The sequence below is a fragment of the Rutidosis leptorrhynchoides genome, chromosome 1 (assembly GCF_046630445.1).
Source record: "Rutidosis leptorrhynchoides isolate AG116_Rl617_1_P2 chromosome 1, CSIRO_AGI_Rlap_v1, whole genome shotgun sequence".
NCBI classification, from domain to species: Eukaryota; Viridiplantae; Streptophyta; class Magnoliopsida; order Asterales; family Asteraceae; genus Rutidosis; species Rutidosis leptorrhynchoides.
In genome coordinates, this window is record NC_092333.1 from 7,659,977 (window position 1) to 7,732,065 (window position 72,089).

The window sequence follows — 72,089 nt, forward strand, 5'->3', positions numbered from 1 at the left end:
AGTTTATGTGTTATTTGATTCAGGGGCTGATTTAAGTTTCGTGTCGAGTAAATTAAGTCAGAGAATCAAAACGCCGTTAACTCTCTTAGACAATACTTATGTTGTTGAAGTAGCTAATGGTAAGGAACTTACTGCTAAGGCTGTACATCGTAAGTGTAACATTAATCTGGGTGGTAGGGATTTCGAGATAGATTTGATACCGATTGAACTTGGTAGTTTTGATATTGTTATTGGTATGGATTGGTTGTCCGCGAACCGTGCCGAGATCGTCTGTTATGATAAGGCTATTCGTATTACTGATGTGATTGGAGAGCCACTGATGGTCTTTGGAGATAAGAAATGCACACAGTTAAACCTTATTAGCTGTATGAAAGTTCGTAAACATCTCCGCAAAGGCTGTCATGCTATCATTGCTCATGTTGTTGATCCTAGTAAAGAAGTGAAGAACGTTAGTGACGTTCATATTGTTAGGGATTTTCCCGAGGTGTTTCCCGATGACTTACCTGGCCTTCCGCCGCAACGCGCGGTAGAATTTCAGATTGATCTTGTTCCCGGCGCTGCTCCTGTAGCACGTGCTCCTTATCGTCTTGTGCCTTCTGAACTTCAAGAATTGTCAAGTCAACTCCGTGAGTTGTTAGACAAAGGTTTTATTCGTCCTAGTTCGTCCCCTTGGGGAGCTCCTATTCTGTTTGTTAAGAAGAAGGATGGTTCTTTTCGTTTATGCATTGATTATCGTGAACTGAATAAGCTCACTGTTAAAAATTGTTATCCTCTTCCGAGAATTGATGATCTGTTCGATCAGCTTCAGGGTTTTTCTGTTTATTCAAAAATTGATCTTCGTTCTGGCTATCATCAGTTGCGTGTTAAAGAATCTGATGTTTCAAAAACTGCTTTCCGCACCCGTTACGGTCACTTTGAATTTCTTGTTATGCCGTTCGGATTGACAAATGCACCTGCTGTGTTCATGGACCTCATGAACCGTGTGTGTAGACCCTATCTGGACAAGTTCGTTATAGTTTTCATCGATGACATTCTTATCTATTCTAAGAGTGATGAAGAGCACGAAGAACATTTGAGGTTAGTGCTTGATTTGTTAAAGAAAGAAGAGTTGTACGCTAAGTTCTCTAAGTGTGCTTTTTGGTTAAGAGAAGTTCAGTTCCTTGGTCATATTGTTAGCAAACAAGGAATACAAGTTGATCCTGCTAAAATTGAGGCGATTGAAAAGTGGGAAACTCCGAAAACTCCTACTCAAATTCGTCAGTTCTTAGGATTGGCAGGTTACTATCGAAGGTTCATCCAGGATTTCTCTCGTATAGCGAAACCTCTGACTGCTTTAACGCATAAAGGGAAAAAGTATGAGTGGAAGGATGAACAGGAGAATGCTTTTCAGCTTTTGAAGAAGAAACTGACTACCGCTCCGATATTGTCTCTACCGGAGGGTAATGATGATTTTGTTGTTTATTGCGATGCATCACGACAAGGCTATGGTTGCGTTTTGATGCAACGAAAGAAGGTTATTGCGTATGCGTCACGTCGGTTGAAGGTTCACGAACAGAACTATACAACTCATGATTTAGAGTTGGGAGCTGTTATTTTTGCACTGAAGATTTGGAGACACTATCTTTTAGGTGTTAAGAGTACTGTGTACACCGATCATAAGAGTCTTCAACATATTCTCGATCAAAAACATTTGAACATGAGACAACGAAGATGGATTGAGACGTTGAATGATTATGATTGTGACCTTTTGTATCATCCGGGTAAAGCCAATGTTGTGGCTGATGCTTTGAGTCGTAAAGAAAGGGCTGAACCACGAAGGGTTAGAGCTTTGAATATGACAGTTAGATCAAACCTCGTTAGGCAGATTCTTGAGGCACAACAAGAAGCCTTAAAGGAGGAGAAATTCGTGAAAGAGAATGTAGCCAAGGTAGCTAAGAAGTTTGAAGTTCGAGCTGATGGTACTAGGTACTTTGCGGGACGTCTTTGGGTTCCGAAGTTTGGAGGTCTTCCACAGTTAATTCTAGATGAAGCTCATAAGTCTAGATACTCTATTCATCCTGGTTCAGGAAAGATGTATCAGGATCTTAAGGAGTTGTATTGGTGGCATAATTTGAAAGGTGATGTGGCTACGTATGTGGCTAAGTGTTTGACCTGTTCTAAGGTCAAAGCTGAACATCAAAAACCGTCCGGATTGTTGGTACAACCAGAAATTCCCGAGTGGAAGTGGGAAGGTATCACTATGGATTTTATCACTAAGTTACCAAGAGTTTCGGGTGGCTACGATGCGATTTGGGTGATTGTAGATCGACTCACTAAGTCGGCTCACTTTTTGCCGATTAGGGAAACCGATTCCATGGAGAAACTCACCCGTTTGTATTTGAAAGAGATTGTTTCGAGGCATGGTGTTCCCGTTTCTATAATTTCCGACAGAGATAGTCGATTTGTATCGAGATTTTGGCAATCGTTGCAAGAAGCCTTGGGCACTAGATTGGATATGAGCACCGCTTATCATCCTCAAACGGATGGTCAAAGTGAGAGGACCATTCAGACATTAGAAGATATGTTGCGAGCTTGTGTGATTGATTTTGGGAATGGGTGGGATAAGTATTTGCCGTTAGCTGAGTTTTCTTATAACAACAGCTACCACGCAAGTATTAAAGCCGCACCGTTTGAAGCTTTGTACGGTAGGAAGTGTAGGTCTCCTATTTGTTGGAATGAGGTTGGGGATGCTCAACTTACAGGTCCAGAGATTATTCACGAGACTACTGAGAAGATTGTTCAAATTAAAGAAAGGTTGAGAACTGCTAGAAGTCGGCAAAAGAGTTATGCCGATAAGGGAAGGAAAGATGTTGAATTCCAAGTTGGTGATCGTGTTATGTTAAAGGTTTCGCCTTGGAAGGGTGTTATTCGTTTTGGTAAAAGAGGGAAGTTAAGTCCTCGTTTCGTGGGACCGTTTGAGATCATTGAAATAGTTGGACCGGTGGCTTATCGATTGAAGTTGCCACAAGAACTCAGTGCCGTTCACGATGTTTTCCATATTTCGAACTTAAAGAAGTGTTTGGCTGAATTTGATCAGACTATTCCTTTGGAGGAACTTCAAGTTGACAAGCAATTGCATTTTATTGAGGAGCCAGTTGAGATCATGGACCGAGAGGTTAAGACTCTTAAACAGAGCAGAATTCCTATTGTTCGGGTCCGATGGAACGCTAGACGCGGTCCCGAGTTCACTTGGGAGCGTGAAGACCAAATGAAGCAGAAGTATCCGCATTTGTTCTCAGATGCCGAGTCAACCCCTGCGCCTGCTTAAATTTCGGGACGAAATTTCCGTAACGGGGAGGTACTGTCACGACCCTACTTTTTCCGTTATCTTTTTCCATTAATTATTTAACGACCGTTAACTGTTAGTGTGCCACGTCATTTCTATAACCTATATTATTATTTTTGTAATAATATATATATAATAATTATTATGTGTTATGTGAATATATGTATTCATATTTTAATTTATACGTTTCTACGTTCCGCGGATTTCCATCCGGCGAATCTTTTCGGTTTTTAAACCAACGGTCGAGCTTTCGGGATTTTTAAATCCTAAATATTTTAAATATGATATTTTATGATCATATTATTAGTAGGTGTATTTATATTTATTTTTCGTCGCGCGTTCGTTATCTTTCCGGATTTTTAATCGCGTAAGCGTGTTTTCGCGTTTCGGGATTCGTTCGGACTTTCGGGCCATCAGGAATTGCACGTTTTTCAATAATGGACAAGTTGGCCCACTAAGGGGCCCACCCCCTACCCAATTCGGCCGAATACTCCCAAGGGGAGGGAGTATTGGCCCTTGTTTTTCCTTTTGTGCACTTCCACTTTTATTTTCATCTAAAACCTAAATTGCAATCTTTCTCTCTTCCTCCCCTTGCCCTAGCCGTCGCCAACCACCACCATAATCATCATCTTCATCATTTTTCAAGCTTGGATCAAGGATTGAATAGCATAAACGTGTTCCTCTCTTCGTTCTCTACGCGATTATATTCTTTGATTCTCGATTTGGGTATAAACCCTAACCCTAGAACTTTTCATATTTATTTATATTTCTGTATTTTGAGTTTATATTATTAGTATGATGTATATTAGTTGTTGTAATGTTGTTTGGATGCGTAAAATTACTCGTTTGCATATGTTTTCGGTTTGTAAATTTTGGACAGCAGTTTGATTCGTATATTCTGACTTTGTAACTGATATGAATGTTAAAATAAAGTACATAAATGAGTTCCTCTCATCAAGACATTAATTTTAGACTCCGGATTCATGTCGTTTCGATTCCCGGAGCCCTAGATATGCTTAATCTGATTTTTGTTAAAGATTGAAAGGTGTTCTTGGCATGAACAAGGTTGGGTCCGACTTTGTGACCATCCTTGGTGTCTTTAGGGTGTGTCATTTGGTTAGGACTGATGGTGAGACGAATTGTTATGTTCGGGTCACCTAAATCCGAGCCACGGTTCACCCGTTGTGCCCGAATTACCGTTTTGAGTAAATTGATTTCCCAAATGTTGTCATGGCTGATATCCACGACCTAGGGACTGTTCTTGGAGTGTTCTTGAGTTCATAATTGTGTCGGGTGGTTTGAGTAGGTGAAGTTGCATATGTGGCTTGCCCGAAACCGACATCCGGGGCTCAAGATACGACCCGACGAACTTTTAAACTTAAAACTTATGGTTAATGATTAAACTTATGTTAAAATTTATGGACTTCATTATTAATAAATTACTTTAGATAAAAGAAGTAATTATTATTATTTAAAAACTTATGATATAAATATTTATTATATCATTTAATTATTAATTATAATTTAATTAACATTTTAATTAAACTTATGATTAATAATACTATTATTATTAAAGGAAAATACTTATGATAAGTATTAAATTTGTTTTTGAGAAATTATTAAAAGACTTATAATAAACATTAAATAATTATTTAATTATTATAAGACTTAATTATTATTTAATTATGATTTAATTATTAAATACTTATGATTTAATAATTTTAATTAGAAACTTATGATATGATTAATAATTCATTATTAATTAATAATACTTATGATATGATTTAAAATTTATTATAAATTAATAATATTTATATTATGATTAATATTTAATTAATTAATTAAATACTTATGTTATACTAATTATAACATTTCAACTTATATTAACTTTAATAATTCATTTTATTTAATTAAACTATTGTTAAGACATTATTATACACTTTTGACTTTAAATAACATTATAACCTATGTTATTATTATAACTTACACTTTTAAGATTAATGTTGACTATGTTTGACCAAGGTTGACTTTTGAGTTGACTTTCGGTTGACTTTGACTTTCAGTTGACTTCTGTTGACTTTCTAAATAAGGAAACTTTCCTAACTTCAAAACTTTCTAAAAATAGAACTTTCTAAATTTGGAAACTTTCCAAAAATAGAAACTTTCCAAAAATAGAAACTTTCCAAATATAGAAACTTTTCAAAAATAGAAACTTTCCTAAAATAGAAAACTTTCCAAAAATGGAAACCTGCTAAAAATAGAAACTTTCTAAAAATAGAAAGTGTGTGTCCTTATGCTGTTCCAATCAAACCGATGCTTGATGAGTAATGTTCTATGCCTACTTGCAACATGTACAATAGCTATCATACTAAGACTTGGCCTAAGTTAGTTATTTATTTCGACCTGCTTTATTTATAGGTCGGCGTTGTGATCTTTCTTGATCACTTTACTTTACTTGCTATTCGCTTGTTTGTGAGATTTCTTCAGTTGCTATTTAAGGTGAGTTATAGTCCCGTTTTTACATACTTTTCAAAGTATATTTTTGGGATGTGATTACATGCAGATTTTTATTTACGGTTAGACACAAGTAACAGTTAAATTTAATTATTCATTGTGAGTTGGACAAAAATATTCCCTAGTCTGGTAACTGTAATCATTGGTTTCTACCGGTGAACGCGAATCCTACGGATAGATCTATCGGGTTTGACAACCCCATTTCGAGCTAGTCGCGCTAGCAATTTATAATCGGAATGTTTAGTACTTCGTAATTTGTTGTAGATACACTGTCCAAGTGTATATTTTTATTGTGTTTGGCAAGGGTAAATAAAGGGTTAAGTGGTTACCAGGTGGCTCATTGATAATGGAATAATGTTTAATGTTTTCTAACATTTTTAAATCTTGTGGTCTAAAGTTTACTTATTTATTTAAACCTATAATTCACTCAACCTTTGTGTTGACAGTTTACTTGCATGTTTTCACAGGTACTTGAGTTATATGATGCTTCCGCTGTCGTTAGAAGAGTCTGCATGCATTTGGGCAGATTTTATTGAAACAATTTATGAAACTTAAGTTTGCATTCTATTTTGGATAATTTAAATTGTGGGTTTGTTGGCAATGTTTTGTGTCAACTTTTGGTTCATTACTATGGTTGGTTGATTTTAAACTACTTAGTTGGGTTTGTTTCCTTTTTGGGCAACATTTTGAAATAAAAGAATGCAACTTTGTTTATTTAATTCATTTAAGTCCGATCAAGCTATGGGACCAACTGACGGATCCGTTAAGTGTTTTGACGGGGTCGTCACAGAAGTGTACGTTCATTGGTTACGGTTCGGATGAGATAGGATATCGTTGTTGGGATAATGAAGCTAGAAAGGTTATTCGATCGCGTGATGTTACCTTTGATGAAGATTCGATCTATGGCAAACTGGAAATGGGGAGTCAAAAACCGGATCATGTTATTCTTGATGATGTTTCTCTTGATGATCTTGCGGGTTCTAGTGGGAGTTCGGGGAACAATGAATTGCCGATTAATGGTGATGGGTTGGATCTTGACAATGATGGGGATGGTTCAGATAGCGGTGATAATTCCGAACGTAGTGCGAGTTCTAGTAATGAGGAGGCTAATGAAACCGGTCCAACCATACCGGTTGCTCTTATACTTAGACGCTCGACTAGAGTGCCCAAACCTAATCCTAGGTATTCTCCATCAACAAACTACTTGCTCTATACCGAGAATGGTGAACCCGAAAGTTACTTTGAAGCAAGAAAGTCCAAAGAATCCATACAATGGGAGCTTGCTATGAAAGAAGAGATGGGGTCACTTGAGAAGAACAAGACTTGATCACTAGTGAAATTACCTCATGATAAAAAGGCGTTGCAAAACTAATGGGTGTATATAATAAAGAATGGGGTGGATGGCAAGAAGAGGTACAAAGCACGGTTAGTGGTTAAAGGGTTTCAACAAAGGAAATGGGTTGATTACCAAGAGATATTTTCACCGGTGGTGAAGATGACTACTATTCGTTTGGTGCTTTCGTTGGTCGCATCCGAGGAATTACATCTACAACAACTAGATGTGAAGACCGCATTCTTACACGGGGATCTTGATGAAGATATCTACATGAGGCAACCCGAGGGCTTTGAGGTAAAAGGTAAAGAGAAGTGGGTTTGTATGTTAAAGAAAAGTTTGTATGGATTGAAACAAGCACCTAGGCAATGGTACTTGAGATTTGATGAGTTAATGAAGAATGTTGGTTTTGTAAAATGTGAAGCGGACCATTGTTGTTACTTGAAGAAGTTCAAGTCTTCTTACATAATCTTATTGTTATACGTTGATGACATGTTGCTTGCGGGTTCCGACATGTCCGAGATCAATAAGTTGAAAGGTATGCTTTCAAAGGAGTTCGAGATGAAGGATCTTGGTAGTGCTAAGCAAATACTTGAAATGAGTATTGTGCGTGATCGTGCTAAAGGTGTTCTATACTTGTCTTAATCCAAGTATATTGAGAAAGTAATAGAAAAGTTTAATTTTGATAAAGCAAAGGCTTGTACTATGCCTTTGGGTAGCGCGATAAAGTTATCAAAGAATCAATCACCTAAAATGGAAGAAGACAAAGCGGAGATGGAAAAGGTTCCGTATAGATCGGCCGTGGGAAGTATTATGTATGCCATGGTTTGTACGAGACCGCATATAGCTCATGCATTGGAAGTTGTAAGTCGTTATATGTCTAATCCGGGGAAGGAGCATTGGGAAGCGGTCAAATGGTTGCTTCGTTATTTGAAAGGTACTTCTAGTATGGGATTGTGTTTCACTAAAAGCAATGTTGTACTTAGAGGTTATGCGGATGAAAATTTGGGTGGATTTGGTGATTCGAGTAAGAGTACTATGGGATATGTGTTCATGGTTGGTAAGACGGCGGTTAGTTGGATGTCTAGACTACAAAGAAGTGTTGCTTTGTCGACCACCGAGGCCGAGTATATGGCTATTGCGGAAGCTTCTAAGGAGCTTGTTTGTTTGAAGAACTTCTTGTGTGAGTTGGGTAAAAGATAAGACAATTACGTCTTATATGTGACAACCAAAGTGCAATCAATCTCGCGAAGAATCCGGTGTTTCATAATCGTACGAAACACATTGATTTGAGGTATCATTTTATTCGAGAACGTATTGAAGATGGTACTTTGACATTGGAGAAAGTCCTTGGTATGAAGAATCCCGCGGATATGCTTACTAAGATGGTGTCAATGGACAAGTTGAAATTTTGCATAGCTTCAACGGGTCTTCTCATGAACTAATGAGAAGGTGATGACCGACTAGGAGATAGAGAGATGATGATTCTATTCTAACAAGAAATGTTGAAGACCTTGTATCGAAAGTCTGCTTATCCGGCGTATGTGATAGGAGTGTGCGAGTCCCAAATGGAGTTTGGTGGTAAAGGGTGCTTTGGCGATCTTGGTTAGGTTGGTATGATGGGTTGACAAAGTGTGAGTCATGGTTTTGACTATCTTCAAGTGGGAGAATGTTGGATGTGAAGGATATCAAAACAAAGGATTCGGACGAACAGGGTAGGCGCGACGCGGTCTAACGTGTGATCAGAGCATCAAGTTTTGGAAAACGACTGTCCGGAGAATAGCCTTTGAGGCGCGGCGCGGCTTCGTCTGACGAGAAGTTTCCAAATTTAAGTTTTTTCTTGTTCTCCAAGGTGTTTTGGCCTATATAAAGCATCCTAATGTAACCCTCAGTTGTATCTACGAATTATATCAATAAAAATCTCTCTAGTTGGTCCGTGGATTAAAGTAATCGACATTCTATTACATATAACCACGTTAAATCTCGTGTTCTTTAATTTTCTTGTTTTATTGTCTTTTGTTTGTCGAAGTGGGTGATTAATCTCAGTGATTAATCTTATTGTTTGGGTCCTATAATCCTTACATCGAGAGGGTTAACCTTATAAAATATTATGACGACTAATCTTGAACATAATTAACAGTTACTCCCTAATAAAAAAGATTAATGGAAGGTTGAAATTGAAAATTTAATGAGGACTTAAATCAGACAAAAGAAAGTGAGAGGGGGCTAGTTGTAATTTTCAAATAGGTTCGATTGATGTAACGTTTGGAGTAGTAAGATCGAACCTACCAAGTCAACTCGAGCCTGTCACGTGTCACACGAATAGAAATCCAAGGTTTCTATATTTGATTATATGTATATGTATATTTAATATGTATACCAGTTGATTATGGTTAATTAGTTCTTAGGAATTTTAATGTACCACAAAGACGTTGTATATGAACAGAAAATCAAAAAATGTAATTTCAATAATCATTTATGAAAAGAAGACAAAATTGGCCGATGATCCTTTATGTTTGTATCAAATAGCACGAATAACCTTTATCTATTTTTTCAACTTAGATGACCTTCAACTATTAATATTTGGCACCGAAAACCCCGTCGATAAACTCTGTTAGTATTCTCACATTAAGTTCCATCACGTGCTGGGCACATGAGGGGAATTTAGTCCACTACTATTTTTCTTTGTTGGATACTAGTCACGGACCAGGCATAGCATGTGAGTGTTAACATAGTTAAAACAAATCCTACAAACTAACCCAACTAAAAATCTTTCTCTATAAGAAGCTGCAGATCATGAATTAAACTGTCAAAAAGCTGTGTGATTAATAACGGTAGGACAAAAACCCCATCAAGTGTTGCAGTCCGAGATCTCATAAACTACCTTAATCTGAAATAACTTACATAAAGGATTAAAGATGGCTTCAGTTGCGAGTTGGTCCTAGATCTCAAAAACCATACATAAACTAACAAAGAATTTCAATTCCAGGAAGAAGAGGAAGACCTCGTTTTGTTTTCTTCAGATCCGGAGTATTTCGGGGAGACCAATCCTTTGGTGGTTTCTTTGCGACTAAGCTCTGGTCAAGGTTGATGTATTGATTTCTAGGGTTAGTAATTTTTTGAAGTACTGTCGTATGAGGTGGGGCTGCCTGAATATTGATAGTCGTTGTCGAAATCGGATCAATCTGCACTGCCCTCACATGCTTGGCATGTGATCGTACTTAACGTCCAAAAACTAACGGGTGTTAGTGGTTAGGTCATCCGCGTCGAAAGTTAATATTTTAAGGTCATCTAAGTCGAAAAAATAGATAAAAGTTATCCGTGCTATTTGATACAAACATGAAGGACCATCGGCACAATTTTGTCTTACAATAATTAATCTATTAATTTCAACAACTTTCACTTATTATTTCAGCAACTTTAAGCTGTAATTGATATGAAACTCATGTATACACAAAAAAAATATATATTTTACGAGTACATCGCAACTACTTTATATGTTAAAATTTACACATACCAGTAGGGCCGTCTCAACAATTTAAAAGCTCTAGAAGTAAATAAAAATGGGTCCACATATACGTTAAATTTTTTTACTACGCATAAATAAAGAATACTCCAATCTACTCCGTATCTATTTATTTACTTACATTGTATTTAACTATTAAAAACAAGGTATTTTAACTTTAATTGACAATTTTTTATGTAATTTAATTAAATATATTGAAAAAAATATTTACATATTCAAATTTTGAGTCCTTCTAAATTTTTGGGTCCTAGGCGGTTGTCTATCTTGCTTATGCTCGAAGACACCTTTACATACTAGTAAAGCTTATTAAATCAACCATTTCCTTGTCCCATCAACCAGTCTAAATAGAAATGTTCCTAGGGAACAATTCGAAGGCGTGAACTTGCGGTCAAGAAGGAATGTCGATTCTACCTCGGGATCTTCTAAGCTCGTCGATTTTGATGAAGATTTGGACTATGGGGATGTTATTCAAAATTTTTTTATGGCGGGTAAAGTTGATAAGAAGAGTTCGTTGTTGGCAAATCATATGATGTCCAAAGAAGCTTTCGCGGCTTTTGATATTATGATGACGAGTATGGCCGCAAATGAACCGGTTACGGATAATCTTAATAACTCTAAAGAAATCCCGCATGCGCCGTTTTTGAATAAAAAACGGCAAATACGTAAGCAAATAGTGGTTCATGGCGCTGAAATGACAAAGTTCGGTGTGTTCATTAAGGAAATTTGAGTCCTCGTATATCGGGTTCATGTCTCGTTATATTCTTTAGTATTCGTAATCATTGTACTCGTTTGCTTTAAGTTTATTGATTTTGATTCGATTTAGGTTAGATAAGGCTCGGTATAGATAGTTTGATAGTTAGCCACTTTCTAGGCACGAGCCTCATCGGGTTCCTCTTTTGTACTTCTCGTTGAATTCGTTTTTTTTTAAACGTTTTCAGTTTTAATAAAGTTCTCGTTATTTTCGCCAAAAATAAAAAATAATAAAATAATAAAATAATAAAAAAATAATCAACCAGTCTAAATTGTGATCATTCAAAGAACTAGGAAGCAGTTTATTTGTTATTAACTGTAAGCATAACAAACATATCTCCTCAAATCAAACACCACAATTCTTTATATGAAACCAAAAAATATTGTAGAATTAATCATGATTATATTATTATATTCGACAATACGAAAAAATAATAATAAATCAAGAATTAGATTTCATTTAATCTGAAGATCGGATAACAAATCAACAAAATGTGATCATGGCGTTGATCTAAATAATTAAATTAATAAATCCCTATCAAAACTACTTTTTTTTTTTTTTTTCTTTTCCTATACGGCGTCTTCGTGATACATTAAAACTGCTAAGAATTAATTAATCATATAATCAACTGGTATATATCAATTCAATTTAATTATAAGATTTGAGAATAGCACCACAGAAAGTACACATAATAGCTTTCCATGATTTCCAATAAAACGGGACATGACAAAATCTGGTGGCAGTCTTCATATCGGCTACACTCGCTCCTCCACCGCACCTCGAACAAAGACCGGCTGCTGGTTTGCATCGTCTCACTTGTCGAGTTTGGTCTACCAAAAAGCAAAAGCACACCATTTTTCCTACACCTTTTTTTATGTGTGTTAATAATAATAAAGGAAAATGTTGAAGTGATAGTAGTAGTAGAAGTAGTTGGGAGTTTAAAATGTGATGAGGAAGTTGAGTTATGTGGTTAGATATTTATAGGCGTTATAAAGGTACTTCAAAATATGGGCGCCATTGGTAATTCTGTTGGAAACAAATAATATTAACTGCTATTATAATTATTGTATATCAAGTTGGGAAGATAATAAATTAAATTTGACTTTGAGAATAAATTCAATGCAACTAACTTTTATAATGACTATGATATAAAATATAAATAATAAGTATTGTTATAATTCAGTAGGCTTATAACTACCTTTAGTGGTTCTTGATTGTAGAAGGTATATAGAGATAGAGATACTGTAAAACGGAGAAAACAAAGGTTGAACAAAAGGTATGAGTAATTGGTTTTTATTTATAGAAAAATGTACAATGAGAGTTTGGTGGCATTTGGAATCTAGAGAGAGAGAGTGTTTTTGTTAACCAAAAAATACATACAATAAACTCTAACTCAACACACCTATTTATACTCAAAAAAATATACTATGCAATATCTATAATAATAATAAAATTATCATCCAATTATTACTTTTATAACACTCCCCCTTGGATGATAATTTTATTAGTGAATAACTAGTACTGCCTCGTTAAAAACCTTGCTAAAGAAAACCCTTTGGGATAAAACTTTAGCTAAGGGAAAAAGAGTGCAGCATAGAGTTGACTCCCCCTCAAGTAGGCAACGCCTGAGTTGTTACATCTTCTGAACATGCCTCATGCCAATATTATGAACGTGTGTTCTGAAAATAGCAGTTGGAAGTGCTTTGGTGAAAAGGTCAGCAGAGTTTTTGCTGGACTGAACATATCTCATTTCAATCTGGTTGTCCTTAATGAGATTTTGAGTGTATGAGAAGAATCTAGGGGGTATGTGTTTTGTTCGGTCACTTTTGATATACCCTTCTTTCATCTGTGTTATGCAAGCTACATTATCTTCATAGATAGTTGTTGAACTTTTATTGCGTTCTAGTCCACAAGAATCAGTAATGAGTTGTGTCATTGATCCAACCAAAAACATTCCCGACTGGCTTCATGTAATGCAATTACTTCGGCATGATTTGATGATGTTGCAACAAGTGTTTGTTTTTGAGAACGTCATGATATTGCGGTGCCTCCATTTAGGAATACATATCCAGTTTGAGATTTAGCTTTATGTAGATCGGATAAATAATCTGCATCTGTATAACCAAACAAATCTTGTTTCGAGTTGTTAGAATAAAATAATTATAAATCAGTAGTTCCCCGAAGGTATCAAACTATTTGTTTGATCCCATTCCAATGTCTTTTGGTAGGGGCTGAGCTGAACCTTGTCAACAAATTAACTGCAAAAGAAATGTCAGATCTTGTATAATCTATAAGATACATAAGAACCTCAATTGCACTAAAATATAGAACTTCCGATCTGTTAAAATTTTCATGATCTTCGCAGGGATGAAATAGATCAGTGTCAATATTGAGTGATCTAACAACAATGAGTTTGTCTTTAAAAAAAAATGTTTTAAAATCTTTTCGGTATAAGTTGTTTGATGTACAAGTAAACCATTAGGCATATGCTCAATTTGCAATCCAAGGTAATACTTGGTTTTTTCAAGATCTTTCATTTCAAAATAATTCTTTAGAAGTTGAATGATTTCATAGATCTCTTTATTTGTTCATATGATGTTAAGAACATTGACATAAACAACTACGATCTCATATCCGAACATTGTTTTCATAAAACATACGTGCAAAATAAGTTTATATTTATACCCTTTTTTTTATCAAGTAGTCATTTAATCCGTTATACTATTGTATCAACCCATATAAAAATCTTTGTGATTCAATGGAATACATTTCTTTAGGTTTTGCGTTAGATGTTTCTGATACCTTAAACTCTTCAGGTATATTCATATATATCACTATCAAGTTATCCATATAGATAAGTAGTAACAACATCCATGAGATGCATTTAAGTAACTACCAGGTTGATTAAGTATCTAATAAGTAATTGTATCCATTACATAAGGATAAGTTTTCCTCATAATTCATTTCTGGTCTTTGTGGAAAATATTGAGTTACAAGTCTAGTTTTGCCTTGTAACTTCATTTGCACATTTCTTTTCGGATAAAAATTCATTTGTATCCCATACGTTTCACATCTTTAAAAGTGATAACGATTGATCCGAAAACTTTTCTTTTATCGAGCGATTCTAATTCAGCTCTTATTGCTCCTTTCCATTGAGCTCAATCATGTCCATTTTGTATATTCAATGACAGATTTTAGTTCCAGATCATCATCTTTATTCATGATGTCATTGTAACATTATATGAAAATATCTCATAGAGATTTTAGTTTCATTTCGGTTCCATAATATTGCATAATTTATCGCAATTTTAGTATTTACATTTATCAATATCCTCTGCAGAAGGAATATTGATTTGTGGTTCTTCTTGAACACTTTCTCTTACCTCATTATCAGCTGATTTTCTTTTTCGAGGATTTTTATCTTCGGAACCAATTGATCTTCCACGTTTGATGCGTGGCAAAGACTCAACAGTGACATTATTGCCAGCTTTTGGAATTTCAGTTCGAGCTGGAGCATTTATCGCTGGTATATATGATTTAGTCACTTTTTTATATCTGTAAATGCATAAAGTAATTAATTTGCAAGTTCTTGCATATGCATTATTTTTGAACTTTCGTTTCACATTCTTTTGTGCGAGTTCAATATACCTTAATTGATGTTCACATCATGAAGCATCATTTTATTTTTTATTTTTATTTCTCCCCCCTAATCTAAGGAACAATGTTTTATTAAAATGACAATCAGCAAAACGTGCTGTAAAAACATCACCCATCATGGGTTCAATATATCTTATGATTGAAGATGTTTTATATCCAAAATATATTATCATCTTTCTTTGAAGAATCATTTTATTGTGTTGTGGTGATACAATTGGAACATACACTGCACAACCAATGTTTTAAGGTAGAAAATATTTGGCTCTTGGCCAAAATCAAGTATTAAGTGAAAATATTTACGACTTCCACATGGTATAATGCGAATTAATGTCGCAGCATGTAAATTTACATGTCCACATATAAATATTGAGAGATTTGTACTCATTATCAATTGTCTAGTTATTAGCTGTAAGCGTTTATCTATTGATTCAGCTAAACCAATTTTGTGTATGCACATGAGCAACTGGATGTTCAACAACAATCCCTGTAGATATATAATGATCATTAAATGCTTGAGATGTTAACTCACCAGCATTATCAAGTCTCATCCTTTTAATGGTGTAATCAGAATAATGTGTTCTCAATTTAATAATTTGTGCAAGAAACTTTGCAAATGCCATATTACGGCTTGATAACATACAAATATGAGACCATCCGCTAGATGTGTCTATTAGAACCATGAAATATCAAAATGGTTCACATGATGGATGAATTGGTTCATATATCTTACCTTGAATTCTTTCAAGAAACATTTGTGATTCTTTTTCACAATATACTTTTCATTAATCACCATATGTGCTTTCCATTAATCACCATATGTGTGTTTTTTTTTTTTATAAATCACCATATGTGTTTTTTTTTTTTATTATATATCCTTTTCACCATATACGCTTTTAATCATATGCGCTGTGTTTTTCACCATATGCGCTTTTAATCATATGCGATTTTCATCATATGCGTTGTGCTTTTCATCATATTCGCTTTTTATCATATGCGCTTATCATATGCGATGCGCTTTTTATCATATGCGCTTTTTTATGTGAATAGTAAATTAATTAATTTCGTTTTACTATTCATATGAATTAATTTAGATTTACTATTTTGTTAATTGAGTAATATATATATACATCATATACTTGTGACTCTGAAGGCTCAAATGAATTTGACCATATAGTTATACGTTGTACCTTGCACATTAATTTTCAGTAGAAGCTTTAGATGCATATTATTTTCAGTAGAAGCTTTAGATGCACCTTTTTTTTTAAATCACCAAATACCACAAACACTTTGTTTGCGTTTGTTCATAGTCATCAATGAAAACCATTTTCTTTAATTTTATTTTATACAATAAAATTAACGCATCATTATTCTTTTCAAAAACAATAATCTATTGTTATTGTTCACTTGTGCCATGTTTAACAACAAAAGTCGACAACCTCTGTCTTGTTTGTTGTGGCAACCAAAAACAACCTTTGCTTTTGTTACCGAGAATCCAAGACCAAAAAAAAAATTAATTTTTAATTAATCTTTTATCAAAACCATAAATGATTTTATTGATCTACGTTGATATGGCCATAAAGAATTGACGGCTGACCTACTTTTGTAAGTGTATTTCGGCTATCATCCCGAAAACGCACAACGACCTTTTTTTTTTTTTTTTTTTTTTTTTATGAACTATTTGTTTCATATCTAGCTTAGGCAATTATTGTGAACATTTGGTCCCTATAAGAGCATTTATTTTTTAGACTTTTAGTTGATTTGTACTTGTCACAATTAGGGATAGCACCCGCGGGTCGTGGATGCGGATCCATTGGATCCATCACCCGTACCCGCGGATTTTTTTTAAGAGACATCCAATTGAACCCTTGTTCGTTGAAACAATTTGACTATATTTTTACTCCCCATTATTAAACGGGCCATTTTGATGCACACTCTTAAAAAAATAATTTGTTTTTTAAGTTTTATTATTCAACCTCCTTTTTTCAACGGTCACGTTTTTAACAAAACATTTGACAAGTTTGGAAAAAAGTTTTTTATTGATTATCATCAAAAGTTTTCTATTGTCACTCTACTGGATGGAATTATGGCATACAACCAAAATTGCAACCCAACACTACATAAGAACAAAAAAAGGTTGTTTTTAATTAACATATGTATATGTGTTAAACTCGGAATAATAATAACTTATTTTAGAAAATTAACATAAGACATGTTGAAACATTTTTGTCACATTTAGCTCATCAAGTCTAATACTTATCATTGATAGATTTTATCACGTCTAGGAGATGTTTACTTTTTTCTTGTATTAAGTCCTACTTTCATTTACCTTTGTTTGGAAAAAAGTTTTTTTTTTACTTTGCTTTCCCCCTTTCTGTAAAACTCATTTAAACACTTTCTTTGTTTTTTTTTTTTTAAAAAAAACTTCCTTTTTTTTACGTTACCCGTAAATTATAAATATATAAAACAAACTTTTTGTTTAAATTTTTTTTCTAGTTTTTAAAAGGCCACTTGACCAATTTTTTAATTCTTTCACAACACCTGATATCGTGATCGTGACCTTTCACCAAAGCAAGAGATATTCTTGATAAACTAAACACGGACTCGTGTTTGAAATTGTCGGCCACAAAAAAATTCATTTGATAAAAGTATATATTTTTTTTTAGTTATAGAAGGAGACCACTTCATTTTCAATACTTCATTTTTGACAAAAAACTATTCCATTTTACCATCCCCTTTTTTTTCTTACTTTAACTTTTAAGATATACTTTTAATAAAAATACAAACTACTTTTTCTTATTTTAACTTTTAAGATTTACTTTTAATAAAAATTCAAACTACTTTTTGTATTTTAACTTTTAAGATTTACTTTTAATAAAAGTACAAACTACTTTTTCTTATTTTAACTTTTAAGATTTACTTTTAATAAAAATACAAACTATTTTTTTATTTTAACTTTTAAAATTATAAATTTAAGAATAAACATTAGTATGCATGAAATAAATAATGATTAATTGCATAAGTAATCATAAATGTTAGATAACATATAAAGACCCCTTCGTATTCGTATTGATCGGAATTAATCTCGACCCATGGTACCGTGTTGTCAAATGACGTGTTGCGTACATAAAGTACCGTGTTGTCAAATGACGTGTTGCGTACAATCATGAGGTCTTATTAACATAAATATAAATGTTAGTGAAGTTAATAAGAGTCAGATTACAGAAAATATAATTCAGGCGGTATAACCGACCATATATAACTTAAATAACATAAATATAAATGTTAGTGAAGTTAATGAAAGTTAGATTACAGAAATATAATTCAGGCGGTATAACCGACCATATATAACTTAAATAACATAAATATAAATGTTAGTGAACATAACTGTAAATGTTAGTATACATAAATAAATGTTAGATAACATAAATGTAAATGTTAGTATACATAAATAAATGTTAGATAACATAAATGTAAATTAGGCGACAGTGTCGACCATATATCATTTAGGTGGTATAACCGACTATATATTAGTTAGGTGGCAGAGCCAACCATACTTAGTATAAATGTTGAGATAATCGTGCTGATAACGTGTTATAATTCAGTAGGCTTATAACTACCTTTAGTGGTTCTTGATTGTAGAAGGTATATAGAGATAGAGATACTGTAAAACGGAGAAAACAAAGGTTGAACAAAAGGTATGAGTAATTGGTTTTTATTTATAGAAAAATGTACAATGAGAGTTTGGTGGCATTTGGAATCTAGAGAGAGAGAGTGTTTTTGTTAACCAAAAAATACATACAATAAACTCTAACTCAACACACCTATTTATACTCAAAAAAATATACTATGCAATATCTATAATAATAATAAAATTATCATCCAATTATTACTTTTATAACAAGTATATGTTAATCTTAATTACCAATTATTATTTTTTCAAATTTATTAAAATTTTAAATCAAGTTAATCAATTAGATTTCATTATTTACTTTTTAATAAAATTGGAAAGTGATAATATCAAAGAGGTGACCGTATTAATAAAATCAATTGTATATCAATTTTGATAATTTTGTAGTGTGCGTTTCATTTTCTATGAAATAATTATAAGTATTGATATTGATGTAATTTTTATAGACATGTGAAATGTCATAACTTCTTCACAATGTAAATAAACTTCTTTACAAAGTGCCAAATTCTTTACAAAGTGCCCAATGGTACTTTCTCGGTGTCGGACACGGTTCGTTTATTGGTGCAATCTAACGTTGTCACAACTCCTATGTGGCCAAAAGTGATTTGGGGTAACAACGGTTCCGTCCAAAGTAATGTTATTTCATTGGCTTGAAACGATCTCCTTTTCAATGGTAACTTCATGTGTCGTTCGGTTTTGGTCCGCAATTTCAAGCTAAAATCATTCTTATGGGCCATAATTCTTAAGGTTTGCAACGGTTTTTCAATCCTACGTTTAGGAGCACGATCCTTTTATTTTGTGTTTTTAGCATTATTATCTTTCAATTTGCATTTTCTTTTTTGACCGAGCTTGTCTCCGTCGTTGTACTTTGTATTTGCATCTTCATTGTTTTGATGAAGATCTTTCAAGTAATACATTCAATTTTTTCGCTGTAAAAAAAAAAAAAAAAAAAAAAAAAAAGTGCCAAATTCTTTGAACATCATATCTAGTTGACTTTTTCTGAAGGAATTATCATAAATATGATGATACAGTTACAGTTGGAAATTTCAACTGTTTCGAATATGAAAAGTCAATTGATCATGGCTGTACACGTGGCATATAGAAAGTGGATGATATTTTGTGTTGTATTCCTTTACTTCTGGTCTTCTGGATGACAGTAATGCAGTATGGGATGGCCTATTAAATCTTGGTTCACAATCTGACGAAGTATGAAATATTCAAAATAATCAATCAACAGTTTTGGTTACATAATAATTTAATTTAATTTGATTTTAAGATAATTAATTTTGACAAAACTAAAATATAACCCGCCTAAAACTACTAAGATCATGGTAATGTTGTGAACCTCAATACGACATGAGAAATACGTGACCAACTAATTAAGATGCGTGACTTCACAAAAGAATTGAACTCCATAAAAACTCAAAATAACGAAAACGTTAATTGGTTCATACCATACTGCATTAGACCCATTACGTGAGAGGTGGTAAATCAGACTCACCTAGCAGTGCGACCAATATGGTGTACATTCACCGAATATGACTCGAATGTACATTCAATTTTGATGTACATTTCTAGACCTGCGAAATGGAGTTTCAAGACAGGAGTTTACCATGTAAGCCATGAAAAACCGTCGAGCGCAGTTCTGTCAAAAAAAAAAAAAAAAAATTAGAAGCTTAAAAATAGGGAACATGTCAAATGGGGCCCAAACAAAACTTCAAAAGTTTTCAATTCATAAAACTTCATAAATCGTTTTCGGGTCAGCACGAGTACGCCACTTGCGACCTGCAACCAGACCCAAGGTTTCACACAGCACTAATGTTCAACCATTTGACACATTATCCAAATAGCCTATTTTGGCGCCTCTAAGTAATTTACATCTATGCACATCAGTAATCACATAGAGTTCCGAAAACTGTGAATCCACGATATCAGCATGCATATGCACTGTGAGTCTATAATTACAAATGCTTTTAGAGATTCTCTACAATATCAAAATTTTAACTTTCCAGTTTCTATGAAAAATAGTAAACTAACTCGAAAGATTTGATCAGAGACTCTGTTCTTAGTCAAAGATTGCATTTACACGAGGTCCATACCCGATAGCATGATATAAAGGACGATACCACGTGACCTAAGCCCCAGGGACTCCTGAAATGAGAATAATCAAAAGCAATACAATGCCCAACATATGAAGAACCGACAATTACAGATATAATGTAAGTTAGACATTTACCAATTGAACCTTATCAATTGGGACAACCAGACCAAACTACATAATAAATTTTTAATCTTGATGCAAATAACCATCAAATTTGGCTTGTACTATAGACAATTTCCTTTGTACAAGAGTAAAATGTGTTAGCCTAGCCGTATGGATTCAACATTTGATCTTTACTTCCACAGGATTTAGAACCTATACACCTTTGACTTTGACCACCATTGACTTATCATCAGAAACTACTCCTAGTATTATAAATCAATCAAAATTAACGAATCCCCATCTGATCTGAACATCTAGGGGCTTTAAAAACTTAAGAGTATCCGTCAACTACTAAAGGGTAATTTAGTAATTTGATATATGACAGTCACAAGATAGTAATATGAAGATAGAAAATGCCTAAAAGGTTGCAAAATGGACAGGTTGGTTAACGGGTTTGGGAATTGGAATGGTATGAACAATTTTTTAGTAGAGGTCGAGTCAGGTTGGCAAGCTCGAATGATTTATGCATTGTTAATACAATCTGGGCAAATTTTAACCCATTCTAACATATTTGATCCATTTTCATTTTATCTATGTTCTATAACTAAAACATTAGAGTGTTGGTAAAAAGTATAACTAACCACGGATTCACTTGATCGTATCTTCACATAACCACACTCATTCATGCTAACTCATCCAAAATCTTACACGCTCGTAACACTTTAACCGACAGTCAAACCCCTGTTGAAAAATGAAACGAAGCAGGTATAGGAGTTATACCTTTATCGATCATTGAATCGCATATCTTTAAAGCTTCATCATTTCTATGTTTTTTAAATGATCCGTTCATTATAATTGTGTACGTACAAACCGTTTGGTCAGAACCTTCGTTTTCCATCCGATTACAATCATCGATCTTATCGTTTTTCACCAATGCATCGATAAGTGCATTATAACAATAAAATTCACAACTGCATCCATTGTTAACCATTTCCTCAAATAACTTCTGGGCCTCATCTAATCTCCCAGTTTCCCTTAATAATCCATCTAAAAGACTCGAGTAAAACATTGCATCAACTGGCACTTAATTCTATTTACACAACTCAAAATAGATAGTTGTCCCCTCTAATCTCCTCGTTTTGAATAGAACATTTACCATAACACCATATGTGACCATGTCATGCTTTAAACCACCATTCTTCATACTTTCGAAGAGCCTAATCACCTCATCTATGTGCCCACGTTTGGCATACGAATACATCAAAGCTGTATAGATGGCAACATTAGCTTTAGAACCGTTTTTGAATTATATTTTCAAACAATTTATATACATCAGATTACTTTTCTCAACAACATTTTCCGTTTTTTCACATTAACAATACCCTTTGAACATCATATCAAAGTTTACAATATCAGGTTTTACAACTCCAGTTTCCATAACTTCAAACACCTGTTCAGCATACTCCATAAACATCAAATTAACCAAACCATTTATCTATAATTTTTTATGTAAATAAACTAGGTTCAATTTCAAACCCAAACAATTCTTCAACCAAACCATGATTCCAATATGATTTTATCAACAAAAATGCAACACTTTACATTCATCAAGAAACCCTTTTTCTTAACCTCATTAAAGACAAACTTAACCTTATCATAATCTTTACAACCACACAAAAAATCAATCAAGAAGCATAACATTCAAGATCATGAAAAAAATTATACCCCCTCATCCTTCTGCTTACCAAGTAACCAACTCTTTTGAAATTCCGGAAAGCGAGTTCGGGCAGGGTGACCCGACCTGAATTAAGAACATAAGAGACAAAATTGGGTGATAATTACATGAACAATTTGTGACAAAAAAGCATCCAACTTTAATTCCGTACTGATTGACATCATTTAAATATACAGCAGACGATTTGGTCAACCAATGGTGAAGCTTTAGGGTGATGTGTAATGACGTCAGTTTCGACCCATTCAGGCGGTGGTGGTAAAAACCTATCTAGGCTTTGAGATGGGATGTGGGTCCGGGTCGGGTTTTAATAGGTGTTGATATCGGGTGTAATGAAGCTTTTTGGTGCAATTGATGGAGTTTGAGAGGGATTTAAGTAGGGTTTTTCTCGCAGTATGTAAAGCTTGAATCTTGTAATGACTTTGATCTGGGTCTTGTTTTTTTGAGTTGGAAATTTGAGGTTTTAGAACCTGAATAAGGGTTTTGTGTTGTGTGACTTACTTGTTAAAGTTATTTTCAAGCAAAATAGATCAACAATTGGTCCTATGGTCTAGTGGTTAGGACATTGGACTCTGAATCCAGTAACCCGAGTTCAAATCTCGGTAGGACCTTTACTTTTTCACAACTTTTTTTTTTCCAACCACCTTTAAACCAAACGTTCAAGAAAGTGCACGTCTTGGAAAACGTTACCAACAATGTTGAATTGGAGTAATGCCATTGTTAATAAAGAAAAGATTTTCTCCTAATAAGATAAAACAGAAATTTTGATTTGAAAAGTTCTTATATGTATAATGATTATGATGATGTGATTTATGCCTTTTTGAAATAGAAATAGAATAGAACTAGCAATAGCAGTTTAAAAGTTAGAACACTAAAGTCAACAGTGGCGGATCAAGGAAAAATTTTCACCGGGGACGAATTTTTTTTTTAAATGTAGGGAATTTTTTTTGGCAAAATATAGAGTTTTTTGAGCAAAATTTGGAGGTTTTTGGGTAAAATACGAATGTTTTGGGACAAAATATGGAGGTTTTGGAGCAAAATATGAAGGGTTTGGGGCAAAAAAAAATTACACCGGGGGCAAAATCAAAAAACCGAAAAAATTTGCACTAAAATTTAGAAATCCACCGGGGGCGGCCGCCCCCCTCCTTAACCCTTTGGATCCGCCTATGTCAGTACATACACAAATTTGCTAATCATTATAATCGTCTAAGCATGATCTAGAGTTCAAGTTGTTGAAAGAAGCAAAATATCATACACCATTCGGCAGTTCTTTCGAAAACCTTGGAAGTTGAACCAGTGAGTTGACTCGTGTGACGCCTTCCAACCCGGACCAATTCTGATCTTCAGTTACTCCCACACTGATTTCATTATCCAGTTCTCTTCGATGAACTTTCGTGTTCTCTTCTGATAATCTGACTGTAAAATTTCGTTGCAAATAAGGCTCCGGATTCTGGCCATCATCTGATTCGCCTGCAATACTTCTTACGGTAGCAGAAGAGAAACCATGCTCTTCGTTATCTGATTCTGAATCCATCTTACCATCTAAAAACAAGCAAACCACTGCACAATCGTCCATTTTGGATGTCGGGTATTTGGATTTGCATTCAAGGTCAGCTGAGTCAACGAGTAGTCTCGCTGCTGATGATCGATTTATATTACTTGTTCATTGCTTAAAACATCCCAGTTCTAAATAATAACACAACAGCTAGTGGATCAGTTTAATCATCAGAGTACAAGTACAGTTTAATCATCAGAGTACAAGTACAGAGCTTGTGATTCTTTAAGGAACAAACACACAAAATCATCTATGTTAAAAAAATACTTATTTGTGAAATAGATTAGGAATTTGCTAACATCAACTCTTATGGGTAATGGCGTATCCTAGAGGATACACGCATAAAAATATCATTTTTATACAGAAAGATGGATCAAAAAGCATAAAAGATAACAAAACTTGACAGTTTTTAGTATTTGCCGTCCAGCGTACAGCAGGCCGCCCAGCGATATGCGTAAGCGCTTTTACTATGCGCGTGAGCGGCACGCAGCCACGCCAAAGTCGGTTCCGGATGCTTCGCATAACTGAATTAATCAGCGTTGGACACGTGTTCCAGAGAATTTCGGACATTCTACGCCTACCCCCCCCGGGTCACCACATTTCACATCTGAACTTCAGTCAGAAAGAAGTACACTTTCTCTCACACACAGTTCTTTCTCACTCTAAAAGCACATTAACCGCTTAGCAGCAGAACGCTAGACGGATCAATTACAGATTGATCCACAGATTGATTGAGGCCACCCCACGGATCTCTCATCCGTGTTCCGGGTCTGCAGGGATTATTTCCCGAGGGCAAACATCAATCAACATACAATCACTCTACGCTAGGCTGATATTGTTCTGTACTGGTACCTTACACCCGTTATACGGAAAATCGTACCAACATAGGGTTGTCGTTAAATGTTGTTCATGGCGGTTTCACATTTTTTTCATGGTGGTTACACATTAACATTATAGTGGTGGTCGTTGAATTGTACAACCATTTTATGCACGTTAACGACAACCGGGCTATCGTTAGCAAAATTCGATAGATTAAAGAAAATGTGTTTACTTACCCTGTTTGATGCAAGAACAATGAACTTGTCACTCTCAGTAAGAATTCGATGAGAGACTTCAGGAACGGAGATCACTCCATATTCTTTTAAACAAAAATCTCCAAAAGCTAGTGCCATTGCAAGCCCCGGGGTCATCATCAAATGGTAACCAAACTCTTGACACCTCAGGTTCATCTTGTAATGCAAAAAACTCGACCTTTAAACTGCTTAATCCTTTCAGCTTCTCCTATAACACCAAAACAAGTTATACTAGCTGAGCCTCAATAATTTAAAAAGTAAAGGTAAAGAAATTAGTTCATCGTACTTGGTAGATCCGGCTTTAGGTCAACAGTCAACTGAATTGCAACGAGTGAATCATTTGTATCCTTAGATGCCATGATGGCTCGAGAATCTCCTATACTTCCAATGAAAAGATCTGAACCCTTAAAATAAGTGTTTCGTTAGATAAAATCGTTAGTACTCGGGAGTTTAGATTAGGTATTAAAAAAAATCCCGAGCCTGAAATAAAACCGATACATGTTTAACAATGCTCGCAGCGGTGCTGCCGCGACAGAAACAATCCAAATTGGGATGAGATTTTAGTTCTTTATCGATCGCCTTATATGACTTCAAAATGCTTCCTTATACAAATGCTCGGGTTTATCATCCTCAAAATCAGCCTCTTCACTAGACTAGTTTTTCTTAGACTCTTAAGAATCAAGATATGAAAACAGCTTCAGTGGTAACGTATCACGAACTTTACGAGAAACAGGATGTCTGTGGGGTCCATGACCACCTAAAATTCCACAAAATGTCACATCCTCACCCACGAAATGCTGAATATATACTTCATTAACTAAAAACTAGACTCGTAATACGAATTAAAACACAATTAGAGGACTTACTTCCCACACAATCATAGCATCTTGATTTATTCCCTTACGACCCTGCTGAGTATAAATACAACAACTTCGGCTCTTGCCATTTGCAAAAAGGAGAGTAACACTAGGCTGTTTTTCGGCCTTTATGGTCAACCATATTGTATCATACCCTGTGTCTGCCAAAGCCAGTTTTTTGAACTCCGAATTTCTAAATTGTGTTGGTTTTAAAGAACCTAATTTTAGGTAAAATAGTTCAAAAAGCTAATTGCTAATAGAGAAATCAAAAAAGGTTGGAACTTTTAAAGAGTAAAGGCTATAGTCAAATTCATACCATACACACTAAATACTTGCTCAATAAATCAAAGATCATTTGCACCATTTATCCCATAAAAAATAAATCAACTTTTAAGGAGCAACGGTTAACAGATCGTTATTGAACACACAAAATTACAGAAAGTAACCTAAACCAATTATTTTTTTAATCTAATTTACAAAACCCATTTCACATATAAATATAAACATACAAAACTATCAGAAATTCAGAACAATACTAGTTCATCATAGCAAGAGCCAAGAAGCTGTAAACCCTAACATAACACAAACCAATTTCACAAACACAATGAGAAAACTTTAAATTACTAGAAACCATACAAAATTCGTGAGCAAAAGATAAATTCTAGGGAGAAAGAAGGTACCTTTGTGAAGGATAACAAACCGGGTGTTAACAAAAAAGTTGAGGCATTTCTAGTTAATGGACAGTTGCATTGATTGATACAGAAAAGCTAGTTTTGTTAAGGGCTTTGTTTCAGTGTCTTCTTGTACTCTCGAGTTTTTTTCCAAGCACAAAGGAGTGGAAAAGAACAGGTTTTACTAATTACTATAGTGCCTAATCCGATCAAATATGAGCGGAGAGTGATGTTAACAAAATATAACAGCACTATACTTTCTAATTCTCTCATCTCTTTTCCTTTTCGCTTTAAATTAAAACTCGAGAATCACAAATATTTTTTAATCTGTTTGTTTCCTTTCCTTTCTTTTCCGTTATAAAAATAAAACTCCATAATGTAGCGTTAGAGAAAAAAGAAATGAGGTGAGAGGAAAATAAAATGAATTGGTGTTCTCAAATTTTATGGTTTTTGGTATCACCTTAGGATTGATATTCTCAAGTTTTATGTTAAAAAGAAAGGAAATGAAGTAAAGTAATTATTATGCTTAATTTTCACTTCTAAACTTCTTTTCTAAATTGAAAAAAATCCCCAGTGAATGAAAAATTTGTTCCCAGATCTATTCCCCTATCTTTCATCCCCTTTCACTTCATTTATTTCTTTTATTAAGAAACTCGGGAACTAAGCTTAAAAGGGTGGGATGGATGGAATGGGATGTGATATGAATGAATGTAGATTTTTAAAAATAATTTTATAAAAATTTAAATTATTCTATTAGACACATTTATAATTAGGAAGTGATCTTTACACATTACTTTTTAATCCATGTACACCTATTTATCTATTATACTCTTAATTATACTAGAAATAATAATATAAATTCAACTCGCTTACATTAATCTATGAGTATAACTATAAGTTTATGAGACAAAAGTGTACATAGATCAAAAAGTGGTGTGAGGATCACCTTCCTTTAAAATTCTTTAGAATGTTATATATATATATATATATATATATATATATATATATATATATATATATATATATATATATATATATATATATATATATATATATACATACATACTAGTGAAATGACCCGTGGAACCACGAGTTTGTTTTAACGAAACAGTTTAACGATATGTTTTAGGTATTAAGTGAACGTAATTGCTAAAGTCATTTAGTTTAATGACCCGTGGAACCACAGAATCCGACTAAGAAACTCGTCAACTGAACATTGCATCAAACACCTGAAACGCATATTAAAAAATCCACATCCAATCATAAGAGATCATATTGGTTGTCATTTTATTTAAAAATGTAAATTAAAATATAAATTTAGAATTGGTTTCCTTCTGCCTAGCTTTTATACATTCTCGTACTCAATTCAAAATAATTAATTAAAATAATTTATAATTATTTAATTTTAGTAATTAAAATAAATATTAATAAGATTTAATAATAATTAATTAATTAATAAGATTTAATTTTAATTTAAAATTATTTGATTAATGACATCACCCACCATGTCTAGATTTTTTTCTTTTGTTTTTTGAATTTTTTTAACAAAAGAATTAGCTAAATAATGACGTTATCATTATAGAATTTTAATAGAAACTATATATATATGTATATTACTGAGTATATTTATACTACATTATTATATTATACATTAGGGAGTATATTTTACCACTAGAATAAAAAAATATATCACAAAGTAATGTAATATATTAAGTGTTTAACCGAAAAATTGAAAAGAATGTGACAAGCCTTTAAAACATAAATCACCTTATTTATCTATAGATTCTATTATAATGCTAAAATGATGACATCATAAAAAATAATTTTTTTTGTTAAAAAAATTTTAAAATAAAAAAGGAAAAAAAATCTAGACACTCTAGATGATGTCATAATTCCATGGGCATAGAATCGCTTACAGTTACGATATTTGATATAATTACCTTTTTTGAATTTCGTATTTAAGTATTAATTATTTATTTGTATACGTAATTGTATATGTAATGTAAATTGAGGTTATTGTAGTCATTTTTATTTTAATTGAAATTTGTATTATGTAATAAATATTTGTAAATTAAATCCAATGATTATTGATTTATTTAAACACATGCCAAGATCAAATATTTGAAAATAATATTATTTAATTAGGCTCCTACTTTAATAAGAAGAGGGGAAAAATCATATTAACTATTATATTATATTATATTATATCAAAAATCATATAATAATGATGTCATTATTAGGCTAATTTATTTGTTAAGAAAAAAATCAAAAAAAAAGAAAAAAAAATCTAAGCATGGTGAGTGATGTCATTAATCTAAATAATTTTAAATTAAAATTAAATTTTATTAATTAATTAATTATTATTAAATCTTATTAATAATTATATTAAATATTAAAATTAAATAATTTTGAATTATTTTAATTAATTATATTGAATTGAGTACTAAAAGGTATAAAAGCTATGCAGGAGGAAACCAATTCTAAATTTATATTTTAATTTACACTTTTAAAATAAAATGACAACTAATATATGCATTTTAGGTGTTTGATAAATGTTTAGCTGACGAGTTTATTAGTCGGAATCTGTGATTTCACGGGTCATTAAAGTAAATGACTTTAGCATTTTCGTTCATTTAATACTTAAAATATATCATTAAACTGTTTTGTTTAAACAAACCCGTGGTTAAACGGGTCTTTTCACTAGTTATTTTATAATCTTCTTACAAGACAAATTTATGTGCTTACTATTCTGGTGTTTTTTTAAGCAGAAAATAATGAATGAAAAGAAAATAAGAAAAGAAAAAATGAAAAGGAAAGCAATAAAAAATGTATGCATTTTTAAGTAGAACTGAGAGAGTAAATAAAGGAAAATAATATCATCAAAATAAATTTTTTTGTAATTAAATCATTTACAATATATGAACTAAATTGACTTATAAATAAATTATATGATAAAGATATAGCATCTACTCAATATTTAATTGGTAATTCTTAATTTTATACATATTAATTTATTATTTTTTAATACCAGCAAAAAATAGATAAGTCAGCAAAAAAGACAAGTCAGCATGGTTGAGTTGCGTAGAACAAAAATAATATTAGTTATAAAATATGGAGTAATAAAAAGAATAGAGATAATGTTAAGATAAAAATGTAGCTTTTCCTCAAATAAGTTCATATATAAATCAAAAGTCTTGTTAACAAAAACCTTATGTATTCTCTTTCCTAATCCTTTTTTCCACTCCCTTTTCACTTGAAATAAATATTCGCAAATGCCTCATTTTTTTCAGATCAATTTTTTTCTTTTTCACCAAAAAAACTGAAACATTGTAGCGTTAATGTTTTAAAATCATCCAAGTGCAAAAAGCTAGTATTTGCCACCTAATTAGAAAGTATTTTTATTTAACTTAATTAGATTTTTCTCTCTCCAACTTAGTTATCTATCTTTCACATAATTAGCTGTTAATTATTGACGCGAATTATAAAATGAAAATTAAATACCGAGTGTGTATATATATATATATATATATATATATATATATATATATATATATATATATATATATATATATATATATATATATTAAATTGCTAAAATGATGATGTCATAAAAAAACTCTTTTACAAGCTTAAAAAAAATCCAAAAAAAAAAAAAAAATTTCTAAAACATGGTTGATGATGTCATTAAAAAATTAATTATTATATTTAATAAAAATTAAGAAAATCTTAAACAAATGTACGATAAAGGAAGCGTTATATATAACCTTATGGTAAAATACTCCATCACCATATATGTTGTAACGACCCGGATTTTTCCAATCATTTTATACTTATGAGATTAATATTTACATAAATTAAACCTTACCAACATGATAAGCAATCCAAATTGTTGAGACTTTTGTTTTTGAAAAGAGTTTTACACAACGTTTGACCGTCTAATTTAACCGATGATATCACAAACTATATAACATACGATAATTATACGTTTGTGTATATATGTGTATTTATATATATTTAACATGATCTAAGGATGGTTTAACATCTCATTGTGTACTAATGACAATGAGTTATAAGTATATTTTGAAACTACTAACTTAAGTTTTCAAAACGATAACTATACGTAACATTCTTTGATATATATACTTATAACCTATAATGCTTATACATGTATCGTATATATAATGTATTTAATCACTTTTGAAGGACTTAAATACATAAAACAATATAAGTATATTCACAAAAGATAGCTATATTTGAATTCTCATTTCGTTTCCTCAAGATTTCTATACGTATATCTAGGGTATATATACCCGTATCATACTCAGCTTCTATATGTATTTACTATTGGTATACACACATCAAATCAACATCCTAATCAACATTATTACTGCCCTAGATATGAGGTAACTAGGATTTGTCAAGTAGCATGAATTATTAGTAAGAAAACAAAATTAGGAATCCTTTTCTTTCTTTATAAACTAAAAACGTTTTTATGAATGAACACCATTTCTTCACTCCATTTTCTCATACCTACACCCTCATTTCTCTCTCAAAATACTCCTAACTTCATACTTGATCATCTCCAAGCATTTTTCCAATCATTTAGCTTCAATTACAAGCCTTAAACACCATAAGAAAACTCTTTCAAGAACATATCAAAATAACCACCCATTTGAAGAAGTATACTTCCAACCTTTTGATCTAACTCCACCACTCTTTGATTCCAAGATTTTTTCTTATCTCTTACAGTAACTTTGTCCAAGTAACTTGAGGTAGTAACCTTGTTCATAATCTTGTTCGATTCATAATTATATAGCTATCTTATTTTATGTTGTAAAATTTTAACAACAAGAACATAGTTTGAATGATTTCAAACTTGTTTGCAAACTAAATAGATCCTTCTAAATTAATTTTTAAAACACTTCAAGACCTGTAATATATCATAATGATATGCTAACTTAACAAGATATAACTTGGTTTTACAAAGAACACCTTAAAAACTGAATCTACGTCGTCGGAGTGCAACCGGGGGCTGTTTTGGGTTGGATAATTAAAAACCATCTTGAACTTTGAATTGGAAGTTCATGTTCTGGAAAAATGATATTTCTTATGAATATGTTAACACATAAAAATTTCATGGTTTAACTCAAAGTGTAAGTATTTTTAGAAAAATGATCATTAAATGTTGTTTTTATGATGGAAAATGATCACTTTCATAAGTTTTACCAAAGTTTGACCTATAACCTGTGATTTCGAATACAAACTAAGGTATTTTCAGTTCATATTCTTAAAATTTGACTCGATCCAAGGAAGTGGCAAGTTGAACCAACAAAAACGGAGTTGTAATGAAGAAACTACGACTAAAACAAGATTGGGTATCCGAAGCTAGTTTAGCTACGAAAATATTTGGAGATAAAGTAAATTAATCATATCTTTTTTAATTAATATGATATTTTATATATAATTACTTATGATTTGATTTTATATATTTCAGGACCACCCGTAAACAACACGAGAAGATTAATCATAAGACCTCATGATTGTACGCAACACGTCATTTGACAACACGGTACTTTATGTACGCAACACGTCATTTGACAACATGGTACCATGGGTCGAGATTAATTCTGATCAATACGAATACGATGGGGTCTTTATTTATTTGATTGAGCAACTAATTGTGGACCGCTAACATCGGACTGCTAACTACGGACTAAGAAAATATTAAAAGTATTATAAGTATATATATATATATATATATATATATATATATATATATATATATATATATATATATATATATATATATATATGTAACGATTACTTGAAAAGAAAATATGTTGATATATTATATATATATGGTTAGGTTCGTGATATCTATCGGAGACCAAGTCGAATTAAATACTTTCAAGGCAAAAGTGAGTATATAGTCCCACTTTTAAACTCTAAATATTTCGGGATGAGAATACATGCATTTTATGATTTACATTATGGACACAAGTGATAAAAAAATATATTCTACGTTGAGTTGTACCACTGGCATACTTCCCTGTAGCTTGGTAACTACTATTTACATGTGGTATTGTAAACGCGAATCCTGTTGATAGATCTATTGTAGTGACCCGAACTTTTTCATGTTTATATATATTAATTGAGATTGATATTTACATGATTAAATGTTTCCAACATGTTAAGCAATCAAACTTGTTAAGACTTGATTAATTGAAATATGTTTCATATAGACAATTGACCACCCAAGTTGACCGGTGATTCACGAACGTTAAAACTTGTAAAAACTATATGATGACATATATATGGATATATATATATATATATATATAGTTAATATGATACTATGATAAGTAAACATATCATTAAGTATATTAACAATGAACTACATATGTAAAAACAAGACTACTAACTTAATGATTTTTAAACGAGACATATATGTAACGATTATCGTTGTAAAGACATTTAATGATATTCATACATGATAATATCATGATAATATAATAATTTAAAATCTCATTTGATATTATAAACATTGGGTTAACAACATTTAACAAGATCGTTAACCTAAAGGTTTCAAAACAACACTTACATGTAACGACTAACGATGACTTAACGACTCAGTTAAAATGTATATACATGTAGTGTTTTAATACGTTTTTATACACTTTTGAAAGACTTCAATACACTTATCAAAATACTTCTACTTAACAAAAATGCTTACAATTACATCCTCGTTCAGTTTCATCAACAATTCTACTCGTATGCACCCGAATTCGTACTCGTACAATACACAGCTTTTAGATGTATGTACTATTGGTATATACACTCCAATGATCAGCTCTTAGCAGCCCATGTGAGTCACCTAACACATGTGGGAACCATCATTTGGCAACTAGCATGAAATATCTCATAAAATTACAAAAATATGAGTAATCATTCATGACTTATTTACATGAAAACAAAATTACATATCCTTTATATCTAATCCATACACCAACGACCAAAAATACCTACAAACACTTTCATTCTTCAATTTTATTCATCTAATTGATCTCTCTCAAGTTCTATCTTCAAGTTCTAAGTGTTCTTCATATATTCTACAAGTTCTAGTTACATAAAATCAAGAATACTTTCAAGTTTGCTAGCTCACTTCCAATCTTGTAAGGTGATCATCCAACCTCAAGAAATCTTTGTTTCTTACAGTAGGTTATCATTCTAATACAAGGTAATAATCATATTCAAACTTTGGTTCAATTTCTATAACTATAACAATCTTATTTCAAGTGATGATCTTACTTGAACTTGTTTTCGTGTCATGATTCTGCTTCAAGAACTTCGAGCCATCCAAGGATCCGTTGAAGCTAGATCCATTTTTCTATTTTCCAGTAGGTTTATCCAAGGAACTTAAGGTAGTAATGATGTTCATAACATCATTCGATTCATACATATAAAGCTATCTTATTCGAAGGTTTAAACTTGTAATCACTAGAACAAAGTTTAGTTAATTCTAAACTTGTTCGCAAACAAAAGTTAATCCTTCTAACTTGACTTTTAAAATCAACTAAACACATGTTCTATATCTATATGATATGCTAACTTAATGATTTAAAACCTGGAAACACGAAAAACACCGTAAAACCGGATTTACGCCATCGTAGTAACACCGCGGGCTGTTTTGGGTTAGTTAATTAAAAACTATGATAAACTTTGATTTAAAAGTTGTTATTCTGAGAAAATGATTTTTATTATGAACATGAAACTATATCCAAAAATTATGGTTAAACTCAAAGTGGAAGTATGTTTTCTAAAATGGTCATCTAGACGTCGTTCTTTCGACTGAAATGACTACCTTTACAAAAACGACTTGTAACTTATTTTTCCGACTATAAACCTATACTTTTTCTGTTTAGATTCATAAAATAGAGTTCAATATGAAACCATAGCAATTTGATTCACTCAAAACAGATTTAAAATGAAGAAGTTATGGGTAAAACAAGATTGGATAATTTTTCTCATTTTAGCTACGTGAAAATTGGTAACAAATCTATTCCAACCATAACTTAATCAACTTGTATTGTATATTATGTAATCTTGAGATACCATAGACACGTATACAATGTTTCGACCTATCATGTGGACACATCTACATATATTTCGGAACAACCATAGACACTCTATATGTGAATGTTGGAGTTAGCTATACAGGGTTGAGGTTGATTCCAAAATATATATAGTTTGAGTTGTGATCAATACTGAGATACGTATACACTGGGTCGTGGATTGATTCAAGATAATATTTATCGATTTATTTCTGTACATCTAACTGTGGACAACTAGTTGTAGGTTACTAACGAGGACAGCTGACTTAATAAACTTAAAACATCAAAATATATTAAAAGTGTTGTAAATATATTTTGAACATACTTTGATATATATGTATATATTGTTATAGGTTCGTGAATCAACCAGTGGCCAAGTCTTACTTCCCGACGAAGTAAAAATCTGTGAAAGTGAGTTATAGTCCCACTTTTAAAATCTAATATTTTTGGGATGAGAATACATGCAGGTTTTATAAATGATTTACAAAATAGACACAAGTACGTGAAACTACACTCTATGGTTGAATTATCGAAATCGAATATGCCCCTTTTTATTAAGTCTGGTAATCTAAGAATTAGGGAACAGACACCCTAATTGACGCGAATCCTAAAGATAGATCTATTGGGCCTAACAAACCCCATCCAAAGTACCGGATGCTTTAGTACTTCGAAATTTATATCATATCCGAAGGGTGTCCCGGAATGATGGGGATATTCTTATATATGCATCTTGTTAATGTCGATTACCAGGTGTTCACCATATGAATGATTTTTATCTCTATGTATGGGATGTGTATTGAAATATGAAATCTTGTGGTCTATTATTATGATTTGATATATATAGGTTAAACCTATAACTCACCAACATTTTTGTTGACGTTTTAAGCATGTTTATTCTCAGGTGATTATTAAGAGCTTCCGCTGTCGCATACTTAAATAAGGACGAGATTTGGAGTCCATGCTTGTATGATATTGTGTAAAAACTGCATTCAAGAAACTTATTTTGTCGTAACATATTTGTATTGTAAACCATTATGTAATGGTCGTGTGTAAACAGGATATTTTAGATTATCATTATTTGATAATCTACGTAAAGCTTTTTAAACCTTTATTGATGAAATAAAGGTTATGGTTGTTTTAAAATGAATGCAGTCTTTGAAAAACGTCTCATATAGAGGTCAAAACCTCGCAACGAAATCAATTAATATGGAACTTTTTTAATCAATAAGAACGGGACATTTCATCTATCGGGCCTGACAACCCCAACCGGACTGGACGACCAGTATTCAACGGTTGCACAGTACTTCGTTTCGGTGACTACACTTGGTATAGTGTAGTGAGATTTCATAATAAAGGGAATATGCGACATTGATTAAATGTTAAGTATGGTTATCAAGTGCTCAACCACTTAGAATATTTTTATTAAAACGTTTATGTATATGAAATCTTGTGGTCTATATTTATAACGCTGCTAGCATTAAACCTATATCTCACCAACTTTATGTTGACATTTAAAGCATGTTTATTCTCAGGTTCCTAGAAGTCTTCCGCTGTTTGAATATATGTTAGAGAAACCATGTGCATGGAGTCATACATGTTTTATTCGAGGAAGCATTGCATTCACAAAATCATCACCGTGTATTTATTTTGACTGCATTGTCAACGGAAGTATTCTTGTAAACTATTATTTACGGTGATTCTCTACATGTAGAAATCATCAGATGTCGAAAACATTGAATTTTAAATATTCATTTATGGTATATCTTTTCAAAAGAATGCAATGTTTATAAAACGTATCATATAGAGGTCAAATGCCTCGCGATGTAATCATATGTTATTGTATTCGTCCCTATGGATTGGGTCAGGTCGTTTCATGTGGTATCAGAGCGATGGTCTTAGCGAACCAGGTCTGCATTAGTGTGTCTAAATGATAAGTCGTTAGATTGCATTAGTGAGTCTGGACTTCGACCGTGTCTGCATGTCAAAATTTTGCTTATCATTTTGTGTCGAAAATCATCTACTTATCATCTGTAGAAAATTACCTGCTTATCATCTTTAGTCTAAACGTGTCTTACTGCATTCATTGCATGAATGGTGTATAGACAAAATTCATATCTTAGCGTATTTGCTAATTCATATCTACGCGTATCTGTTACTGTAAACTTTGTCTGACATGTTCCGAAATCCCTCCGTAATCTATGAGATCTTTTGTTCTATATATGTGGATATTCTATATAATTAGAATACCACCCGATAGCCGGAAAATCATTTCATATCGAAAAATCCTTTATTCAATCATACGAAATGGAACTCGTCACTAGTTGAAGTCCCTCGGATTCCGATATGGAATACCACTCAAGCTCCGAAAGCAGTGTGACCAAAATGGATCAACCAATCAGTCATCATCTATTTTAGATGGATTGGGGATGAGTTCGTAGCCTCCTCAATTATTGGAGACAAGAAGAAGGTGATCCCTTCCATCCACCAAATTACCCTCTTGACGATGAACCTGAAGCACTTACCGGCGAACCTGTTCGAGAAACCATTTTCTCTCTCATTTCCAGAGTAGCTCGTCACGATTATATACTACATCAAATTCTAGATTTTATTTAACCGCTCGTCCGAATCGACAATCACCCCGGTGTAATAGAAGAAGTCAACGAGCTTCGCACTCGGGTAGTGGCTTTGGAGAATACGGTACGAAGGTTACAAACACCATCAGCAGCATCAGCAGCATAACCAGTACCGTCAATAACATCAACACCGTAAGCCTCAATACCCTAAGCACCAGCAGCATCACCAACATCAACGTTATCACCATCATCAATATCAACAGGATCATTACCACCACCAACAATCACATCCGCATCACACGCCTCAATATCACCATCTGTACCTCGGATATCAACGTCACACGCACCATAGATACCAAGAAGTACCAACAACAACAAACGATGAAGTATTGATTCATAACTTCATCGGAGAAACATTCTATGGTGATTATGTAATCTCTAAAGACATAGAGATTACCTATTTCTGCCTTAATCATAAATCAGATGAGTGGACAGAAATGATAAAAGGAAGAGTAGAAACCCTGACAAGAATGATGCGTAAGGTACAAGCTAGACTTATTTTACCAACAGCATCAGCAGTACCCTTAGCCTCACCAACACAGTCAGTGCTATCAACATCGTTAGAATCGTCAGCAACTTTAACATCACAAGCTCCACCGGTTCAAGAATCACCGTGGACATCATCAATAACGCGTATATTGCATCAACGAGTTATGAAGTATTAACTCATTCTTCTGAAGAATTTATATAAATATTTTATATATATGAATTCGGAAACCAAAATAAATCTTTTCGTACTAAGCTATTAAGTATGAATTGAAAAAGGATAGATACTACTCGTTTAAATTCATATTACAAATATGCAATGATGTACGTCTTTCGTCAGCAACTTAATCATCATTAACTACAATCCCTGTTTCAATTCAATGAATTTCGTTTTATAATAAACCAAGTGTATTATTCAATAATATGTTTGATTTTACACTTTCATCTTCAATGTACTCGAAGCTTACTGGGAAACAACATTCATATCTTGCGAAGTTAGCAAGAGTTTAATGAGTATCAGCATGATTCACTAAGGAAATATATATAAGAATAAATAATGAAGTATTGATCCATAACTTCATTAATATTCTGTGAAGAATATGTGGTTCCTAATCGTTTTAGAGATTACTTATTCTAGCTCAAACCGAAAATCAAATGAGTCTAATATTATATTGACTTATTAAATTCATGATTACATCTGAAGAAGATATATATGTACATATATTTTCATAAAGATTGTAATAAAATTCTCTGGTACAAAACATTACTTGTGAAATTTTTTTTAACGGGTAGGTAATACCCGAGAGATATATAAATTCACAATTAATATGATTATATTCTTCGACTCTGATTCAACAATCATCAACTATACTCACTACCTTCACAATAATATACATTCTTTCATAGAAATCAAAACAACCATTCTCATCCAAATTTGATTACGACAAAACGAAATCCAAGTCAAGACTTAACAGAAGACATCACTCTTAGGACTCTTACATCTTTCAAAACTATACTTTAACTTTAAAACTATGCTAGAACATCATTCGATTCTTGGAACCCAGAAAAATATTTGTATCATTCAAAGTCCTAAAACATCATATGTATATTAACGATTACAATCTATGATCAAACCCTTCGAAATTCCTGAAGACACTTCAAATAATGGACAATCGAGATGATGATCCAACCACACATTACCCGCAGTCTTGCACCTGAAAAGGTCTCGAAACCAAGGACATAATTTAACATGTGTCCGCGTTAAATCTTTTAGCATTTATTAGCAAAAATAACTTTGCGATTCCATTTCAAAATAGCAAATTTTGTCACAGTTTCAGCAAGTCAACCTCGACTTTCCATTCGAAGTAGCCTTATTATAACCTGTAATACATACGATTACCCTTTTGTTACCAGGGAACCTTTTATATTCCACGACATTATCAGCAGATGTACCAGCAACTCGTTACCCCTTTGGCAGAATCAACAATTGGTATTTTGAAATCTCGCAGCATTTCTATTTCGGCAGTTATATATATATATATATATATATATATATATATATATATATATATATATATATATATATATATATATATATATACAACGTCTATCCCCAAGAATTACATATTTCAAATGTGAAGTTTCTGAAAAATGCTCCAGTCTACGAATTAGTGCTATTAAGTTTTGGAAAAGACTGATAAAGTGGTAAAGACAATAGACAACAATTACGGTCAGAAGTTTGACAATAAAGAATAATAGATTGGAAAAGCTCGAACGAAAAATTTGGTACTGGAAAACGGATTGAGCAAAGTATAAAGGAGGTCGTGGACAAATCATAATGACAAAATCTACCTTCAAAGGATTCAAATGATTCAGTGTCTGCTAAAACCGTTAGTAAACCTTACTCCTTATTCTAAACCTTCACAGACAGATTTTTCGCGTCATTCCCTGATCTTAGATATTCTAAGATATCATCGTATTTTTCATTATAAATATCTCCGATATTTCTGAAGATATATTCCCAACTATCCTCATCAAAAATCATTTATTTCTTTACAATATTTGCGTTACAACATAAAAGAAACTGTGTTAGTTTCTAAATTCTGAAAAATTCGAGTTTAAAATATGAATGTTTTGAAGTAGTGTTGGAAACTGAAGCATGAATTAGTATAATATAATGACACTTGATCAACGTGATTATATTACAGTAATTCATGCTGAGTTTCTAAATGGAACATAATGATTCACAGATCATAACGTCATCATGTGCCATGTTACACAACTCTTACATTCTACCCAATCTCCAAACATATTAAGAACATATCTCCTTGTTAATTCTATCTTTTCGGACATTCTGGTAACTTACCAAATCAAGATCGTGCAATTACTATTTCCTTCTTTGAACATTAACTATGTTTATTTCAAAATCCATACCTACGAATTCCGGACCATTATTCGCTTGACTCGAAGTCGGGAAGAGGAAACAGAAGTATGGAACTGTTGAATATAAAAGAAAATATAAAGCTCGACAACAACAAATAAATTACAAACCGTGTATATCAATACGTATTGCAACGTAAAGGCACGGGAGAATTAACAATACTATAACCCCAAGGTAATAGTAGAAATAAATAAAATCCTCTGGAGGTAGATGAAAAAGAAGAATGACAGAGATGAAAGTTAAGAGTATATCCAGGATCAGTACTGGATGAAGCATACTGATAAATGTTTTAAAGTATGAATTGAGGGAGGAAGAATAGAAGGTATGAGTTGTAAGGAAATGAAGGGAGGTGGATTTATAGTAAAAGATCCGACAGAGCAATCAAAATAGATGATCGCATTTAAAGCGGATTCTAATTTCCTTGATTATCGAAGAATTAAATCTCATTATGATGATTTTACACCAAATCTCTTGAACTTGGAAATCAATCCTATCTACGTCAAAAGATATGACGAATCTATACCTACTCATTTCACAATTTGGTGATAGCCTCACTCGTACTCTTCACAAAAATCAAATTGCTTTATCAATATTACTTGATGATAATAAAACTCTAATTTTCAACTCGTATACGTCATGAAAACATACTTATTGTCAGCTATGACCATCCCATTCAAATTTCGGGACGAAATTTATTTAACGGGTAGGTACTGTAACGACCCAGATTTTTCCAATCGTTTTATACTTATGAGATTAATATTTACATAAATTAAACCTTACCAACATGATAAGCAATCCAAATTGTTGAGACTTTTGTTTTTGAAAAGAGTTTTACACAACGTTTGACCGTCCAATTTAACCGATGATATCACGAACTATATAACATACGATAATTATACGTTTGTGTATATATATGTATTTATATATATTTAACATGATTTAAGGATGGTTTAACATCTCATTGTGTACTAATGACAATGAGTTATAAGTATATTTTGAAACTACTAACTTAAGTTTTCAAAACGATAACTATACGTAACATTCTTTGATATATATACTTATAACCTATAATGCTTATAAATGTATCGTATATATAATGTATTTAATCACTTTTGAAGGACTTAAATACATAAAATAATATAAGTATATTCACAAAAGGTAGCTATATTTGAATTCTCATTCCGTTTCCTCAAGATTTCTATACGTATATCTAGGGTATATATACCCGTATCATACCCAGCTTCTATATGTATTTACTATTGGTATATACACATCAAATCAACATCCTAATCAACATTATTACTGCTCTAGATATGAGGTAACTAGGATTTGTCAAGTAGCATGAATTATTAGTAAGAAAACAAAATTAGGAATCCTTTTCTTTCTTTATAAACTAAAAACGTTTTTATGAATGAACACCATTTCTTCACTCCATTTTCTCATACCTACGCCCTAATTTCTCTCTAAAAATACTCCTAAATTCATACTTGATCATATCCAAGCATTTTCCCCATCATTTAGCTTCAATTACAAGCCTTAAACACCATAAGAAAACTCTTTCAAGAACATATCAAAATAACCACCCATTTGAAGAAGTATACTTCCAACCTTTTGATCTAACTCCACCACTCTTTGATTCCAAGATTTTTTCTTATCTCTTACAGTAACTTTGTCCAAGTAACTTGAGGTAGTAACCTTGTTCATAATCTTGTTCGATTCATAATTATATAGCTATCTTATTTTATGTTGTAAAATTTTAACAACAAGAACATAGTTTGAATGATTTCATACTTGTTTGCAAACTAAATAGATCCTTCTAACTTAACTTTTAAAACACTTCAAGACCTGTAATATATCATAATGATATGCTAACTTAACAATATATAACTTGGTTTTACAAAGAACACCTTAAAACCGAATCTACGTCGTCGGAGTGCAACCGGGGGCTGTTTTGGGTTGGATAATTAAAAACCATCTTGAACTTTGAATTGGAAGTTCATGTTCTGGAAAAATGATATTTCTTATGAATATGTTAACACATAAAAATTTCATGGTTTAACTCAAAGTGTAAGTATTTTTAGAAAAATGATCATTAAATGTTGTTTTTATGATGGAAAATGATCACTTTCATAAGTTTTACCAAAGTTTGACCTATAACCTGTGATTTCGAATACAAACTAAGGTATTTTCAGTTCATATTCTTAAAATTTGACTCGATCCAAGGAAGTGGCAAGTTGAACCAACAAAAACGGAGTTGTAATGAAGAAACTACGACTAAAACAAGATTGGGTATCCGAAGCTAGTTTAGCTACGAAAATATTTGGAGATAAAGTAAATTAATCATATATTTTCTAATTAATATGATATTTTATATATAATTACTTATGATTTGATTTTATATATTTCAGGACCACCCGTAAACAACACGAGAAGATTAATCATAAGACCTCATGATTGTACGCAACACGTCATTTGACAACACGGTACTTTATGTATGCAACACATCATTTGACAACATGGTACCATGGGTCGAGATTAATTCTGATCAATACGAATACGATGGGGTCTTTATTTATTTTATTGAGCAACTAATTGTGGACCACTAACATCGGACTGCTAACTACGGACTAAGAAAATATTATAAGTATTATAAGTATATATATATATATATATATATATATATATATATATATATATATATATATATATATATATATATATATATATATATATATATATGTAACGATTACTTGAAAAGAAAATATGTTGATATATTATATATATATGGTTAGGTTCGTGATATCTATCGGAGACCAAGTCGAATCAAATACCTTCAAGGCAAAAGTGAGTATATAGTCCCACTTTTAAAGTCTAAATATTTCGGGATGAGAATACATGCATTTTATGATTTACGTTATGGACACAAGTGATAAAAAAAAATATATTCTACGTTGAGTTGTACCACTGGCATACTTCCCTATAGCTTGGTAACTACTATTTACATGTGGTATTGTAAACGCGAATCCTGTTGATAGATCTATCGGGCCTGACAACCCCAATCGGACTGGACGACCAGTATTCAACGGTTGCACAGTACTTCATTTCGGTGACTACACTTGGTACAGTGTAGTGAGATTTCATAATAAAGGGAATATGCAACGTTGATTAAATGTTAAGTATGGTTATCAAGTGCTCAACCACTTAGAATATTTTTATTAAAACGTTTATGTATATGAAATCTTGTGGTCTATATTTATAACGCTGCTAGCATTAAACCTATATCTCACCAACTTTATGTTGACGTTTAAAGCATGTTTATTCTCAGGTTCCTAGAAGTCTTCCGCTGTTTGAATATATGTTAGAGAAACCATGTGCATGGAGTCATACATGTTTTATTCGAGGAAGCATTGCATTCACAAAATCATCACCGTGTATTTATTTTGACTGCATTGTCATTGGAAGTATTCTTGTAAATTATTATTTATGGTGATTGTCTACATGTAGAAATCATCAGATGTCGAAAACATTGAATTTTAAATATTCATTTATGGTATATCTTTTCAAAAGAATGCAATGTTTATAAAACGTATCATATAGAGGTCAAATGCCTCGCGATGTAATCATATGTTATTGTATTCGTCCCTATGGATTGGGTCGGGTCGTTTCATATGTACAATATTTGAAGCATTATATACAACCTTATAGTATAATATCACAATGACCATATGTACAATATTTTTAAGCATTATGTACAAACTTATTATAAAACACTCTCATTATCATATGTACAATATTTAAAACAAATTGTACAAACTTTTACAAAACACCTCATGAACATATGTACAAACTTTGAAGTATATTATACGACCGTTATGTAACAATTGTATTTTAATTTAAAAAAATTTAAGACATGATTGTTATTACTAATAATTATTATTAAAAATATAAATATTTAATTCTTAAGTAAATTTTTATTAATATTATATATTATTATTATTATATAATAATAATAATAATAATAATAATAATAATAATAATAATAATAATAATAATTATTATTATTATTATTATTATTATTATTATTATTATTATTATTATTATTATTATTATTATTATTCAAATATATATTCGGTTTGCGAAATTAATTACGTTACAAATGTATGCTACATATATATCTCAATAAAAAATTGTAATATAGGCTTTTATGACAAAAAATAATAATAATTGAGATGAAAATTGAATGAATGTGGGAGGAGAATGAATGTAGTTAATTTATTCTGTTCAAGTTAAGTACATGTGTGTAGTTTATATCTGATTATTTCGGATACATATGTTCCGGGCAAAATATTTATGGTACGTTTTTGTTGTAATTATTTGCTATTTTATTTTATAAACTTCAATAATTTTGTTATTTTTTCAATGGTTTGGTAAGTATTCTCCATGATAGTAGGTTCAAACTTCGATTAATTAATAAACTGTAACAACCCGACTTCGATTTACCAAAAACACAAAAAAAAAAAAATTCTGCAGTAGCACAACTTGACGGCGTCCAGTTTTCTGGACAGCGTCCAGCACTTAAGACCGGGACGGCGTCTAGCATATCTGGACAGCGTCCAGATTGCCTGGAAGCTGCTGTCCCCGGGTTCAACTTACACGAGCGGAAATCCCGCTTCCCAACACTTTTAAACGAAAATCTTTTTACAACATATCACAATACAATAAAATAAGAGGTTTCCATCATCAAAACAAGTTTTACAACCTCAGGCCCACATCGACCCATTTTACGCGTTTCGTTCAAAAATACAAGTTTCGACCAATACAAGTTTAATTTCCAAATGACACTAGAGCATGGTGTTTGGGGTTAAACTACCCAAATCTTGGCCGAACTTCCAAAAGCTAACCAAAAAGCATCCCCTATCAAAATAAGCGGGAGACCACTAATCCAACCGAATACCTTTGCCCTTGTCCGCGCCAGAGCCTAAAAAGGTAAACAACGAGAGGGTAAGCTAACGCTTAGTGAATGCAATAATTATACATATACATATATAACCTATCTATTTGCAATCACATCCACCAAATACCTCATACGAACTTGTAACTCAAATAGCATGTCATCAAACCCGTAATACTAAAAAGTCGTACATTATCACAAAACCGCATTAGCATACACTCAACTCAAAATATATATAATATGCAAAACAATCAACAATCTCAATATGGTTAACCATAAACGCTATGGTGCTACCGGCTCGTGGTTCACATCTTAGTTTATAGTGCTACCGGCTCATGGTTCACACTCGATGCTACCGGCTCGTGGTTCACATCTTAGTTTATAGTGCTACCGGCTCATGGTTCACACTCGATACTACCGGCTCGTGGTTCACATCTTATCACACACATGTTATGGCACTACCGGCTCGATGGTTCATGCCATAACACCCACAAATAAACACGCCATATACACATACGTATAATTACTCCACTCACCTTAGAGTCTTTTGCAAAAGATAACCGAGCTTGCAACTTCGATGTAACGTACCTATTACATTTAGCACATAATCAATCACAACTCAAGTTGGTCAACCAACTTACTCCCCATTCTAGTGCCATTTTGACCCAATGTGCAATTCCGACCCATTTGCGCCCTTAACCCTAATATTTGGGTCAATACCAACTAAACCCTAACACTAGCCAAATGTGGTCTTAAACAATTTATAATCACAAGTTTAGTGTTCTCGTACACATTTAACAACCTAGGTCGCCCAAGACCCATTTGACCCATTTCGAGGTCAACACGCCCATTTGGGTCACCCACAACCCAAATGACACCCACTAACATTAACTACAAATGTGCTAGCAATATATTAAGCCTTTAAGACTCATTTACACACTTTAAACTTTCAAAACACTAGGTTAGTCATCTTTTGGGTCTTCATGACCCAAACTTACCCAGAACCCCCAAATCACTAACAAGTGAGTTTTAAGTACAACACTAACCCAAACCCTAACCCTTAACACAATTTAAGTAAAGAAATTAGGTTTTATAACTTACCAACACAATCACCACATAGCTAGCGACTAGATGAACAACTTTAGAACTCGCACTAAAACCCGATTCAACCTCTTTCTTCCTTTAATGGAGCTCTCTCACTCTAGAACCTCCTCTCTCTCTAGGATTTAATGAAAGATGATAAAGTAGATGGAAAAGGAGTAATGAGGCTCACCAAAACTGATCTAGGGCCTTAAAGTCGTCCACAAAGTGAAATTACAAACTACCCCTTTTTAAATAACAAAATACCAAAGCTGGCTCGTCAGGCCATCTGGACGACGTTTAGATTTCTGGACGGCGTCCAGCCCTTTAAAATGGGACGGCGTCCAGCCCTGTTGGACGGCGTCCAACATAACTGATAAAAACTGGATCGTATAACTCTCCCCCACTGGAACCGGATTGCTCCCTCGCAATCCACGCCGCATGACAAGCAGGAAGATAGACCAAAACAAACTCTTCGGGCTCTCAAGTGAACTCGGAACCTATAATTCGATGCCATTGAACCTTATAAGTTCTCACCTCTTTATTTCTCAATCTTTTCACCTTTTCGTCAAGTATTGCAACCGGCTCCTCAACATACTCTAACTTATTGTTTAGCTCAATTTCGTCTAATGACACCCATGAAGAATCATCTGCAAGACACTTACGGAGATGGAAAATATGAAATGTATTATGGATCCCCGCAAGTTCCTCGGGTAATTCCAAACGATATGCGACTTCGCTCACACGAGCTAAAGCTTTAAATGGCCCAATAAACTGAGGAGCTAACTTTCCCCATTTTCGAAATCGAATAATACCTTTCCATGGCGAAACCTTAAGCATCACCATGTCGCCCTCTTGGAATTCGATCATTCGCCTACGTTTATCGGCATACGACTTTTGTCTATCTTGCGCCTTTTTCAAATGATCCCGAATCACATCAATCTTGCTATTCGTCTCTAAAACCAAATCGGTACTCCCGATTTCCTTTTGTCCCACTTCACCCCAACAAATTGGAGTTCGACATCTTCGCCCATAAAGCATCTCATACGGTGGCATCCCGATACTAGTATGATAACTATTATTATACGAGAATTCCACTAAAGGTAAGTGCTCATCCCAACTACCGCCGAAATCAATAATACACACCCGTAACATATCCTTTAATGTTTGATTCGTACGTTCGGTTTGACCGTCCATTTGAGGATGATACGCCGTGCTCAATTTTAATTGTGTACCCATATCGTCATGAAAATTTTCCCAAAACCGAGATATGAAACGGGTATCTCGATCCGAAATAATAGATATAGGAACCCCGTGTCGAGCGACCACTTCCTTGATAAATAATTTAGCCAAGGTCTCCGATGATATCGCTTCCTGAATGGGAAGAAACAAAGCACTTTTTGTCAATCGGTCAACTATCACCCAAATTGAATCAAATTGGGTTCTCGCCGTCTTTGGTAACTTTGTGATAAAATCCATGGTAATGTACTCCCATTTCCACTTCGGGATTTCTAACGGTTGTAACTTACCATACGGCTTTTGGTGTTCGGCTTTTACTTGCAAACACGTGACGCATTGCTCAACATACTTAACAACATCACGTTTCATGCCCGGCCACCAATACTCCTTCCTTAAATCAAGATACATTTTTGTTGCACCCGGATGAATGGAATACTTTGACTTATGTTCTTCATCAAGTAGCACTCGTCGATAATCCCCCATCTTAGGCACCCACACTCTTCCTTGAAAAGACAACAAACCACGCGAACCCATAGTAATGAATTCTGATTGCCCCACAATTCATTCCGCATGCTTGTTGTGAACGTAAGCTTCAATTTGAATCACACCAAGTTTTTCAAGAAAATTGTTAGTAATAATCATACGTAACAATCCTACTCGTATCGCCAGATGTTGACTCTTTCGACTTAATGCATCCGCGACCACATTCGCCTTTCCCGGATGATAAAGTATTTCACAATCGTAGTCTTTCACCACATCCATCCATCTACGTTGACGATAATTCAAATCTCTTTGATCAAAAAGATGTTTCAAACTCTTGTGATCCGAATAAATCGTACACTTGACACCATACAAGTAATGGCACCAAATTTTCAACGCATGCACAACCGCCGCCAACTCAAGGTCATGAGTCGGATATCTCGTTTCGTGTTCCTTTAATTGTCGAGAGGCATAAGCGATGACTTTACCCCTTTGCATTAGAACACACCCGAGCCCATTTAAAGAAGCATCACAATAAACCGTCATGTCTTCTACCCCTTCGGGCAATACTAACACCGGAGCTTGACATAATTTCTCTTTTAACAATTGAAAAGCAATTTCTTGCTCGTTCTCCCAATTAAACCTCGCGTTCTTTCTCGTGAATGGAGAAGCAATCTTAGAAAAGTCTTGGATAAACCGACGATAATAACCGGCCAATCCGAGAAAACTTCGGATTTCCGTAGGCGTAGTCGGTCGTCTCCAACTCTTCACCGTCTCTATCTTCCCCGGATCTACTTGAATACCGTCTTTGTTCATGATGTGGCCAAGGAATTGAACTTCTCTTAGCCAAAATTCACATTTGGAGAATTTAGCATATAACTTCTCCTTCCAAAACATCTTTAACACACTCCGCAAATGATGTTCATGTTCCTTCATACTCTTCGAATAGACAAGTATGTCGTCAATGAACACAATTACCGACTTGTCCAACATAGGTTGGCACACTCGGTTCATAAGATCCATGAATGCCGCCGGTGCATTCGTAAGACCAAAAGGCATAACTACAAACTCATAATGCCCATAACGAGTTCGAAAAGCCGTTTTCTCAACATCTTCCTCACGGACCCGCATTTGGTGATAGCCGGACCGTAGGTCAATCTTAGAGAAATACGTAGCACCTTGGAGTTGGTCAAACAAATCGTCAATCTGAGGGAATGGATAACGATTCTTGATCGTCACTTTATTCAACTCTCGGTAATCGATGCACATCCGCATACTACCATCCTTCTTTTTCACAAATAAAATCGGAGCGCCCCAAGGCGAAGCACTTGGTCGGATAAAACCCTTTTCAAGTAGCTCTTGGGTTTGATTTAACAACTCTTGCATTTCCGTCGGCGCTAAACGATAAGGAGTTTTAGCAATGGGAGTAGCTCCCGGAACCAACTCAATGCGAAATTCAACTTGTCTTTCCGCCGGAACACCCGGTAACTCATCAAGAAAAAGGTCTTCAAACTCATTTACCACTGGAATTTCACGAATGGATGGTGGCTCATCTCGAGTATCAACAACATGGGCAAGAAAAGCCATGCCACCACTAACAAGGAAACGACGTGCCCGTGCAAAAGTGCATATCGGCACAAGTCTTCTCCGTTTATCACCGTGAATAATTAACTCTCCCCCACTTGGGGTCTTCACACTAATAAATTTTTCATGGCATGCAATATCGGCTCTATTATGATCGAGCCAATCCATACCAACAACGATATCAAAATCACCCAAAGTCATCGGGATAAGATCAATCTTAAAGTTTTCGGCACCAAAAACGACATCACAATTTTTACACACATCAACCACTAGCACCGTCTTGCCGTCCGCTATTTCTACTTCTATCGGACGACTTAACTTAGCTAACGGTCTATTAAGTCTAGGCACAAATTTTGGAGACACAAAAGACAAATTTTCACCGCTATCAAATAGGATCCTTGCCGGATTAGAGTTAACCATGAAAGTACCTGAGACAACTTCGTTAGATTGTTTGGATTCCTCATTGGTCATCAAATAATTGCGACCCCTAGCCGTTCCCGCTGCTCTCTCCAACTTCTTCACATGATCATTATTCAACACGGGACATTCCGGCCTCTTGTGTCCCTCTTTACCACAATTATAACAAGTAAGCTTGGTTGACGCCTTGGTACAATCACGGGCTATGTGCCCTCTTTGATTACAATTATAACATGTGGGTCCGAAACTCCCGGAAGCACCCTTCTTCACACTATTAACGCTTTCGGAGCCTTTCTTGTTCTTTTTATTGGAAAAATTCGAATAACTCGAACCTTCAAACTTTCTCTTTGAAAAAGTGAAATCGCTTTTTCTTGGAACCTCCGACTCAAAACCCCTCACCAATTCGTATAAATCTTCAAAAGACTTAGCCATTCCCCGGCTAATCTTACCCTTCAACTCATCACCTAAAGTACGGTAGAAATCTAGCATCAACTTGAGATTATCACCAACATACTCCGGACAAAAATGAGTCTTTGCCAAGAAGGTAGACTTGAGAGTAACCAAGTCCATTGAACCTTGTCGCAAATTGTGCAACTCGTCCCGGATTTTATCAAGATCGGAAGAAGTTCGGTATTCTTGGAAAAATTCCTTCTTAAACTCCTCCCATGTCAAGCTCATGCATTGCTCTTCACCATATAATTTGATTTTATCGTCCCACCACAATTTGCCCTCTTCACGCAATATGCTAGACCCATACCTCGTCTTCTTCTCGGGAGGACTCTCCACGGTACGGAACGCCCCCTCGATATCGGAAATCCAACAAGTGCTTTTCAATGGATCCCTCACCCCATTAAACATCAGAGGTTGAGTATCCTTGAAGTTTTTGTAGTGGAAGTCCCGCCTTCCACCCCCTTCCCCTCGAGGATAAATGTTCCTAGCTTCTAAAGCCTCCTCTATTGCGGCTTTCATTCGTTCACGGATCATTTCGGTCACTTATCCATCAACCGACTCTTGGAAGACCTTTCGGACATCGTCAAGAAAATCCTTCTTTAGCCTTTTAAATATGGCCTCAACCCTTGTCGTGAGTTCAACATCCTCACTCGTACTTCCGTCATTGGTGTCGTGTCTATTTATCTTCTTCATTTTATAAAACGAAATAAATTAAGCAACAAAATGAAAGGACTTAACACATATGTATATACATATACACCACACTACCCCATCTTGCTCAACAATCGTCGTACATCGCTTGTTTGACACGAATTGAACCTGTAACAATGGTAGCTAATCATTGTTACGTGACCACGTCGCATTAATTCGCTAGTACAACGTCTATCTCGCTTGATGACTGGTAAAACAACACAAAACAGTTAGTGCAAGGTTATTTCACGTAAACACTAGCACTAGCAATTCCCGTTCCGACCCAAAGTCCTACAAGTCCCGCGTAAACAGTTATGGTGCTACCGGCTCGTGGTTCACACTCGATGCTACCGGCTCGTGGTTCACATCTTAGTTTATAGTGCTACCAGCTCGTGGTTCACACTCGATGCTACCGGCTCGTGGTTCACATCTTAGTTTATAGTGCTACCGGCTCGTGGTTCACACTCGATGCTACCGGCTCGTGGTTCACATCTTAGTTTATAGTGCTACCGGCTCGTGGTTCACACTCGATGCTACCGGCTCGTGGTTCACATCTTATCACACACATGTTATGGCACTACCGGCTCGATGGTTCATGCCATAACACCCACAAATAAACACGCCATATACACATACGTATAATTACTCCACTCACCTTAGAGTCTTTTGCAAAAGATAACCGAGCTTGCAACTTCGATGTAACGTACCTATTACATTTAACACATAATCAATCACAACTCAAGTTGGTCAACCAACTTACTCCCCATTCTAGTGCCATTTTGACCCAAGGTGCAATTTCGACCCATTTGCGCCCTTAACCCTAATATTTGGGTCAACACCAACAAAACCCTAACACTAGCCAAATGTGGTCTTAAACAATTTATAATCACAAGTTTAGTGTGTTCTCGTACACATTTAACAACCTAGGTCGCCCAAGAACCATTTGACCCATTTCGAGGTCAACACGCCCATTTGGGTCACCCACAACCCAAATGACACCCACTAACATTAACTACAAATGTGCTAGTGATATATTAAGCCTTTAAGACCCATTTACACACTTTAACCTTTTAAAACCCTAGGTTAATTATCTTTTAGGTCTTCATGACCCAAACTTACCCAAAACCCCCAAATCATTAACAAGTAAGTTTTAAGTACAACAGTAACCCAAACCCTAACCCTTAACACAATTTAAGTAAAGAAATTAGGTTTTATAACTTACCAACACAATCACCACGTAGCTAGCGACTAGATGAACAACTTTAGAACTAGCACTAAAACCCGATTCAACCTCTTTCTTCCTTTAATGGAGCTCTCTCACTCTAGAACCTCCTCTCTCTCTAGGATTTAATGGAAGATGATAAAGTAGATGGAAAAGGAGTAATGAGGCTCACCAAAACTGATCTAGGGCCTTAAAGTCGTCCACAAAGTGAAATTACCAAACTACCCATTTTTAAATAACAAAATACCAAAGCTGGCTCGTCAGGCCATCTGGACGGCGTCCAGATTTTTGGACGGCTTCCAGCCCTTCAAAACGGGACGGTGTCCAGCCCTGTTGGACGGCGTCCAACATAAATGATAAAAACTGGATCTTGCATAAACCCGTGATTTCACGGGTCATTTAACTAGTTACTTCTATTTTCTATTAAAATTAATCTAACCTTTAATTATTGACGCAGATTATAAAATGAAAATATAAAATTCAAGAATAGGTCGTGTCGAGTGTTACGGTGTGTAGAAAAATCGGTCAACGTCGATTAATGGACTAAAATCGGATTTGTTTATCAAAGTCGGTTGATGTCAAAATTAGTCAATATTTTAACATTGATTTAAACATGAATTTTAGAGTTTTTAACAAATTAACGATCATCTTATGTTTTTAGAAAAATATGTTTATGTTTACAATTTTTTTTCAATATTTATACATATAAATTTGTAATTTATTATTTACATGTATAAAGAATCTAATCCAATAAATCCCCGATTAATTCTCATGTTACCGATTACTCCGATCGATTACTTTAAGACTTTTTTGCTCCGTTGGTCCTTCAAATATACACAAAATTGCAATCCGAGTCCCTCAAGTTTTTTTTTTGGAATTTCGAGTCTTTAAAATTGCAAAATTTTGCAATCCGAGTCCCTCCGTCTAACTTCCGTCTAAATTGGCCGTTAAGCTTTACATGTGCCATGCATGTCAGGGTACATCGTCTTTTTACTCTTTTCTTTAACTTTTTTGCTTCGTTGGTCCTTCATTTATCCGAGTCCCTCAACTTTTTAATTCGAATTTTAATCTGTTTTTTTCTTTAATTCATACTTTTTTTTATCTTTGATTCGACTTTTTATCATCATCATCTCTCATCTCCTTCTTTCGTATTCCGTTCTCCGTCACCGTCTCCTACACCAACTCCATTTTCAACCGCAACTTCGTCATTAGACTCGTCGAAATCACTACCGTTGATAATGTCATCATCGTCATCTTCTAACTTTCTCCGGCGCTTCGCATCGCCGTCAAGGAACGGGTAGGGTTTGTCTGATTTAAATCGCTTGTTAGTTTATGTTCTTTGTCATCTTGTTTGTTTATCAACGTCATCATCTTCATCGAATCGTCTCCAAATCATCATTGTGATGACCCGTCCAAATCCATTTGGACGAATACATCATTCATTGATTTCGTAGTGAGGTTTTGACCTCTATATGATACGTTTTGTAAACATTGCATTCTTTTGAAGAGGTACACCATAAATGAATATATAAATCCAAGGTTTTTAACGTCAGATGATTTCTACGTATAGACAATCATCGTATATAATAGTTTCTAACAATACATCCGTTGACAATACAGTCAAATAAGATACATGGTGATGATTTTGTGAATGCAAAGTTTTCTCGAATAAAGCATGTATGACTCCATGCACAAACTTTGTATAACGTATAAGCAAACAGCGGAAGACTTCTAGGAACCTGAGAATAAACATACTTAAAAGTGTCAACACAAAGGTTGGTGAGTTCATAGTTTTAATGTTGCGCATAATCTGTATATAAAGGTGGATCACAAGATTTCAGTTGTTTCATCCAGAAACGTTTATCAAAATATTTTACAAAATTGAGAACCCTGGTAACTAAGCTTTAACGTCTATATAATAAGTACCCCTGTTTTAACATACATGCAACCAACATGTACAATACATGCAAACCAATGTGTACTAACCTCAAATAGCATACGTATGTTTTATAGTTCAGGCTAGGGTTTCTATACAAGGAACAGACGGGGATATCAAGCCCTATGGATCCATATATAACTACTCGCGCCCACCAGTTCTTATAAACGGCAGTTACTAGTTACTAAAGCTAAGGGATTTTCGGTTCAAACTCGGTGTAGAATTTAGTATGTACTTGTATCCATTGCGTTTAAAATAAAGTGCATGTATTCTCAGTCTAAAAATATAGATTGAAAAAGCATTTAAAAAGGGAGCAAATGAAACTCACCTTAGCAGCACATAAGGTCATTCACCGAAATATGACCAAAACTCGGAATGCAAAATAACCGTAGATCTCAACCTAGAGAACATATGTTGGTCAATACATGTCTAACAAGCTAGGTCGGGTCGTAGTGTATCACAATCCTAATGCTCGAGACCGACATACAAAAGTTAACAAAAGTCATCTCAAAAGTTATCATGACCCAATATGATCTTTAAATCTCTACATGTTTATTAACATAGTATAAGTCTTGATAATTGAACGAATTTATAGTTTATCAAACTCAAAATATTATTTATTTCAGGAGCTGTATTATATTTGAATTATCATGGCAATAGAAAATATTTTATTATTTCACATAGTTTTCCAATACTTGTAAAATCAGATTATAGTGTTTATAAAGCTTAAAACATGATAAGACAGTAAACGTTGACAATTATTCAACAAAACTAGACGTGCTTTATATAAAAATTCATTTACTCGATTAGTAATATTTGAAAATCCAATTTATCAATCTCATAGACAAGTTGTTTGAATATTAATTTACAGTTTCAAACACAATTTCAATTAACGTTAACCATAATTCAGTTGACCATATCTTTTAATCCGTTCATCGAAATCACGCGATTTCTACATGAAAAGTTAATAATTTTTCGCCATTTTTCCAAAAACATGCATATCATATACTTTATATCAGTAGCATATGTATCAAATTCGCGATTCATCATAAACTATCTAACGGCAAATTAAAGCATACAAGCATGCATACACATATATACTCGAGCACTAGACATGGATACACTATTAATATATAAAAGATAAGATGTGAATGCTCACGTATCAATATTGTGATTCAATATTGTAGGAAAGTACGTAGTCGCAACGGAGATGATAAACATTAGTTTGATCTCACGAGTAATACCCCCGAACCATACCCATCACCTCCTTAGCTATAACCCATAATTTCCTTAGTTCTATCCCGCTCGAAAAAACCCGTTTTGAAATAATACGCTCATGACCTCGTCGTAGTATTTTATGTATAATACTAATAATAACGGTAACGATATCTGATAATACTATACTAATACTAATAATAATAAGATTAATATTATTAATCTTAATAATAATAATAATAATAATAATAATAATAATAATAATAATAATAATAATAATAATAATAATAATAATAATAATAATAATAATAATAATAATAATATAAATAATAATAATACAGAGAGAATGAGATAAGAATATGTGTGTGTACCTGCAACCAGAAATCGACGAGCTTTATAGACTTGTCCTGAAAATCAACTCCATGCGATCACATGGGTTTCATGCCCATTTGCCATGCGATCGCATGGCCAGCTGGTACGCAGCCAATATTTTTTGTTTTCTTGTTTGTCGACATATTTTTCACTGCAGCAAATAGTGTTTTATTGTAGCATATAGTGTACTGTAGCAAATAGTATTTACTGTAGCAAAGTCGTTTTTACTGTAGCAAATAGTGGTCTACTGTAGCAAAGTCATTTTTACTGTAGCAAATAGTGATTCTCGAAAACACTGTAGCAAAATGATTTTTACTGTAGCAAATAGTGATTTTCGAAAACACTGTAGCTTTTCGGGTACTGTAGCAATTCGAAAATACTGTAGTAAATTAGTGTTTTATTTGTTCATCTTAAACGTTTTAGTTAACTTATCTAAATATCAATCGAATCAATAAACGAATGTTACTATCATTTACTAAATAACTTGAAATTATATATATGTATATATCTTTATTTAATATACATAAATCAGTTTTTAAATACACATTGCAAGTTATTTATAAATAATTAATATTCCAACTTATTGTATATATATATATATAAATATATATATATATAAATATATATATATATATATATATATATATATATATATATATATATATATATATATATATATATGTTCGTGAATCGTCGGTCAATAGTCAAAGGTTAACTGAATATATAACATTAGTTCAAAAAGTTTGAGAATCAATATTACAGACTTTGCTTATCGTGTCGGAAACATATAAAGATTAAGTTTAAATATGGTCGAAAATTTCCGAGTTGTCACAGTACCTACCCGTTAAAGAAATTTCGTCCCGAAATTTGATTTGGATGGTCATGGCTGACAATAAGTTTGTTTTCATGACGCATACGAGCTAAAAATTAGAGTTTTATCATCATTGAGTAATATAGATAAAACAATTCGATTTTGTGAAGAGGTCGAGTGAAGTTATCATAAAAGAGTGAAAATGAGTAAATGCAGATTCGACTTAACCGGTGACGTAATCAAGGTTGATTTCCGGAATTTAAGGCATTTTAGAGGAAATCTTCGTAATTAGATTTGGTTCTTCGGTAATTAAGGAAATTAGGATCTTCTTTGGTTAAATGCAATGATCTATTTCGATTGCTCTGTCGAATGTTTCACTATAAATCCACCCCTTTTATTTCCTTACTTCCACATCTCCCATCTTCTATCCTTTCTTCTCCAATTCATACTTCTAAAACATTTGTCAATATGCTTGATCCAGTTCTAATCCTTGATATGTTTCTAACTGTCGTAACAATTATCCTTCTTTTTCAACTTCCTCCGGAGGAATCTGTTTACTTCTATTTCGCTCTTGGGGTGGTGATTTTCATAATGCTTTCTTGTATTTGTCTTTCCATAATTATTGACATCTACGGTTAATGATCTTTTCCGTTTGCTGCGATTTACACCCCCTTTCTATTTCGGAGCTTCATGCTTTTGTTTTCTTTTCGCAAGTAATGGTCCAGAATTCGTAGATATGGAGTTTCGAATTATCATAAAATACAAAGTAGAAAGGAAAGGTAGTAGCACGATTTGATTTGTCAAATTACCAGAATATCCAGAAAAGACCGAATCATCAAGAAAAATATTTTCTTGATAGTTTAGAGGTTAAATAAAATGAAAGAGTTATGTAACATGGTTCATGATGAGGGTATGATCTGTGAACCTTTATCACGTTCCATTAGAAACTCAGCATGACTTATTGTAATATAATCACGTTGATCAAGTGTCATTATATTATACTAACCCATGCTTCAATTTCCAACACTACTTCAAAAACATTCATATTTTAAATTTGAATTTTTCAGATTTTAGAAACTAAAACAGTTTCCTTTATGATATAACACAGGTATCGCGAAGAGATAAATGATTTCAGATAAGAATAGTTATGAAAATATCTTCAGAAATATCGAGGATATTTATAATGAAAGACACGATGATATCTTAGAATTTCTAATATCGAAGGATGATGAAGAAGTTTTGTCCGTAAAGCAGAAGTAAGGTATTTGTTAATGACTTCAGCAGATACTGAATCATTTAGATTCTTTGAAGGCAGGCTTAGTCTTTGTGATTTGTCCACAGCCTCCTTCATAGTTTGCTCAATCCTTTTTCCGGTACTAAACCTTCTCTTTTTCTGAGGTTTGCCAACACACTATTATTTATCATTAAACTTTTGACTGTTAAGGTCGTTTACAGTTTTTGCTGCTTCGTCGGCATTTTTCAAAATTCAGGGTATTGATTCGTAGGCTGGTTGCTTTTCAGAATTTCAAAATTGAAGATCATGATTCGAGGAGATAACTGTTACATGTATACATATAACTGTTGATGTAGAAATGCTGCGAGATTCGAAATACTGATTGCTGATTCTCGATAACTGGTATGGCAATTATCGTTACAAGATGCAGATGAGTAGATGATGGGTTTTCAATGAGTACATATAATGATTTTTCGGAGAGGTTTACGCCAAAGAGTAACGAAGTTACCGGTACATCTGCTGATAATGTGGTGGAATATAAATGGTTCCCCGGTAATGACGACGAAAGAGCAAACGTGTATGTCAAAGTTATAATGAGGCTTATTCGAATGAAAAATCGAAGTTGATTTACTGGAGGTGTGACAAAACTGGCTACTTTGAAAAGGAGTTGCAAAGTTATTTTCGGTAATAATAATGTCAAAGGATCTAGCACAATTTTGAATTCAAAGTATGGTTTTGTAAGATGTGAAAATCTAATAGTGATATCTTCTGCTAAATTTTGACTCGGATTCTGATCTGTCAAAAATCAGAATGTGTAATCGAATTTGTATGAAAATGGTTGTTATGATTCTTATGGAAGAATGTATATCGATGTGAATGTAGTGAGTATAGTTAATGATTCTTGAATCAAAATTGAAGAGTGTACAGTGTAACATATTAATTGTGAACTTATATATTTTCCGGGTATTACCTACCCGTTAAAAATTTCACAAGTAATATTTTGTACAGAAGAATTTTACTACAGTCTTTATGAAAATATATATGTATATTTTCTTCTGATGTAATACGGATTTAATGAGTTAATATACTATTAAACTCATTTGATTTTCGGCTGGAACTAGAAATAAATAATCTCTAAAACATTAGAGATTACATAATCTTCGCGGAGTATTTCACTAATGTAATCGATACTTCATTATCTATTCTGATTGATATTCCTCGGTGAATTATGTTGGTGCTCGTGGAATTCTTGTGAGTTTCGCAAGGTACGAATGATGTTTTCTAGAAAGTTTCAAGTACATAGAAAATGAAAGTGTAAAATCAAACATGTATTTGAATAATACACTTGATTTATTATGAAATGGAATCTATTAGGTCAAAGCAGAGATTATAGTTAACGATTGTTAAGTCATTAACGAAGGATGTACATCATGGCATATTACTAACATGAACTAACCGAGTAGTACCTACCATTTATGATTCATACGTAATAGCTTAGTACGAAAAGATTTATTTTAATTTCAAAATTCATATATATATAAAATATACATATAATTTCTTCCGGGGAAATGAGTTAATACTTCATAACTCGTTGATACAATATACGCGTTGTTGATTTGTGATGATGTTGGTGATTATGGAACTGGCGGAGCTTGTGATGTTATAGGTGCTGCTAGTGCTGAAGATGCTGATAGTACTGACGTGCTGGTGATGCTGACGGTACTGTTGATGCTGCTTGTATAACAAGTCTAGCTTGTAAATCGCGCACTATTCCTGCCAGGGTTTCACTTCATTATTTCTATTCGCCCACTCATCAAATTTACAATATGCACTAGAATATATAATCTCTAATGTGATGCCCCGTACAAAACCATCGTGTACGATTCGTCAACAACAGGATCTTTACACGGTTGAATACTACATGCTGTTTGAAAACCAGTTTGCATTCATAAAAAGATAACGTTTTACAAAAGATAGCGCGCATCCTTCGAATAGGAGCATAAACATAATTATTTGACCCTAAGGTCGTTACAAAGCCATTGTTTGAAATTAACATAAACTACGAATGCAACAAAAAAGTTCCATGAATGAGACATCTCTAGTAATGCAGCGAATAACTAATACAGCAGGTCCGTAACAGCAAGTCTATACACCGAGACTAGAACAGCAAGGCTAACAGTAGAAGCAACAACGTCTAAACACCTGAGAAATACATGCTTAAAAAGTCAACACGAATGTTGGTGAGCTATAGTTTAAGTTGTAATAGTAACGTAAGGTAGGCCACGAGATTTCAGTGTAACAAAATAGTATGAAAAGTATATGTATAACCGTGGGCACCCGGTAACTAGACTTAACGTTTATAACCCCCTGAAAGTACACTTGGCGAGTGCGTATGTTCACGAAGTATTAAACACCCGTTAAATGCTAGCGCGACTAGCCCGAGTGGGGATGTCAAACCCTATGGATCCATATCTAAGATTCGCGTTCACCGGTTCAAAGACCAATGACTAAACGTTACCGTGCTAAGGGGAATGTTTATGCCATTGTATAACCCACACACATATAAAGTTTAAGTACTCGTGCCTAGTATGTAAAACGTAAAAAGCGCATGTATTCTCAGTCCCAAAATAGTTAAAGTAAAAAGGGATGCTATAACTCACAGTGATAAAAGCGGTAAAGTCGGTAATGAAAGTACGCAAGTAGTAAGTCGGTCCGAAAGGTCGTCAACCTAAATCAAAGGTTACTAGGTCAGTAAGTTGTCTTTATAAATTCTAATAGTGCATAAAATAAGTTTATGTGTCATCATCATCATCATTCATCATCATAAAAGCTAAGTAAGTTCGACGAGAATAGAGATCAAAACAATAGGCTGACTTCGGTCAGCTGCTACGACCTCTACGTAAATCGAAAAGATGCATAGTCAGTGGCTATGGATCCGTATATGAGTCCCCTAACAGCTGACCAACTTTAAGAACCTAACTCGTCTTTTTTTGACCGTGGCGACGGTTTAAGTGCGAGTAGGTCAGAAATTTCAGCACAACGTTAATAGGGTGTAGTAACTCTCGGAGGGCCATAAATCCTAAACCGTAACTCGGATTAAGACGAGGCCTAAACGGAAAATCATCTACTCGAACCGAACTAACTGAAAATCAATTTCCAGTAGCCCAGGTGGTTTGATAAGATACAAAAATCAGTGGACAAATGCTCCAGTGGGGTTCTTGGTGCTTGATGCTCATCACGGTTCTCATCCTTGATGCTTGTAGCTTCAAGTGTACAACTCGTTGATGGTTTAGCATCACTTTTGACCAAGATTCTACCATCAATACACAATATATTAAGGCCAAGTGGACTCTAGCAATTAAATAAATAAAATTAAGCATCCAAAGGCCCAAGTAATTATTATTATAAAATAATAATTAATATTTCGCTGTCCAAATATTCCGGTTCTGACAAAAGTCAAACGTGCGCGCAGTACGCGGTTTATTCGTAACGGCAAGTAACACTAACGGTTATAAAGGCTTCAATGATCAAGTTATGTATCCTACGTACTCTAAGGCACGTTTTAACATATAAATGGAAGTAAACTACGTAAATCAAGTTTCCAGAGTATAAAGTAACACAGTACGCACAAATACGCAGTTTCGCAAAAACACAAGGCACAAAAGCAAGTCGAAAAAGCCGGGTCGTTACATTACCCACCTGTTAATGGAAATTTCGTCCCAAAATTTGAGGAGTGACTAAAAATGGTACCGTATTTAAATAAGAAGTAGCGTATCAAGGTTGTGAGAGATTCGTGGTCTCAGAAGCGAGCTATTTACCTTGAAAGGTAATTTAGCGTATAAAGGTAACAATAGGTATATGCCATTGATTAAGTCTCTTGTCCTAATAGATCAACAAATTGATTTCGTTTCTGGCTAACATGAGTACGTCATCTGAATATATACCCACAAAAGAAAAGATGATGTTTTTAGCCTTACAGGCATCTTCAGTAAGCTGGATGCATGGAATACATCATGAAAGTTACCAAACTCATCTAAAACATTGAGCGCTTATGTTGTAGTACCAATCTGACAGATAGAATGGAAAACAGGGCGATCACAATATACCGCATGTGAACTCATCCTTGGATGGAAAGAAAGCACAGTTCCATAATGTAACTTTATTCATTCAGTTACATGTTGAAGTTAGGTTTAACATTAATCTAGAACAACATATAGTTGTGAGCAATGAAGGAAGGAATATGTAGGGTAACCATATCTGTGATACAGATGTTTTAAGTAGTCCCTTCCAAAAGGATAACAAGATTCATAGATTCTTAAAGTATTTATACTACATTTCCGAAAGAAAATCGCACGAAAGGTGTGGTTTTCGAACGAGAGTGAACTCTCTGAACGGTTTGTTCTGAATTTATCCTTATACTTAAGGGGATGCGCGGATGAGAAGATACGTGAACCCTAGGTCATAAGGAATGGTTTACTCTAAGTGAAAAGAATCTCAAAAATGATTCCTTGTACCTCAACCTACTGATTCATAGAGATGATGTTTACGAGGGTGCTGCGATTAGCCGTGAAACATTGAGAGTAGAAACCCGTCTAGTGCCTTTCATACAATAGGGTGACCACTGAGTGTACCTCAGAAGACTGATTTATCGGCCCACGTTTTTGTCATGTCTAACCTTAAAAGAAACATTTCATGAGTGTGAAGACTTCTTAACAAATTTTTTTTTTTTAAAAACTGCCACCCAAAGTTGCTCAAGCGTTTTTAACAAAGATTTTAATAGTAAGCTTCATCCCTAACGAAGGGAGAGAAGAAGTGTGATCCATACATGGTGTAGTCTAATACGAAACCTTTAGTAACACCAAGGAAGTTTTGAAAAACCTTTAAACGTTTGATGTGATAACATAAACGGAACAAAGTTCTTAGTAAATTTAGAAGTATGTACAACGTGTACCATTTTGCACAAAACTATTTGACTTAAGTTAAATAACTCGATAAATGAGCAATTTTTAAGTTATTTGGAGGTATAACTTTGTATGTACTAATCAAATTAAGTGAAGGTAAATTTATTAACTTAATTACATACATACATATATGGTTTTATAAATCGCATAAGTGAGAGAAATGTTTTTAGTACTTTCATAAGCAATGTGTAAAATCAATGTGTAAAAATTTTGATAAACATAGTTTTTCGCATTTCAGAGGTTATGAGTTGAAAAAGATTGAGTGAAAAATCTTTGAATCATCGGGTGACGCATTACTAGGTAATGAAAACTAATGAATTAAATGTAGTTTTGATAACATAAGTCTTTGGGCAAAAATGTTCACGTGTGAAGCTGTTGCTAAAAAGTGAGGTACGAAGGATAAAGCGTGAGGATGAGAAGTTAATTGCTTCTTGACTTTGCAGAATGCCACACAGGTTATGGCTAATATTAAAGTCAGAATACTAATGTTGTTAATATCGCTAGATGAGAATTTCCTTGGAATAGGTCAGGACTTTGAGTTATGTAAGATAGAGCATCGCTCCGACAGGTGTGAAGAATAAGATCCCTGGGGTAACGCAGTAATTTTGAATGGTTTAAGTGTTTGTGGATGCCCGAAGGCTCTGCATGATGTGGTAGTAAGTACCTTCATCACATACACACACATGAATCTCTTAGTTTCGACAGTTGTCTGTCTTCATGATGACTTGGATACGAATAAGCAACGAAAAATTTTATATTGACAAGCAACGAAAATTTTATAGAATTCGTTTAAGGTGACGATGTAAGAAAAGGAATTAAGTTCTTATCAAACTAGGGTTATGTATAACACGTACCATTCAAGGTAAAATATCCTTTGAATAAAAGATTTGATTTGTAAAAGTGAAAGTAAAATTTCATATGTATTTGTCAAAAAGAAGTAATTATTTACTTTATTTTATATAACGTATATGATTTCAAAAATTTGCACGAATGGCAAATAAAATAAATTTATTTTTATTAAGTTTTGAGAGGATCGCACAGTAAAATAGTGTGAGTAAAATTTTGGCAAACAAAATTTTCATATTTCGGAGGTTACAAGTTGGAAAAAGATTGATGAGAATCGATTAAAAGACTTTTGAATATCTCGGGTGATATTTGAGCAAAAATGTTACGAGGTAATGAAAACTGTTGAATTTAAATGTGGCTGATGACTATTAGTAGGGCATAAGTCCTTCGACCAAAAATGCTTAAGTATAAAGTTGTTGCTTATAAGTGAGACACGAAAGGGAGAGTATGAGGATGGGGATTAACTACCCATTGATTTTGGAAATTCTGAACTGGTATGACTAATATCGAAGTATGAAGGGTGATGGTGTGATTATTATCGATTAAGATATCTCTCAGAATAAGTTAGGACTTAGAGTCGCGTAAGAATGAGTATCAAATAAGATTCTTGGGTATTATAGAATTTGAATTGCCGAAGTGACGGGATACAATTTCCTTTATGTATCGTTGTCCATTGTATCAGTTTCTTTCATGGCTAGAAAGTGAGCAGATTTGGTGAGGCGATCAATGATAACCCCGATAGTGTCATAACTGCCGACTTTTTTTGGTAGCTTCGGGATGAAATCCATCGTCATCCCTTCCCATTTCCATTGTGGGATCTCGAATTGTTGAAGTAACCCAGATGGCTTTTGGCTCACCATTCTCGCGAGGTATACGAAAAATCTTCTTACTATACATAACTTTCGCTTTCATCCTTGAAAGCTAGTCCATTCCAACTATTTCATCAAAGCTTCCTAACTCGATGAGTATTAGGTTAACCCTAAAGTTCATTCCAACTTTTATATCAAACTTCCTGATTTGATGAGTATTAGGTTAATCTTAAAGTCCATTCCAACTAAACCTTATTATACTATCTCGAAAAATTCTATCAACTTTCTCAAATAACATCTGCTTGTGCGTAGGTAACTAATCCTTTCCAACTACTACTATAAAACTTCCAAGTTTTATTGACATGAGGTCATCTCCGAATGACCCACTTGTTAATTTTAAGGTACTACCTTAAATTACTCCTCTATCTCTGCCAGATTACCATTAGCTTGTCCTATAGAATACTTAACCCTCATGGTTGTTAATGGCTTATTAGTCATAACACTAATGTTCTTAGATATAAGGTTTCTATCGCTCTAGTATTAAACATCTCTGAGACAATAAAACGTTGTGACAAAATGTACCCTAACTAAAATCAGGATCCATGAGAGTCTCCATAGCTTGAGATAACGATTGCTCTATCGCAAGTAAGTCCAAAGTTTTCCCTATTTGAGAACTTTTCCTTAAGTGTCTAGGGTGTCTATATTCATAACAGATTATCGGGTTATCAATTTCGCAATCAAGGCCCTTCTTGTACAGTATCTAGGCTTAGTGGTTATTCTTACCTCTAACAGACCATAATGCGTACACTCGAGTGGTTCCTACCAAAATTTTCTTTGAATCACTTCATATTCCTTATTTAGTAACATTGGGACTTCTGCATGATTTACTTCAATATAACCACGCTGGCCTGGTGTCATTACATTGTACTAAATCGTACGTTCATTCCAACATCGTTCCATATGGTCAATGTAACGTGTTCACTTCAAGTTCTACTCAATTTCATCTAACAGTGCTTTATCTATGCTATCTCAAAACAAAATCTACATAATTAATCTCAAGGTTTCTTGGTGTGGGTGCGTAGGTTCCGTAGGTCATGCCTCAATGTCTAAATGTCCCGAAATTTCTTTAAAATGTCCGAGTTCAAGTAACGTCGTTAGGTTCCTTTCTAGAAATTCAAGTTGGGTCTTGTGTTGAGTTGTCCGTGTAGCAAGTAGTAATATGATATGTCTTTAGGTGACTCCCAAGTCTTTGGGTATGGCTGAGCATCAGTGGAAGGCACTCTGACCTTGTGAAAGGAGATGTCCTCCCGACTTCTCCAATGCCTAAGAGTGTTAGGGACCTAAGTCCAGAAGTGTCATTAGATCGTCGAGTAGTGGTGGAGAATGGAAGAGATAAGTGACGGTCACGGAAGTGTACGGGATACGGGTCATCTTGCAGAAACTGAACATCCTTCGAATGTTCATACGTTGTACGTGGCTAATTAGGGTGAGCTCGGGGTGCGTTTACTCCGACAAATCCTGGCATATCTCCTCCTCCGAGGATCAACTTTAGTGGGCGTATAATCCGAGGGGTACTCCTCCTAGATTGCGTGAAGTAATGCTTTGATCTCTGGAACGGTGGAACAGTAGTAACAGGTGGATTACAATACTAATCCTTAGGGTTAGGCGTGTGGGAAATGGGTCCAGAAGAACATCTGAACTAGGAAAGGTAAGTTTTTTCAAGTCGGTGCAGCGAATAGCAGGCATGAAGCAAGCACGTAATCAGGCACTACAGCAACCTAGCTCATTTATAGCAGTATATAGCATGGCAAAATTAACAGTACTAAACAGAAGTAACATGCAATCGAAAGCAGATAGTAGCATGCAGTAGCTAGAATAAGCAAAAGCATGCAGCGAGTTTACATAGCAGTAAAAGGAAACAGTAGCATACAGCAAGTTCATACGGTAGTAAAAGTAAGCAGTGGCATGCAGTAGTAGTAAGCAGTAACATGTAGTAATATAACACAGTAGCATGCAGCAGGTTCTGCAGAAACAAGTAAACTAGCAAGTTGTAGATTAGTCCTATTAGTGAATCCTACTCGGGTCGGTCCTAGACTCACTAATGCAACCTAATTCCCTATAACAAACGCTCTGATACCAAATGTGATGCCCCGTACAAAACCATCGTGTACGATTCGTCAACAACAGGATCTTTACACGGTTAAATACTAGATGCTGTTTGAAAACCAGTTTGCATTCATAAAAAGATAACGTTTTACAAAAGATAGCGTGCATCCTATGAATAGGAGCATAAACATAATTATTTGACCCTAAGGTCATTACAAAGCCATTGTTTGAAATTAACATAAACTACGAATGCAACAGAAAAGTTCCATGAATGAGACATCTCTAGTAATGCAGGGGATAACTAATACAGCAGGTCCGTAACAGCAAGTCTATACACCGAGACTAGAACAGCAAGGCTAACAGTGGAAGCAACAACGTATAAACACCTGAGAAATACATGCTTAAAAAGTCAACACGAATGTTGGTGAGCTATAGTTTAAGTTGTAATAGTAACGTAAGGTAGGCCACGAGATTTCAGTGTTACAAAACAGTATGAAAAGTATATGTATAACCGTGGGCACCCGGTAACTAGACTTAACATTTATAACCCCATGAAAGTACACTTGGCGAGTGCGTATGTTCACGAAGTATTAAACACCCGTTAAATTCTAGCGCGACTAGCCCGAGTGGGGATGTCAAACCCTATGGATCCATATCTAAGATTCGCGTTCACCGGTTCAAAGACCAATGACTAAACGTTACCGTGCTAAGGGGAATGTTTATGCCGTTGTATAACCCACACACATATAAAGTTTAAGTACTCGTGTCTAGTATGTAAAACGTAAAAAGCGCATGTATTCTCAGTCCCAAAATAGTTAAAGTAAAAAGGGATGCTATAACTCACAGTGATAAAAGCGGTAAAGTCGGTAATGAAAGTACGCAAGTAGTAAGTCGGTCCGAAAGGTCGTCAACCTAAATCAAAGGTTATTAGGTCAGTAGGTTGTCTTTATAAATTCTAATAGTGCATAAAATAAGTTTAAGTGTCATCATCATCATCATTCATCATCATAAAAGCTAAGTAAGTTCGACGAGAATAGAGATCGAAACAATAGGCTGAATTCGGTCAGCCGCTACGACCTCTACGTAAATCGAAAAGACGCATAGTCAGTGGCTATGGCTCCGTATATGAGTCTCCTAACAGCTGACCAGTTTTCAGAACCTAACTCATCTTCGTTTGACCGTGGCGACGGTTTAAGTGCGAGTAGGTCAGAAATTTCAGCACAACGTTAATAGGGTGTAGTGACTCTCGGAGGGCCATAAATCCTAAACCGTAACTCGGATTAAAATGAGGCCTAAATGGAAAATCATCTACTCGAACCGAAATAACTGAAACTCAACTTTCCAGTAGCCCAGGTGTGATGACCCGGAAATTTCCGATCAAATTTAAACTTTAATCTTTATATTATTCCGACAAGATAAGCAAAGTCTGTTAAACCGAGTCTTCAAATTTTTGAACTGTTTACATGAATTCATCTAACCTTTGTCCATTCCCGACGATTCACGAACAATTGTTGTAAATAAATATATATATAATTAATAAATACTAAAGATTCAAAATATTATATCAACAAATATGATATAATCAATAAATTGTAATATATTAAAATATAATTACAAGTTTGAATATAACTGTTATATTAATATTTTATCATTACTTTCATTATTAATTTTAATTTTAATATTAATATTAATATTGTATTATTACTATTATTATGAAATTTAATATCGTATAAGATGTTATATTATTATTGCTAATATTATATTCAGTATCATTAATAATATTATTTTTATCATTTTTATTATTATTATCATTATTAATTATTATTAAACTTATTAAGATCATTATTATTGTTATTATTATAGTTATTAGAAAATAATATTATTTATTATATTTATCATTAATAATATCATTAAAATCATTTTTTTTAATATTATTTGATAATATTAATATTATTATTAATTCTAGTATTAACATTATTAAAATTTTAATTAATTATAATTATTAAATATTAATTATATGAGATCTGGTGTACGATTACAGAATCCATATTGTTAGACATCTCAATCACAAAAGAATTTCGATGGCTATACTGTGCTTAATTGATATGTAATTGAACTACTATATTTGTTGTATTACCTTTTTCAGTGAGTGTAACTATCAATTCTATTCTTTCACTTAAAGTTAAAAAGATCATACTATTATTATTATTCATTTCTGGATCTTTGTTTTCTTTCATTCCACTAATCAATTAACAATGAATATATCTACATAATTAACACATATGCATGGACATACATATCACACTCATAGTGCGAGACTTTTGCAACAAAACAAAAAAACATCCACATCCACTAATTGTTTCTATCTCTCTCCCTCACTCTTTGTGAAACCCATCTATCTTTTCTTCTCCTTGCTTCTTTCTTGTCGAACATACTCCTCACCGGCCACCTATGATCACGACTTAAGCAACCACCTTAACACCATCAAGTCACCGGGAACTGCTGTAGCTTTACGTTCATGTTTCTGTTCCACAGCCACGACCACAACCACCATTCTCATGATTTATGTGTCGAGAATCTGCAGCTACTATACTTCTGTTTCCGAAGATAATTCACACCACGGTCACTATTTAAACATCATCGCAGCTTCATCATCCTTAACTCCATGTCCACTCTCTCTACTCTCTCTACTCTCTCTCTTTATATATATATATATATATATATATATATATATATATATATATATATATATATATATTTTTTTTTTGTGAACACCCATGAACTTCAAAAAGAACGACTGCAACCCACATTTTTCTTTCGAATTCTATTAAGAATTAAGAATGAGAAGAAGTCGAGACAATAAATGTTACATATATTAGTTTTCTGTTTCCTTTTTGCTCAAACCCCACCTCCATCGAAAGATCCACTTGCAATTGACATAATGTCGATTGGTATCATATAACACCACTAGCCTTATTTAAGAAAAAAGGTATTCTATTAAACAAAATCATGGACCACATATTCAAATCCTTTTCTTGACCGAATGATTGATACTTTCTTGAACTGCTAGTTGTTTTTTCTATACCTACATCGCCACTCCTGTTGTTACTACTGCTACTTTCTGTTTTGACTCGAAGAACACACAAAACAACCACCAAACCCGTTTGATTTATCTCTCTTCCTGCCTGCTCGAAATTATTATTAATATATTGGTGTTTGGAATAGACTGCTAGTCGACAATATCAAAACCTTTATGTTTTCATTTTCCAATCTATCGAACACCACCTGATATCCTCACCCACTTGCACTTTTACTCCTTTCTGTTTAAAAAGCAATAACAATCAAACCACACTCTCTTTATATACACGGGAACATATACATACACTTGATAACCGAGTTAATCACAACCAAAATTCACCACAACAATCCACCACCTCAAACGTGAACCATCTCAAACAATGTTTTGTCTCTCGGCTATTTAAACTACAAATTGGTAAGTAATGATATTACATCTTGAAAGAGATTACCATTTATAATATATTATTTCTTCCCTTTTTCCTTGCCGAAAGTATTCAACCAACCTCCCACTTATTGATTAAAATAAAGTGTAATACAAAAAGGGGCACTTGTTTTATCTTCTTGTGAGAAACGAATGGGGACAAGATGGGTATCCAATACCCATGTGTGAATCCAGTTCATCATATTTAAAATAATAAGAAATCGAATTCAATTTACTGCCATAGTTATCGTGTTATCTTGCAAACCATGGGCCGTAATTCCATTTTTCTTTTGGGCCGAGATGATAAATGTATCTTAGTTGGGCCAGAAATCAAGTTGTTGGACTGATAATTTCTGTTGGGCCAAGTGATTATGTTTTACGGGATTCAAAAAGAAAATACAAGTTAAATAAATTTAAGGCATGGTTTAAATCAGAAATGTAGGCGACAGCATAGTGGTTAGGCGTGTGTGGTTGGCTAGAGGTCATGAGTTCGAATCCTGACGGGTGCATTCTTTTTGTTGAGCTTCCCTTCAAAGGTTGTAAATTATTTATTATTATTATTATTATTATTACTTTATTAATGTTGTTAATATTAATTATGGTTATTATTAGTGTTCTTCATATGATAAGTATTATTATTATTAACATTATTATTATGAATGTTATTATTACTAGTATTAGTATTTTTAAGTATTATAGATAATATGGTTTTAATGGAAAATAAGTATATAACTTGTAATATATGAATATTAGAAATAAATACAATATATATTGATTATAATCTTCTATATATATACATATAAGCATATATTTTTAATTGACATATTAACAAGTTTATAAATAATTACTAACAATATAATATATTACGTTTTCATATAACTATATATATTGTATTTACTTAAAATATTAACATATTAAAAACTTTTAGTATTTAAACATATTAATATAAATTATGTATTAAAAATATTTTAACAGGTACTTACTACATTTATATTAGTTCAAATATGAATATTAGTTATTAAAATTATTAACGTAATGATATAATAAATATTATATAATCAAAACTTTTAATATGTAAATACTACGATATTATTATATAAATATATAAATTATTACTATAACATTTACTAGTATATCACTAGTAATATATAAATCTGCTCAGTTACGATTATGTGTATTAATAAATATTCAAATAATATAGGTTCGTGAATCCGAGGCCAAACCTGCATTGTTCAATATAGTCATATGTATTTTTACTACAAAATACATTAGGTGAGTTTCATTAATCCCTTTTAAATGCTTTTGCAATATATATTTTGGGACTGAGAATACATGCGCTTTTATAAATGTTTTATGAAATAGACACAAGTAATCGAAATTACATTATATGGTTGAATGATCGAAGACGAATATGCCCCTTTTTGCTTGGTAACCTAAGAATTAGTAAACCGATCTACTAATTGACGCGAATCCTAAAGATAGATCTATCGGGCCCAACAAGCCCCATCCAAAGTACCGGATGCTTTAGTACTTCGAAATTTATATCATGTCCGAAGGAGGATCCCGGAATGATGGGGATATTCTTATATGCATATTGTGAATGTCGGTTACCAGGTGTTCAATCCATATGAA

General features: G+C 33.6%; 2 protein-coding genes, 1 non-coding gene and 1 pseudogene across 3 annotated transcripts; 1 reads left to right on the plus strand and 3 right to left on the minus strand.

The window, feature by feature from the left end:
* Window positions 1-11,924: 11,924 nt before the first annotated feature.
* On the minus strand, window positions 11,925-12,380 carry LOC139855950 (uncharacterized). Its single transcript, XM_071845188.1, has one exon. It carries the CDS (start codon window positions 12,302-12,304, stop codon window positions 12,098-12,100), a length of 207 nt encoding a protein of 68 aa, XP_071701289.1. The 5' UTR covers window positions 12,305-12,380; the 3' UTR covers window positions 11,925-12,097.
* Window positions 12,381-21,730: 9,350 nt separating this feature from the next.
* On the minus strand, window positions 21,731-23,926 carry LOC139901972 (pentatricopeptide repeat-containing protein At3g09040, mitochondrial-like). Its single transcript, XM_071884654.1, has 6 exons — window positions 23,910-23,926; window positions 22,743-22,798; window positions 22,600-22,658; window positions 22,375-22,492; window positions 22,204-22,263; window positions 21,731-22,044 (listed from the first exon to the last, which is right to left on the minus strand). The coding sequence occupies exons 1-6, from the start codon at window positions 23,924-23,926 to the stop codon at window positions 21,731-21,733; spliced, it is 624 nt and encodes a 207-aa protein (XP_071740755.1).
* TRNAQ-CUG (transfer RNA glutamine (anticodon CUG)) lies at window positions 23,269-23,340 on the plus strand. Its single transcript has one exon. It is a non-coding gene; the product is annotated as a tRNA-Gln (tRNA).
* Window positions 23,715-26,578, minus strand: LOC139902041 (probable protein phosphatase 2C 1; annotated as a pseudogene).
* Window positions 26,579-72,089: the final 45,511 nt, after the last annotated feature.

Coding starts and splice junctions, on each gene's coding strand:
- LOC139901972 (XM_071884654.1), bottom strand. Junction 22,493..22,599: donor AAAAGGGTTTCTTGATGAAT/GTAAAGTGTTGC, acceptor AAAAAATTATAG/ATAAATGGTTTGGTTAATTT. Junction 22,264..22,374: donor TATGATGTTCAAAGGGTATT/GTTAATGTGAAA, acceptor CCATCTATACAG/CTTTGATGTATTCGTATGCC.
- LOC139855950 (XM_071845188.1), bottom strand. CDS start 12,304: ATGGTGTGCTTTTGCTTTTTGGTAGACCAAACTCGACAAGTGAGACGA.